The sequence below is a fragment of the Helianthus annuus genome, chromosome 16, assembly GCF_002127325.2.
Source record: "Helianthus annuus cultivar XRQ/B chromosome 16, HanXRQr2.0-SUNRISE, whole genome shotgun sequence".
In the NCBI taxonomy this organism is placed as follows: domain Eukaryota; kingdom Viridiplantae; phylum Streptophyta; class Magnoliopsida; order Asterales; family Asteraceae; genus Helianthus; species Helianthus annuus.
The window spans coordinates 173010716-173082804 of NC_035448.2; the positions used below are offsets into that span (position 1 = coordinate 173010716).

The 72089-nt window shown below is 37.2% G+C and overlaps 2 protein-coding genes and 1 long non-coding RNA gene across 3 annotated transcripts; 1 reads left to right on the forward strand and 2 right to left on the reverse strand.

Moving 5' to 3' along the window:
* Positions 1-29776: 29776 nt before the first annotated feature.
* Positions 29777-35264, forward strand: LOC110917362 (lysophospholipid acyltransferase LPEAT2). Its single transcript, XM_022161928.2, has 14 exons — positions 29777-30534; positions 30629-30809; positions 30923-30982; positions 31974-32137; positions 32222-32285; positions 32369-32437; positions 32535-32630; positions 32703-32747; positions 32887-32957; positions 33737-33803; positions 33947-33997; positions 34086-34196; positions 34783-34830; positions 34912-35264. The coding sequence occupies exons 1-14, from the start codon at positions 30065-30067 to the stop codon at positions 35083-35085; spliced, it is 1671 nt and encodes a 556-aa protein (XP_022017620.1). The 5' UTR covers positions 29777-30064; the 3' UTR covers positions 35086-35264.
* Positions 31106-31754, reverse strand: LOC118487967. Its single transcript, XR_004883029.1, has 2 exons — positions 31629-31754; positions 31106-31221 (listed from the first exon to the last, which is right to left on the reverse strand). It is a non-coding gene; the product is annotated as an uncharacterized LOC118487967 (long non-coding RNA).
* Positions 35265-38157: 2893 nt separating the features above from the next.
* On the reverse strand, positions 38158-39481 carry LOC110920037. Its single transcript, XM_022164276.1, has 3 exons — positions 39295-39481; positions 39021-39224; positions 38158-38945 (listed from the first exon to the last, which is right to left on the reverse strand). The coding sequence occupies exons 1-3, from the start codon at positions 39479-39481 to the stop codon at positions 38158-38160; spliced, it is 1179 nt and encodes a 392-aa protein (XP_022019968.1).
* Between the last annotated feature and the right edge of the window lie 32608 nt (positions 39482-72089).

Genomic DNA, 72089 nt, shown 5'->3' on the forward strand with positions numbered 1-72089 from the left:
ATTAACATGTGACACGACATAGGAAGCAACCAAACCATAGGCATTTTTCTAGTTGTCGATTCACGACTGAGACACAAAAGCACTACTCGGTACTAGTTTTCACCAAGAGTGTGGCTGCCCGAAAACCCATTAGATCTAACCTTTTGTTCTGCAGTCTTAGTATGTACACGATTAATGGTGCTTATGGTACCCTATTCGTGACACGATTTCTCGTATCATTCCTCAATTCTTGTATCCATCATACCATTTGTAAACATTGTAACTTTTGTAACATGTATCTCACCCCCGAAGTTATAAAACTGAAAACAGTTAAAATAAAAGGGGGAGCATGAACTCACAACTTTGCGTTCCTTGCGCCGTAAACTTCACCGGTTTTTGCTTATCTAGCGTCGTGACCAAAACGCGTTTTATTAACGTTAGTCACTAGACTTGTATCGCACAAGTACAAGTCACTATCTTTTGTATATGTGTTCTTGTGTATTAAAAATAATTTATATTTTTAACTATGTGTCTTACTTATATTATTTTCTAAACAATAAATATAAGTATCTTGTATTTTTCACCCGAATTATGTATTTTGTCCAAAACTTCATTTCATGTTCATAACTTGTCTAAGTTATTTATTCTATGAAGAAATATATTTTCATAAATATATTCTCTTGTACTTGTCTAAGCATGTTGTATGTGTATTTTTGTATTTTCACTCCTTAGGAGTATTTAGTGTATTTTCAAGTCCTAATACACTATTACATGTAATACATACTACATACACTTAGCACAAAATTTGATGATCAATAAATGTATATATTTTTCTAAAAAATATACATACTTAATATCAAATTTTAATCTTGAAGAAATCATCATTTCTTAACACAAAAATTAGGGAAACCTTGGTAAATATTTTTAGATATAATCTAACAAGCTTCATGTATTGATCAACATCAATATTTCTAGTAATCAACAAGCAAACATTACACATCTACTAAACAACATCATTTCATCAAGATATCATCATACTTCACCTTATGCTTCAAGATTCATGTGCATGTCTTTTAATGTTCTTATGATAATCAACGTGTTATATCTTTTAACCAACTAAAATGGAAGTAAACAAATGTTAAAAAGGATCTTACTACTAGCTTGAAGCTAGGGAAGAACAAGATGAAGGTGGAGTGGATAAAAGCAAACGAGTGAGGTCCTTCAAGATCTGAGAGTTCCGCACTTCCTTAGACACCTTGAGAAGTATGTAGATTGAATGAACTTGAAACAAAACAATGGTGGTGTGCTGAAAGGGGGGTCGGCCAAGAACAAGCCAAGGGGAAAAGGAGGAGAAGAGTTGTGGTGTGTTGGTGTTGATGATCATGTTCTTATATCCTCCTTAGTGCTAATACCTAAAGGTTTATATGTTCCTCATAGTACACACATGATCTTTCCAAGATATCAAGGTAAATCCAATGAAGATTATGGAAGATCATGGGAAATATTTAGCAAGATTTGGGTGGTGGGGCCCCTCATAACCGTCCACTATATGGGGGGGGGGTAAATGAAATTTTTTTTGAATGGTAAGTAGGTAAATAATTGATGGTTAAGTGTTAAGTCTAGTGTTTAATGTATTCCTTGCATTATGTAGTATGTTTAAGTGTTCGGGAACCATAAATAGCTCAAAAAAATAAAAACAATGCTTCTAGCAATATTTTTGTGTTCCATGTAATGTCCGGTGGTTCGGTTAGATACCGGTTCGTCAAAGTGCTAAATTGCACCGTTTAGTGTCCTTTATGTATCCTTTTGTGACACTTTCAATTCCCAGCACTTAGGGAAGTATTCTGGATCAATTTGTCATATTTTTACATGCCACAATCTTGTTATAAAGCTGAATTTTTCTGAAATATGTAAAATTCTGCATTTAAAGTGTGTTTCGGGTGCTTTTTAGTGCGTATTTTAGCTTCCGGAAACTCTATATGTTAACCCTTGTATGTACTCTTGGGTTTTAATGTATTCTTGACGTTGGACCTACACCTAGGCTCCAATTCTATTGTCTAACTGCTTTCTGTAGAATTGTTGACACAATGTGTCTTACCGGTGAGTTTACTAGTATTTCTGACGCAACGCTGTTCATTAATACATAAAGCAATATCTTGTAATATAAGACGTGCATGAATTCACTTGTATAGTATGTAGTCAGACAATGTTGACATTTAAGCACATAATTACAGTCATTAAATAATAATTAAAGTGTACAGAAATTACTGGTTGGGTGCCAGTTGTCACAGTCTCCCCCCCGTTAAAAGAATTTCTTCCCGAAATTCAGGCTGATCTATCTCTCGCAGGAGTTTTCTTGAACAGGTGGGGGTACTTTTCTTTAAACTGGTCTTCACGTTCCCACGTGTACTCGGGTCCGTGCTTAGAGTTCCAACGTACTTTGACAAGTTTGACATTGCTCCTCCTGGTCTTGTTGACTTTCCAGTCTGTAACCTCAACGGGTTGTTCTGTAAATCAGAGGGTGTCATCAATATGCACTTCATCCGCAGGGATGATCACGTTTTCCTGTGTTGGACTCTTCTTAAGGTTGGATACATGGAACGTATCATGTACTCCATTAAGTTCTTCCGGTAATTCCAACTTGTAAGCCACGGTACCAATTCTTTCCAAAATCTTGAATGGTCCAATGTATCGTGGATTCAACTTTCCACGCTTTCCGAATCTTACTACGCCCTTCCAAGGTGAGACCTTCAACAAAACTTTGTCTCCCACCTCGAATTCTAATGGTTTTCGTCTTCGATCAGCGTAGCTCTTTTGTCGATCTTGAGCCGCCTTAATGCGCTCTCGGATCTGCATAATCTTGTCGGTTGTCTCTTGTACAAGTTCAGGACCAACCATTCGTTTGTCTCCAGCGTCTGCCCAACATAAAGGTGAGCGGCACTTGCAGTCATACAGAGCTTCGAACGGTGCGGCTTTAATACTTGTATGATAACTGTTATTGTAGGAAAACTCAACTAAAGGTAGATGAGTATCCCATCTGTCGCCTAGTTCCATGACACATGCGCGAAGCATATCTTCTAATGTTTGTATGGTTCGTTCGCTCTGGCCGTCTGTTTGTGGATGGAAGGCCGTGCTTAGGTCTAGCTGAGATCCAAAGGCTTCTTGAAAGGATTGCCAGATTCTTGAGACAAAGCGTCCATCTCTGTCTGAAATGATTGAGATAGGCACTCCATGACATGCCACGATTTCTTTTAAGTATATCTCAGCAAGCTTTCCAGTGCTATCCTTCTCTCGGATCGGTAGGAAATGCGCAAATTTCGTTAATCGATCAACTATCACCCATATCATATCGTGCCCTCTAGGGGTCCTGTGTAATTTTGTTATGAAGTCCATCGAGATTTGCTCCCACTTCCACATGGGTATCTCTAGTTGTTGTAGTAGGCCGGACGGTTTCTGATATTCAGCCTTAACCTTAGCACAGGTTAGGCACTGTCCTACATAGACAGCAACATCGCTTTTAAGTCTCGGCCACCAATAATAATTCTTCAAGTCTTGATACATTTTGTCCGATCCTGGATGGATCGAGTATCTTGATTTGTGAGCTTCATTAAGGATGACTTCTCGAATACCGCCATAGAGCGGAACCCAAATACGCCCCTTAAAGTACAAGGTTCCCTCTTTATTTGGCACCATATATTTCAACATACCCCGGAGGTATTCAGCTATACGATTTTCCATCTTAAGGGCTTCTTGTTGCGCGTCATGAATGCGTGCAGAGAGGTTCGTTCGAATAGTCATTTCCAATGATCGAACCCTTAGGGTCTTAACCCTTTCTTTTCTACTTAGCGCGTCTGCTACAACCTTTTCCTTTCCCGGATGGTACTTAATCTCACAGTCATAGTCGTTCAGCAACTCAACCCATCGTCGCTGACGCATGTTTAACTCCTTCTGATCAAATATGTGTTGCAGGCTTTTGTGATCCGTGAAGATTGTACATCGAGTACCATATAAGTAATGTCTCCAGATATTCAAGGCGAATACCACCGCACCTAGTTCCAAGTCATGCGTGTTGTAATTCCTTTCATGCACCTTTAACTGTCTTGAAGCGTAAGCGATGACTTTCTGGCGTTGCATGAGCACGCAGCCCAAGCCTTGACGCGAAGCGTCGCAGTATACCACGAAGTCTTCAATGCCCTCGGGTAAGGATAGTATTGGTGCATCGCATAGCTTGTTTTTAAGTAGCTGGAAGGCTTATTCCTTTTTGTAACCCCAGTCGTATTTCTTGTCTTTCTGTGTAAGGGTCGTTAGCGGTTGAGCTATCTTTGAGAAATTATCGATGAATCGTCGGTAATAGCCCGCTAAGCCCAAAAATTGTCGAACTTCAGTTGGGGTTTTGGGGGCTTCCCAATTCTTTATTGCTTCAATCTTGGATGGGTCTACATGAATCTCTTCTCGTTCACAACGTGACCCAGAAACTGTACTTCGCGAATCCAAAATTCGCACTTTGAGAACTTTGCATAAAGTTTCTCTTTCTTCAGTAGTTCCAAAATGGTTCTGAGGTGTTGCTCGTGTTCTTCTTTCGTTCGTGAGTAAATCGGGATATCATCGATAAATACAATCACGAATTTGTCGAGATACGGTTTGCATACGCGGCACGTTCGTTAGTCCGAACGGCATCACAAGGAATTCGTAATGCCCATAACGTGTTCGGAATGCAGTCTTTGGTACGCTTTCCTCTTGTATCCTTAACTGATGGTATCCAGATCGAAGATCGATCTTGGAATAGTAGCTTGATCCTTGCAACTGATCAAATAAGTCGTCAATCCTCAGTAGCGGGTACCGATTCTTGATTGTAAGCTTGTTCAGTTCTCTGTAATCGATACATATCCACAGTGTTCCATCCTTCTTTTTCACGAACAGTACTAGAGCTCCCCAAGGTGAGAAGCTTGGCCTTATGAATCCTCTATCCAACAACTCCTGGAGTTGTGTAGATAATTCTTGCATCTCGGATGGTGCAAGCTGATAGGGTGCCTTGGCTACAGGAGCAGCTCCTGGAACCAAGTCTATACGGAATTCGACTTGTCGTTGCGGAGGTAGTCCTGGCAGATCTTCGGGAAAAACATCAGGGGATTCCTTCACCACAGGAATGTCTTCGAGTTTCGGCTCCTCAGCCTTCTTATCTACAACGTGCGCTAGGAAAGCAACACATCCTTTCCTTAAGCACTTCTGTGCCATCATGCAACTGATGATTCGCAGAGGCGCGTCTCGTTTTTCTCCATGCACAATGAGAGTTTCATCATTCGCCAAAGGGATGCGAATGATTTTCTCATGACAAATAACTGCAACTTTGTTCTTGGACAACCAGTCCATTCCGACCACTACGTCGAAGCTACCCAATTGAATAGGTAAGAGATCGATGCTAAAACTTCGCTCACCAAGTTCTAATGTGCAGCCTCTAACAACTTCGCCCGATTCAACAAGTTTACCATTGGCTAGTTCTATGGAATAAGGAATATCCAATCTACTAGACTCTATCCCAAGCATACGTTTAAATTCCACAGACATGAAACTATAGTCGGCACAAGTGTCAAATAATATGGATGCAAAGTGATTGTTAACGAGAAACGTACTGGTGACCACATTAGGGTCCTCACATGCGTTCTTTGCCCCAATCACAAATGCTCGAGCCTGAGCGTTGTTCCCCCTTGGGCAATCTTTCATGAAATGTGTAACACCTCGAAAATTACGTCCAATAATGTATTGACACGTGTCATAAGGTTCCGGTATGTGAAAACAAACTTTAGAGGGACTAAAATCGACAAACGATGAAAACTATGGAACGTAAGGGTCCAAAGTGTCAACAATGGATAAATAGACTCTATGATAACCCTACATAATGTTTATAACCTTAAACGGATGGATCATGGATCATACGAAGCGGAAATTGCACAAAAGTGAGGAATTACAAACTATAGGGGCTAAAAGTGTCAACATGTTTAATTTATACCTCTGAGTGAACTTTTGGCAGACCCGAAGCTTTGTAATGCTAAAATATACTCACTAGAATGTGTGGTAAAAATTTCATGAAGTTTCGTTACCGTATGAGAAAGTTATGGCCAAAACCGTACTTGAGGGGTTAAAAGCGTCAACGTCGAATTTCATGGCTTTTCGGTTGAGCGCAAAGTTATCCGAAGACATTACCATGTTGGTAAATGTCCCAAGGTTCTTAAAAACCAAGTTTGGGGGTTTACAAGTCAAAATAAGTAGCCGAAACATCGCGTGCAAGGACAGGGACCAAAGCTGCCGAGTTTGAAAGATGTTTGGCTGATCAGCAGGCCAGGCGACCCGCCTGGACAGGCCTAAGCGGGCCGCGACCCTGTGCCCAGATGCAGAACTCGCGAATTAGACTGTTTTGGCCCGAATTTTGAGTGTTAAACAGCTGGGATCACCTCCCTTTTGCACCAATTAAAGGCCTTGCATGCCTAGGACTACTGTGAGCTCTCTATATCATCTGAATTCCCCCATAAATCAGATCATTCCTTCATTTTATTGAGCACTTGTATTGTAACAAGAACAAGCAAACTTGCAAGAACTCTCCAAGCTTTCCAGGAGCAATCTGATCGACAAGGCAGCCTCTAAGTGTTAACTAAGCTTCATTAGGACCTTTGTAAGCTTTCATATCAGTCTATAATTCGTTCTTTCTTTGATTATTAGTTAAAAGTCAAACCGTCGTTCATATAGTTTGACTTTTCGATTAAACGAGTTTGGCTCTGTCATTTCTCAAATTGAAACCACTTAAATGTTGGTATTTATGTGGGAAACAAACCCTCAAAAGGGTATTCTCTGATTCCCACTCTAAGCATGCTATTTGTCGAGTCAAAGTTGCTTCTAAAAAGTCAACAGAAATCGTTTTTGCGAAAAATAGCTTAAATGGTAATGTAGATGACATGCAATCAGTTTGATCATCAAAAAATAAATTATAATGAATATAAGAATGTGTTTTATCATAATAAACTCGACAATCTTTGGTATAAACTCGGATCGGAACCGAAAGTCTTATAAAACGACTTTTTCGTAGACTATCGATTCGGATCCGTGCATGCATGTTTGAGATCTGTATTAGAGACTATTTTTGACCATTTTTATTTTAGTGTAACTTTCTGGAATTTTTGATACTTGAGTCTATGCTTAGCCGATTCATTTGCATGTCTCCGATTTATGCTTAAAGTTGACTATTTTGCCCTTTTTGATATAAAACGTGATTTTTGGAAAAGTGAAAAAGTAGAAATCTTTATTACTAATTTATAACCTTGCACCGAAAATTTGAGACCAGTTGGTGGTCCAGATTTTGAGTTATGGCCGATAGCGTAAAACTAAAGCTTTATGTTTAATAAACGGCGCATTTCGCGTATAACCCATTTCAGGCCACGTTTTAATATAAAACTTTTTACCCACTGATGTTATATAATATTTTGGGATTTTTGAAGATTTTTATTTAATTTTTGGCTGATCGGATCATACGTCGCTAAGTCGATTCGGTTAATGCGTTTTGACCGTTTAAGCCATAAAATGAGTTTTATAAATCCTTTTGACCCCAAACATTTTTCTACTGATTTTATTTGTTAAATAAATTATTTTGAGCATTCTGGAAATATAAAAATCTCAGCGTTCTTTTAAAAACCCGGAAACGGCTCTAAATCGCATTTTTAGCGTTTTTAGCGCATAGTAAGCGTTATACTCGTATTAAACATATAAGACTCATACCTACTGATGTATTTAGCATATTTTCATATAATAACAGTAAGTATAAATGTTTGAACTCAGATTTCCAGTTTTAGCATTTTTAGCCCTTGTGAAATTACTAAAATACCCCTACGGTGCATAGTTTGATTTTAAATGATAAGTTTTGTATACGGGTCATACCCTACTGTTATAATATGTTAAATGAAGTATATTTACTGTATAAATCAGACCCGAGACTCAGATTTCCAAATTAACTCTTTTACAATCTTTTAAATGACCAAAATGCCCTTCTAAGGCATAAATTGAGTTTAAAATTATTCGGGGCATAATAGAACATAACTCACTGATATTACATCATATTTAAAGCATATTATCTCAGGGAACTTGCATACGACTCATTTGGCTACCCGTAACGCCCTTTTTGCGTTCGGTTCGGTTTACGTAACTAGTTTGCGTAAATTGACCGAAACGGGTCAAACGTTATCATTTTTGTCTCAAAATCCAGAATGTATTTGGTATACCTATATTAAACAAGTATTCAAACTTGTCGGATCTAAATCACATTCTATCCGGTCTTTCGCTTAATCGTGCGCTTGTACCGTATCGTCCTTAAAACTAGCCGGTCAAAGCTTAGGCTTAAATAAAAGACCCGTTAGAAATCTAATAGGTTATTATAAACCTTTGTTCCAGATTAGGAGGCCCAGTAAAAGCTATCTACACTTACCAATTGTGATTCATACTTACTCAGGTAAATACATTTTGACTTATTTTCCCTATACGGGCTTGGGGTACGGTATATAGAGTACCGCTTGATCGAGCGCACAAATCCTGCACCCTTGGGTGTCCAGTTGGAAAAGTTTGTTTGACTCGTTTAAACAGTCTTGTTTTACTTTAGGCTTTGGGGGGTTATTGACCGTGTCCCGGATATCCTTGGCATTATCTTACGAGATGGCCACGACCAGAGCACGGGGTGTAGGCGTACACCCGTCGTGTATAACTCTTTAATGTGGTGTGTCATTTAATCTTTAGCCCGGACAGAAGATCCCGGGCCACCAAAAGTACGAGTTGCATGTAATTCGTTCACAAGTTTATATTGCATAATTATCCCAAGTTAATAAAAATATTTATGCCTTGTGCATTTAAATCAATTTTCAATCATTTTCAAAATGAGTCGGTTGATTTGTATTTACCAGTGTAAACTGACGTATTTTTCCCAAAAGGTTAAGTGCAGGTACTATACGTACTAGGCTGGCTGTTTCCTAAAGAGCGTCCACAATAGTCTCGCAAGCTCGGACGACAATAAACTGTTGAACAATCTATCTTATTTTATTTGATCCGCCTGTGGATCCGTTTCAACTACTTGTGATATTTATTATTGCATTTTATTTAAAGTTGAAATGAATCTATTTCTGCTTCCGCTGTGCATTATTATATTGTATTGTTTGTCTATGATGACGCCAACTACGTCACGATACCCCACACCGGGCCCACCGGTGACACGTGGAGATCGGGGTGTGACAGGTTGGTATCAGAGCCAACGCTGAGTGAATTAAACACTAGTCTTTTGTGTTTAATCTCAGTTACACAATTGCACATTCCTCGATTTTCGAGTCTAGACAAAGAACTTAGGAAATGTTCAAAATTTCGTTTATTTTATTTTTTTTCTAACTTTGTCTCATATATATTTTGTTGTGCAACTTGTTTGATTTTTGACAGGTTCAACATGCCGCCACGAGTTCGAGGAAGGGGACGAGGAGGATTCGCCACCTCACATGATCACGAGGCAGGGCCTTCGCATAGGCGAACCCCATCAGCATCCCACAACACTGCTGCCCACGATCTTTGGAGATCATTTGCTGAACCAGCCAGGCACTCGGTATCACTGAGTACCTCACCATCCCTACCTCACTCCTTTGGGCCACATTCTGAAAATGGGCCCCACGACTCCCATGGATCTTTCATACCTCTTCACCAGTCACCTCACAACTACCCAGCACCCGTTTATCAGGGCCTGTACAACCCTGATGCCTACTTGGATGAACCAGTGGGTCATAACCCACTAGGACCTGAAGACCACTTCTCTGGTGGCAACGAGATGGAGGTCGACGAGGACACCGATCCCTCCATGCCACCGTCCGGCACTCCCAACCATCCCATTGAGATATCGGATGGGTCACCATACGGGGGATCACCTTTCAATGGTGTTGACAGCTACGAGGAGAGGTTTAAGCAGCACGACTTGGTCTATACCCCCAGCTTCCATAACTCCCCCATGCACCAGTCTTACCACAGTTCTCCCGTGCACTCTCAGCACCACTCCCAGCAGCAGCAGCTTCAGCAGCAGCCTCAGCAGCAGGACCCATCTGAGGCCTTCTGGCGCGACGTGGTCACTCCGTCGCCACCACCACCACCGGTTTTGCCTCCTCCGCCTCAGAGGCCAAGGAGGAACGCGCGTATGTCTACGCGAGGAGGGATTCGCATTGGCACCCCTCCGCATGTTGGTAGCAGCCGCTACTCGCCGCTCCACGAGGAGTCATAGATGGGAGAGTCTCCGCATCCCGTCTCAGAGGTTTCTTCTGCGCCTATTGCGCCACTGCCGCCGCAGAACTTTGGAGAGCCCATCCCTGCGTATGCTAGCGCAGCACAGTTCAACCCTTTCGAGCCGACTTTTCCTCCCGGTTATGATTATACGGGAGATCCCTACTGGTTAGCTTCAGGCTACAACCCTCTCAACCAGGAGAGTGCTTTTGGAGGTCCCTGGGCTACGGGACAATCAGCTTTTGGGTACTTACCGCAAGGGTACCAGCAGCCGCAGCCTCCACAGCCACCGCAGTATCAGCCACCGCCGCCGGCGCCGATGATGTCGCCACCGCAAGTCCAAGAAATCCTGCAAGGGATACACGACGTGCGACGGGAATTGCGACAGGAAATGCGACAAGATCGCCGACACAACCGCGGTATGTTCAAGAAGATGGTTGACTTGATTAAGGGTAAGAGTAAGAAGGATTATTAAATCCTTTGGTTGTTAGCTCATTACTCATGTCCCTGCGAGAACATTCATTCCTGAATTCTACCCCTGCGTGGGTATATTTCTCTTGTTCTACCCCTGCGTGGGTATGTTGTTTCTGTTAACCCCTGCGTGGGTTTTGTCTGTTTGTTTGTTTTGTTTGTTGTTATTTGGTTTAGCCCCTGCGTGGGCATGCTATTTGAGAAAAGTCCCGTTTAGGGCAAAGTTGTACTAGTTTACTTTATTTAAAATGGTTAATTTAAGTTTTTCATTTTATCTATGTGCATGAATTTAATATTCAAATAAATGGAAAATATCAATTTTTATTTGATTTGCCATTTAATAAGGATCTTAGTAAGGTAAAACCTAGCTTGAATGTCTTATTAACAGGCCTGGCCAATATGGTAAAACCTGGTTGAAAAGATTCAAATCTCTGTTAACATCTGTAAACATGTTAACATTCCTGGCTAAGCGTGATCTGCAAAATCACACAAGCCACCCTTTTAATAAATTATCTACAGACTATATCTGTATACAAGTCTGATTATGACTTGATACCTACGGGTTATGACTATGTCATATAAAGCAAAAAGGCAGTTGTGGTTTATAACTCCCTGCCAAGTAAAGGATTATTTGTTTAACTATACAATTTTTAATCCTATAAAAATCTAAATTTAAAAATTTAGAAGTTGTCCGAAGTGACTAGGCTTATTGTGCCAATATATATATTTCATTCCATTATAGTTGCTAATAAGAGCCCTGAATGAAATTAATTAAATTAACTATTATGGTTATTAATACCATGGTTAATAAATCGTCTAGAACGATAATACTGTTAGGTTTCTAAATAGACCTTGTCCTTACTTTTATGTAGCTTAAAGCTACATGGCCAAATCGGAAGAAACCAACAGTCATTCTAGGGAGCACCCAGATAATACAAGGATTCACGTCACTGGTGCGGAACTGCAAGCACTGGTAGAAAACGCTGTTGCCAAGGCTATGGATAGACAATTCAGAGAATCTAGCGGGACTCGGAGTAGGACCCGAACCGTATCGCATGTCAAGCCCAAGACTCATTCAGAGGCTCATAGTAAGCCGCCTTCTAAAAAGAATGAGCCGAAGAAGGATGAGGAGGATAACCACTCCTCCAACCACAGCAGCATCCCAAAGCAAGAAGTCAAGCTGAAGCATGACACGCACAGCAAGTCCTGTACGTACAAGTATTTCGTTTCTTGCAAACCCAGAGATTTTACTGGGGAAAAAGGAGCAGTTGATTGCATGACGTGGATTGATGAGATGGATACAGTGGTTGATATCAGCGGGTGTGCTGATAGGGACGTTGTGAAGTACGTATCCCAGTCATTTAAAGGAGATGCTCTAGCATGGTGGAAATCACTCCTTCAAGCTGCCGGTAAGGCCACTCTGTACAGCATGACATGGGATCAGTTTGTAGCCCTGATCAAGGAAAATTTCTGCCCGCAGCATGAGGTCGAAAGGATCGAATCAGATTTCGTATCCCTGGTGATGAAAAACCTCGACTGTCAGGCATATCTTACCACCTTCAACACCTTATCTCGATTAGTGCCATATCTGGTGACCCCGGAGCCGCGAAGGATCGCCCGTTTCATTGGGGGACTGGCACCAGAGATCAAGGCGAGCGTCAAGGCATCAAGGCCTACGACGTTCAGATCAGTAGCTGATCTATCCCTCTCCCTCACTCAAGATGTGGTCAGATTGAGAGCTATTAAGAGCTCGGAGGAAAACAAAAGGAAACGTGAGGACGACACCTCGCGAAGATCGGAGAAACGACACAGAGGGAACAACGACCATAGGAAAGGGTCGGGATTCAAGAAGGGAGATCATCAATCAGGTGAGAAACCCAAATGCAAGACCTGCAAGAGACACCATTTTGGGAAATGTCGCTTAGAAGTAAAATCCCAGTCTCACGAAAAGCGATGTGGAATCTGCAAGTCCACAGACCATAAAGCCTTGGATTGCAAGAGGATTAAGGATGCAACTTGTTTTGGTTGCAACGAGAAAGGGCACATCCGGCCAAACTGCCCAAAGAATGCAAAGAAAGCTGTTGAGGGAAAGAAGACTAATGCGAGAGTCTTCAGAATGGACGCCAAGGAGGCAGTTCTTGACGACAACGTCATTACAGGTACGTTTCTTGTAAATGATGTTTTTGCTAGAGTCTTGTTTGATTCAGGAGCTGATAAGTCATTTGTAGATGATAAGTTTTGTAAGTTGTTAAACCTACCTGTTAAAACCTTAAGTGTGAAGTATGAGGTGGAATTAGCCGATGGAACCATAGAAACCGCCTCGACTGTTCTAGATGGATGTGTTATATCCATTAGGAATCATTCCTTCCCATTATCCTTGCTTCCCTTTAAGCTAGCTGGATTCGATATAGTGATAGGCATGGATTGGTTATCGCATAACCAAGCCCAGATTATGTGCAACAGAAAGCAAGTGGTAGTTAAGACTCCGTCTGGTGAGTCACTTACTATCCAAGGAGATACTCAGCATGGATTGCCGGAGCAAGTGTCCATGCTCAAGGCATCCAGATGCCTGCAGAAGGGATGTGTCATTTATATGGCACAAGTTACCATTGATGAACCAAAGCCGAAGATCGAAGATATCCCGGTTATCTCAGAATACCCTGAAGTATTTCCTGAAGAACTCCCCGGTTTGCCACCGGATAGGTAAGTGGAGTTTCGAATAGACATCATTCCGGGTGCAGCGCCTGTAGCAAGAGCACCATATAGATTGGCACCAACGGAGATGAAGGAGTTGAGGACGCAATTGGATGATCTGTTAGCTAAAGGTTTTATTAGACCTAGCTCGTCTCCTTGGGGAGCGCCAATCTTGTTCGTTAAAAAGAAGGATGGGTCGATGCGTCTGTGCATCGATTACCGTGAGCTTAACAAAGTCACTATTAAGAATAGATATCCATTACCCAGGATCGACGATCTGTTCGATCAGTTGCAAGGAGCAAGCTATTTCTCAAAGATCGACCTGAGGTCAGGTTATCATCAGTTGAAGGTCAAGGATGAAGACGTGCACAAGATAGCGTTTAGGACTCGTTATGGACATTACGAGTTCCTAGTGATGCCATTTGGGCTCACTAACGCACCAGCCGCATTCATGGATCTCATGAATCGCGTCTGCAAGCCTTATCTAGATAAATTCGTCATCGTCTTTATTGACGACATCCTTATCTACTCGAAGAGCCAAGCTGACCATGAGAAACACCTTCGTTGTATTCTCAAACTTCTGCATCAGGAGAAACTTTATGCCAAATTTACGAAGTGTGAATTTTGGCTTCGAGAAGTCCAATTCCTTGGACATGTCGTAAGCGAGCGTGGTATCCAAGTAGATCCCGCAAAAGTAGAAGCAGTCATGAATTGGCAGGAGCCGAAGACTCCTACTGAGATTCGCAGTTTCCTCGGATTGGCAGGATACTATAGGCGATTCATCGAGAACTTTTCAAGGATTGCCGCGCCCCTGACTTCGTTGACTCGTAAGAAGATTAAGTTTGATTGGGGCCCTAAGCAGCAAGAATCCTTCAACATTTTGAAGAAAAAGTTGAGCAATGCTCCAGTGTTGACATTGCCTGATGGTATTGAAGAATTTGTGGTGTATTGTGATGCGTCACATACTGGTATGGGCTGTGTACTCATGCAAAGAGGCAAAGTCATTGCCTACGCTTCTCGTCAGTTAAAGGTGCACGAGAAGAACTACACCACCCACGACTTGGAATTGGGTGCTGTTGTGTTTGCTTTGAAGCTATGGAGACATTACTTGTACGGAACCAAGTGTATAATTTATTCGGATCACAAGAGTCTTCAACACTTGTTCAATCAGAAGGAATTGAACATGCGTCAGAGGCGATGGATGGAAACTTTAAATGATTACGACTGTGAGATAAGATACCATCCAGGCAAGGCAAATGTAGTTGCCGACGCCTTGAGCAGAAAAGAAAGGGTGAAACCAATCAGAATCAATGCCAAGCGCATTGAAATAAGGAATAGTTTGAACGAAAGGGTGTTAGCTGCACAAAAGGAAGCTGTGTTGGAAGCTAACTATCCTGAAGAAAAGTTAGGAGTAACTGAGGAGCAGTTATCCTACGACAAAGATGGAATGCTACGACTAAACGGACGAATATGGGTTCCAGTTTATGGAGGACTTCGGGATGTTATCCTCCAGGAAGCCCACAGCTCTAAATATTCCGTTCATCCTGGAGCTGATAAGATGTACCAGGATCTGAAAGCAAACTACTGGTGGATTGGTTTGAAAAAGTCAGTAGCTGAGCACGTAGCTAAATGTTTGACTTGTGCGCAAGTCAAGGCTGAGCATCAGAAGCCGTCAGGTTTGCTTCAGCAACCTGAAATTCCCAAGTGGAAATGGGAAATGGTGACAATGGATTTCATCACCAAGTTGCCAAAGACGAAAAAGGGAAATGATACCATATGGGTCATCGTAGATAGACTGACAAAGTCAGCTCATTTTCTACCCATCAAGGAGACGTATAGCTCCGATATGTTAGCTCAGTTATACGTTGATAAGATTGTAGCGTTGCATGGTATACCCGTATCTATTATCTCCGATAGAGATACTAGATATACGTCGCATTTTTGGAAAAGTTTCCAACAATCGGTGGGCACTCGTTTGAATTTTAGTACGGCTTATCATCCTCAGACCGATGGTCAGAGTGAGCGTACTATCCAAACTTTGGAAGACATGCTTCGTGCATGTGCGATCGACTTGGGTGGTAGTTGGGATAAGAACCTACCACTAATTGAATTCTCCTACAACAATAGCTACCATTCCAGCATAAAAGCTGCGCCTTTTGAGGCCTTATACGGTAGAAAGTGTAGATCGCCCATCTGTTGGGCAGAAGTTGGAGATGTCCAACTGTCAGGACCAGATATCGTTTTTGAGACATAGGACCTTTCGAAATTGTCGAACGTGTCGGGTCAGTTGCTTATAAGTTAAATTTGCCTGAAGAACTTAGCGCTATTCATAATGTGTTCCATATCTGTAATCTGAAGAAGTGTTTCGCGGACGAATCACTGGTTATACCGCATACAGATATACACATAGATGAGAGTTTGAAGTTCGTGGAAAAACCTTTGTCGATTGAGGATCGACATGTGAAGAAGCTTCGAAGGAAGCATGTGCCTATTGTTAAGGTCAAATGGGATGCCCGTAGAGGTCCCGAATACACGTGGGAAGTGGAATCCACGATGAAAGAGAAATATCCTCATCTGTTTCAGTAAATCTCGAGGTCGACATTTCTTTTAAGGGGGTGAGGATGTAACACCTCAAAAATTACGTCCAATAATGTATTGACACGTGTCATAAGGTTCCGGTATGTGAAAACAAACTTTAGAGGGACTAAAATCGACAAACGATGAAAACTATGGAACGTAAGGGTCCAAAGTGTCAACAATGGATAAATAGACTCTATGATAACCCTACATAATGTTTATAACCTTAAACGGATGGATCATGGATCATACGAAGCGGAAATTGCACAAAAGTGAGGAATTACAAACTATAGGGGCTAAAAGTGTCAACATGTTTAATTTATACCTCTGAGTGAACTTTTGGCAGACCCGAAGCTTTGTAATGCTAAAATATACTCACTAGAATGTGTGGTAAAAATTTCATGAAGTTTCGTTACCGTATGAGAAAGTTATGGCCAAAACCGTACTTGAGGGGTTAAAAGCGTCAACGTCGAATTTCATGGCTTTTCGGTTGAGCGCAAAGTTATCCGAAGACATTACCATGTTGGTAAATGTCCCAAGGTTCTTAAAAACCAAGTTTGGGGGTTTACAAGTCAAAATAAGTAGCCGAAACATCGCGTGCAAGGACAGGGACCAAAGCTGCCGAGTTTGAAAGATGTTTGGCTGATCAGCAGGCCAGGCGACCCGCCTGGACAGGCCTAAGCGGGCCGCGACCCTGTGCCCAGATGCAGAACTCGCGAATTAGACTGTTTTGGCCCGAATTTTGAGTGTTAAACAGCTGGGATCACCTCCCTTTTGCACCAATTAAAGGCCTTGCATGCCTAGGACTACTGTGAGCTCTCTATATCATCTGAATTCCCCCATAAATCAGATCATTCCTTCATTTTATTGAGCACTTGTATTGTAACAAGAACAAGCAAACTTGCAAGAACTCTCCAAGCTTTCCAGGAGCAATCTGATCGACAAGGCAGCCTCTAAGTGTTAACTAAGCTTCATTAGGACCTTTGTAAGCTTTCATATCAGTCTATAATTTGTTCTTGCTTTGATTATTAGTTAAAAGTCAAACCGTCGTTCATATAGTTTGACTTTTCGATTAAACGAGTTTGGCTCTGTCATTTCTCAAATTGAAACCACTTAAATGTTGGTATTTATGTGGGAAACAAACCCTCAAAAGGGTATTCTCTGATTCCCACTCTAAGCATGCTATTTGTCGAGTCAAAGTTGCTTCTAAAAAGTCAACAGAAATCGTTTTTGCGAAAAATAGCTTAAATGGTAATGTAGATGACATGCAATCAGTTTGATCATCAAAAAATAAATTATAATGAATATAAGAATGTGTTTTATCATAATAAACTCGACAATCTTTGGTATAAACTCGGATCGGAACCGAAAGTCTTATAAAACGACTTTTTCGTAGACTATCGATTCGGATCCGTGCATGCATGTTTGAGATCTGTATTAGAGACTATTTTTGACCATTTTTATTTTAGTGTAACTTTCTGGAATTTTTGATACTTGAGTCTATGCTTAGCCGATTCATTTGCATGTCTCCGATTTATGCTTAAAGTTGACTATTTTGCCCTTTTTGATATAAAACGTGATTTTTGGAAAAGTGAAAGAGTAGAAATCTTTATTACTAATTTATAAACTTGCACCGAAAATTTGAGACCAGTTGGTGGTCCAGATTTTGAGTTATGGCCGATAGCGTAAAACTAAAGCTTTATGTTTAATAAACGGCGCATTTCGCGTATAACCCATTTCAGGCCACGTTTTAATATAAAACTTTTTACCCACTGATGTTATATAATATTTTGGGATTTTTGAAGATTTTTATTTAATTTTTGGCTGATCGGATCATACGTCGCTAAGTCGATTCGGTTAATGCCGGTTTTGACCGTTTAAGCCATAAAATGAGTTTTATAAATCCTTTTGACCCCAAACCTTTTTCTACTGATTTTATTTGTTAAATAAATTATTTTGAGCATTCTGGAAATATAAAAATCTCAGCGTTCTTTTAAAAACCCGGAAACGGCTCTAAATCGCATTTTTAGCGTTTTTAGCGCATAGTAAGCGTTATACTCGTATTAAACATATAAGACTCATACCTACTGATGTATTTAGCATATTTTCATATAATAACAGTAAGTATAAATGTTTGAACTCAGATTTCCAGTTTTAGCATTTTTAGCCCTTGTGAAATTACTAAAATACCCCTACGGTGCATAGTTTGATTTTAAATGATAAGTTTTGTATACGGGTCATACCCTACTGTTATAATATGTTAAATGAAGTATATTTACTGTATAAATCAGACCCGAGACTCAGATTTCCAAATTAACTCTTTTACAATCTTTTAAATGACCAAAATGCCCTTCTAAGGCATAAATTGAGTTTAAAATTATTCGGGGCATAATAGAACATAACTTACTGATATTACATCATATTTAAAGCATATTATCTCAGGGAACTTGCATACGACTCATTTGGCTACCCGTAACGCCCTTTTTGCGTTCGGTTCGGTTTACGTAACTAGTTTGCGTAAATTGACCGAAACGGGTCAAACGTTATCATTTTTGTCTCAAAATCCAGAATGTATTTGGTATACCTATATTAAACAAGTATTCAAACTTGTCGGATCTAAATCACATTCTATCCGGTCTTTCGCTTAATCGTGCGCTTGTACCGTATCGTCCTTAAAACTAGTCGGTCAAAGCTTAGGCTTAAATAAAAGACCCGTTAGAAATCTAATAGGTTATTATAAACCTTTGTTCCAGATTAGGAGGCCCAGTAAAAGCTATCTACACTTACCAATTGTGATTCATACTTACTCAGGTAAATACATTTTGACTTATTTTCCCTATACGGGCTTGGGGTACGGTATATAGAGTACCGCTTGATCGAGCGCACAAATCCTGCACCCTTGGGTGTCCAGTTGGAAAAGTTTGTTCGACTCGTTTAAACAGTCTTTTTTTACTTTAGGATTTGGGGGGTTATTGACCGTGTCCCGGATATCCTTGGCATTATCTTACGAGATGGCCACGACCAGAGCACGGGGTGTAGGCGTACACCCGTCGTGTATAACTCTTTAATGTGGTGTGTCATTTAATCTTTAGCCCGGACAGAAGATCCTGGGCCACCAAAAGTACGAGTTGCATGTAATTCGTTCACAAGTTTATATTGCATAATTATCCCAAGTTAATAAAAATATTTATGCCTTGTGCATTTAAATCAATTTTCAATCATTTTCAAAATGAGTCGGTTGATTTGTATTTACCAGTGTAAACTGACGTATTTTTCCCAAAAGGTTAAGTGCAGGTACTATACGTACTAGGCTGGCTGTTTCCTAAAGAGCGTCCACAATAGTCTCGCAAGCTCGGACGACAATAAACTGTTGAACAATCTATCTTATTTTATTTGATCCGTCTGTGGATCCGTTTCAACTACTTGTGATATTTATTATTGCATTTTATTTAAAGTTGAAATGAATCTATTTCTGCTTCCGCTGTGCATTATTATATTGTGTTGTTTGTCTATGATGACGCCAACTACGTCACGATACCCCACACCAGGCCCACCGGTGACACGTGGAGATCGGGGTGTGACAAAATGCCCTTTGCTTCCACAACTGAAGCATCCTTGGTTCTGCCCCTTTCCGTTACCATTCCTATTACCAGCACCATTTCCATTCCGATTCTTTCCTTTTCCCCAACAGTCCTCAGTATGGTGACCCAGCTTTCCACAGTTTTTGCATTTTGGAATGCGACAAACCCCTTCGTGATGACGCTTGCAATTGTTGCATATGGGCAGAGTGCCCAGGTATCTTTTGGCAGGTGCGTCATTCATGGTTGCAAGAGTTTTCGCCTCCTGTGGCGGGTTGGGGTCACGTTTCCTGTTGTTGAAACCCTTGTTATTACGTGTCGCTTGATTCAGGTTCGCATGCTTCCTTTTCTTGTCACCAGACGACTCAGCATGCGTCTCGGTCTTTTCTGTTGGGTTCAACGATAACTTCTTCATTCGAACAACATCTTCAGTAAGGCTGACAGCCAGAGTTACAGCCTCAGTGATTGTTGCGGGTTTGGCCGAAGTTACCAAGCTGCGAAATTCAGGAGCCAATCCCCAGATGTAGCGCTCGACACGCTTAAATTCAGGAGTCACCATGTAGGGGATCACTCTAGACAAATCATGGAACCTTCGAGTATAACCAGTAATGTCAGCACCTTCCATGGTCAAATGCCAGAATTCAGTCTCCAACCTTTGGAGTTCAGCACGAGAGCAATACTTCTCTCTCATTTTCTCCTTCAGCTCATCCCAAGACATGCCATATGCGGCATCATCACCCAGAGTTTGGACTTGCAAGTTCCACCAAGTCAAAGATTCATCAACAAACAACCCCGTAGAAAAAGTGACTTGCTGATCTGCGGTACACTTGCTCATACGGATAGTGGCATCAGTCTTTTCCGTCCAACGTACATAAGCCACCGCACCTCCAGTGCCATCGTAGTTCAGCGGTTTGCAGTCGAGAAACTGCTTGAAAGTGCAGCCCTGAGCTGCGTTTCCTCCAGATGAATCTCCATTCCCATTGCGCCTTGCATTGCTTGGTCCTCCACTCTCTTCAGTACGGTTCGCCTCGTACTGGGCGATAGCTGCGGAGATCATTTCCTCCAGTAGGGCGTTTAGCTCTTCAGCAGTCCTTGGCAGTGGGGGAGGAGGAGGTTGATCATGAGCGTTCACAGCTCTTCTGGGTGCCATGTTCTGACAGAACACAACGCAATAGGGTTAGACATTTGTTTGATATCGTCATGCGAGACAGTAGTAGTATATATATACAGGCATATACCACATAAGTGACACCAAACAATCTGCCAAACGTATCAATTCATACAGCAACAAACATGCATAAATAGATAAATACTGTTGTGTCATAAGATATTCACATTGCCGGTTCTTGTCTTTATACCCTAAATCATTACTACAAAAGAGTATTTAATTGGTTGGGGGATGGGTGTTCACGTTTGACCTTTTATTACACTGAGGGAATCTATACGTGACAAGACTTGCTGTGGTTTCTGTGCACTGAATTCCATAATTATGTATGCATTAATAATTACGTAACTCCTTGCACAGTCCGCACAGTTCGTTTCATCCTCGTATCTCTTCCTTCAGATAGGCCATTGTTTTCAGACGAAGTCACGTATACCTGTGACATTCTACTTCTAGTATATGTATATATCAATTATCACACATACTTGCAAGTAATTCTTAATCACAGACAAGTGCTACTCCAGTGCACCCTAAGTCTCGTAGTGTCTTTTCTTGACTCTTGTAAACAGTTTCAGGTAGTGGATGTCGCGGAAAGTTTTATGCAATGAAAATTTTTGAAAAATTTTTTTCGTGAAAGGATCCTAAAGATTGTAGACTAGACTCGAGAAGGAATCCTGGTTCACTACAATCGCAGCTCTGATACCAATCTGTCACACCCCTTTCTAAGGCGGAAGCACGAGGGGTGATCATGAAAGGTTTTCATTGCATACGATTGGTAAACATACTACATGCTCATAAAAATAACTTCAAACACCATTAACATTACATAACGGAAAACATAGTTTAAGTGTTTACATCACGAGACAACATAATGTCTGAAAGTTTACAACTTTATTTAAGGATAAACATAAACAACATCCAGGAGCATGAGTAAGACCGCGCACACATCCACTTTAGTTACTTGAAATACATGTGAGTTTTTGGAAAAACGTCAACATAATGTTGGTGTGAATTCATGCAGTTCTTGTATTGAACGTTTGTATACTTTGTATGAAAACATGGTATGTATCTTGTATAAATCAAGTATTCTTGTATAAATCAAGTATTCTTGTATAAATCAAGTATTTCTGTATGTATCTAGGTTGTTAATGGGTTGCAAGGCCATTAACATGTGACACGACATAGGAAGCAACCAAACCATAGGCATTTTTCTAGTTGTCGATTCACGACTGAGACACAAAAGCACTACTCGGTACTAGTTTTCACCAAGAGTGTGGCTGCCCGAAAACCCATTAGATCTAACCTTTTGTTCTACAATCTTAGTATGTACACGATTAATGGTGCTTATGGTACCCTATTCGTGACATGATTTCTCGTATCATTCCTCAATTCTTGTATCCATCATACCATTTGTAAACATTGTAACTTTTGTAACATGTATTTCACCCCCGAAGTTATAAAACTGAAAACAGATAAAAGAAAAGGGGGAGCATGAACTCACAACTTTGCGTTCCTTGCGCCGTAAACTTCACCGGTTTTTGCTTATCTAGCATCGTGACCTACATGCGTTTTATTAACGTTAGTCACTAGACTTGTGTCGCACAAGTACAAGTCACTATCTTTTGTATATGTGTTCTTGTGTGTTAAAAATAATTTATATTTTTAACTATGTGTATTACTTATATTATTTTCTCAACAATAAATACAAGTTTCTTATTTTTCACCCGAATTATGTATTTTGTCCAAAACTTCATTTCATGTTCGTAACTTGTCTAAGTTATTTATTCTATGAAGAAATATATTTTCATAAATATATTCTCTTGTACTTGTCTAAGCATATTGTATGTGTATTTTTGTATTTCACTCCTTATAAGTATTTAGTGTATTTTCAAGTCCTAATACACTATTACATGTAATACATACTACATACACTTAACACAAAATTTGGTGATCAATAAATATATATATTTTTCTCAAAAATATACATACTTAATATCAAATTTTAATCTTGAAGAAATCATCATTTCTTAACACAAAAATTGGGGAAACTTTGGTAAATATTTTTAGATACATTTTTAGAGAATAAGTTTCTCAAAAAACTTATATTTTTCTAAGTATCAAAATTTATAAAAATTTTGACATGGTTTCCCCTAAAAATGGAGGTTTCCCATGTTTTTCAAAACATGTGTTTATTTTCTTTTAAATCATCATCAAACATCAACAACTTATTCAACACTTATCAAGTGCCAAAATCAAGTAAATCACACTACATCATGAACTTGAAGTTTTTGTGAAAACTTGTAGTAACTTACCATGTTATTTAGTAGGTTTAGTTACCCTTAAAAACATGGTTGTTTGTTTGTGAATCTCATTCTTGAAGGAGTTAGTCATTTACAACTTGTAAGATGATTTTTCTAAAAATATTTCTTTTGTATTTTTCTTGTTTCATAAGTGTTTATACACTTGTTTTTCTAATAAAAATAGTGTAGGTTTAAGTAAAAACCAAGATCTTCTAAAAATCACATTTTAAACTTGGTTTTTTTAGAAAAACCATTCATACATCTTAGATCTATAAGTTTACTAGCTTACTTTGTTTGTTGTTTTCCAAGAAATCATTTATTCATCAAGTTCATGGTTATACATGAGGATGATCTTCTTGTGTTAACACATAATCATCCTCTAACTTGCTAGATCATGTGTTTAATCACAATCTGATGTATAAGAATTTATACATCTTTTAAACGTCAAAAACGCCCCGTTTATGCGAAAACTCTTTGTATTTTCATTGATTTTGGTACTCATTTGAGTTGTTTGTGAAAATACAGGTCCGGGCTTCGGCCCGGTGATGAAACGGAGGCTTTTGGAGCAAAATGGAGCGAAAATGATGCATTCCAGCAAACTGCCAGATACGGCACTACCGTGCCAAACAGTGGCACAACCGTGCCAAGCCTTCCGACATCGGCACTCTCAGCCAGCACTAGCATCCAGCAGCCAAACCATCAAAATTCAGGGGAGCACGACCGTGCCAACCACTGGCACGACCGTGCCAGGCCAAAATCAACCCCTGATCAGCTCGTTTCCGAGATCGGTTCAGTTGTTATCGAGCACTATTGACTCGCACGACCAGATCATCTCCGAGCATAGTCGTGCGACCTCGGGAACATTTGAGCGGGATTTTTCCCAAAATGGTAGCAAACAGGGTCAACAATCAAGAAAGTGGTTCTGACACTTGCCAAGCACGACCGTGCCAAAAGGTGGCATGGTAGTACCAAACACCCGTAGTTTAAATACGAGTTCCTAGCTCATTTGCAAGGGAGTTAGAGCATTTTGGTGACTTTTTCTCTCAAGAATCTGGTCTTGGAAGCTTGCTGGAGCCAAGAGGAAGCCTTGAAGAGGACTAAATCACTTGAAGATCTACTCAAACACCATTTTAATCTTGTCTTTAACTTGGTTAGCTTACTACATTATGAACAATTTATGTTTCTTTGCACTTGATTTGGTAGCCGTGAGCCTTATGGGCTAAACATTTGAGTTGTCTAAACTTTGTTGAAGCTAATGAATATGTGATAACATGGAAGTAGATGTGATGATTGTTCTTGTTAATCTTCATGTTGACATTTAATCTTGTTCTTGGAGTTCTTGTACATGCTTAAAGTTCTTGTTCTTGAATGTTTGCTCATAAGTATTTACATGTTGTGTTGGAAAGCCCATGAAGAGATTATGATTATTGAATCTTGTTAACTTGTTAGTATGATTCATAGCATGAAACTAGGAATGGTGATTGCTAATGTGATTGAATGATGATTTGAGCATGTGTATGAATTCTTGCATCTAGATTTGGAAAGATCAAAAGTATGTTTATATGGATTCTATAGTTTGTGTTCATGTTAGTTTGATGATTTAGGCCAAAATTGTTAGCTAGCATGACCATGCTTGTGGTTAATATCAAGAACATGATGATAGTGCCAACTACTTGAAACCAAGTTAGGGTGATTAGTGTGTTGTTCATATTAGTTTTCCCTAATTTGTAGAGTTAGGAGTTTTGACAAACAAATAACTCATGATTAAAGATTAACATCAACTTAGCAAGTGAGCTTAAAAGAATAATTTTTAGGTGATTAGAATGTTAATTCATTTTTAGTTTTCCTAAGAATTATAGACTAGGAAGCCTTGATTGGGGACTTAGTCAAATTTTAGAGCTTGCATCATCACAAAATCTTCCACCTTGTTGTCATATGTTTGTTAGTGGAGACTTAGTTTAGGCAACCCTTTCTTAGATATTGTTCTTTGTTAGAATTTTTAGTAGTTTATTTATTTGCATGCTAAGTTAGAAAAATCAACCCAATCATTTGAAAAGGCTTTAAAGTAACAAAAGTTTAGTATCGAGACACCGCATCCACGGATTGATATCCGATTCTTACCGATTAGCTATATTACCACCCGACGGGTACACTTTCCCTTTTGTGTGTGTAGTTAGTTTCTAGGTGAAAAACCATTTTTAAAACTAAATTGTGTGCAGAACAAACTCAATTAAAAATATATTTAATTCACGCACATCACAATCTAACAAGCTTCATGTATTGATCAACATCAATATTTCTAGTAATCAACAAGCAAACATTACACATCTACTAAACAACATCATTTCATCAAGATATCATCATACTTCACCTTATGTTTCAAGATTCATGTGCAAGTCTTTTAATGTTCTTATGATAATCAACATGTTATATCTTTTAACCAACTAAAATGGAAGTAAACAAGTGTTAAAAAGATCTTACTACTAGCTTGAAGCTAGGGAAGAACAAGATGAAGGTGGAGTGGATAAAAGCAAACGAGTGAGGTCCTTCAAGATCCGAGAGTTCCGCACTTCCTTAGACACCTTGTAACACCTTGAGAAGTATGTAGATTGAATGAACTTGAAACAAAACAATGGTGGTGTGCTGAAGGGGGGGTCGGCCGAGAACAAGCCAAGGGGAAAAGGAGGAGAAGAGTTGTGGTGTGTTGGTGTTGATGATCATGTTCTTATATCCTCCTTAGTGCTAATACCCAAAGGTTTATATGTTCCTCATAGTACACACATGATCTTTCCAAGATATCAAGGTAAATCCAATGAAGATTATGGAAGATCATGGGAAATATTTAGCAAGATTTGGGTGGTGGGGCCCCTCATAACCGTCCACTATATGGGGGGGGGGGGTAAATGAATTTTTTTTTTGAATGGTCAGTAGGTAAATAATTGATGGTTAAGTGTTAAGTCTAGTGTTTAATGTATTCCTTGCATTGTGTAGTATGTTTAAGTGTTCGGGAACCATAACTAGCTCAGAAAAATAAGAACAATGCTTCTAGCAATATTTTTGTGTTCCGGGTAATGTCCGATTGTTCGGTTAGATACCGGTTCGTTAAAGTGCTAAATTGCACCGTTTAGTGTCCTTTATGTATCCTTTTGTGACACTTTCAATTCCCAGCACTTAGGGAAGTATTCTGGATCAATTTGTCATATTTTTACATGCCACAATCTTGTTATAAAGCTGAATTTTGCTGAAATATGTAAAATTCTGCATTTAAAGTGTGTTTCAGGTGCTTTTTAGTGCGTATTTTAGCTTCCGGAAACTCTATATGTTAACCCTTGTATGTACTCTTGGGTTTTAATGTATTCTTGACGTTGGACCTACACCTAGGCTCCAATTCTATTGTCTAACTGCTTTCTGCAGAATTGTTGACACACTGTGTCTTACCGGTGAGTTTACTAGTATTTCTGACGCAACGCTGTTCATTAATGCATAAAGCAATATCTTGTAATAAAAGACGTGCATGAATTCACTTGTATAGTATGTAATCAGACAATGTTGACATTTAAGCACATAATTGCAGTCATTAAATAATAATTAAAGTGTACGGAAATTACCGGTTGGGTGCCAGTTGTCATAGTCGTCATAGTCCAGGTCATACCTCGTCATGTCCCCCAGTCCAAGTTATGAAATGAAATTCATGAGATCGGACTTAAAAGAAGGAAAAGTCAAAATGCACCCTGGGTACATATTTCTCAAGTAGGAGTACAACACTTTTTTGAATATGGCGGTGATGTGAAAACGGGTCCCACGGATGACGCCAATGAAGAAACACTGACCTGAACGGTAAGGCTCCGACGAATACTTCAACTCTTGGCGATCCGAACAGATGGCTGCAAAACAGAACACCATTAGGACTCGTTACAGGAATGAGGTTATTCCTGTAACCACCCTCCGGCGTGAGAATAAGTCTCGGTAATTTGGGAGTAAGAAAGTATGTAGAGAGAGAGTTGGTAAGAGCAGAATGTCTATACCTTTGATGTTTACCTCTATTTATAGTTTACGATTAGGGTTTCCCGTAAGTTAGGAGATAATCTGATGATTTAGGGATTTACATGATCTTCCCAGAATTTTGGAGATTCGGTTACCTAGTTTATCCATGCAGAATGGAACATTCTAGAATAAACGTGAATATAATTGATTATTTATAATAAAATAATAGGTAATGACCGGGTTGGGTTAGCCGGTCCGGGTCATACCTCGTCAGTTACCTTAGCTAAGTCCGTCCTTTAAAGCTTCCCCTCATACTACTTATCCCTTTTTAAGGCTCCTAAGGCAATAATAAAAAAACTCGAAAGTCTCCGAAGAGATTTTATACGGGGGAAGACCAATTGGATCCAAAAGATACGATGGGTGAAGCGCGAAAAGTTCTTGAAACATAAGGCCTTGGGCAGAGTGGGCATAAGGGGTATTGGGGACTTTAATGACGCAATGCTAGTAAAATGGTGGTGGCGGTACAAAGCCGATCCCAAGCAACTTTGGGCAGGAGTTGTTTGCTCCATTCATAGTACTCTTATTGATAAAAAGTTAGTGTGCAAAAATTAGGCGTCAGGCATTTGGAATGGGAGTATGGACGAAGTTATGAAGAAAGATGGGTTAGCCATTGAAGAAAAGCTTCGGGTCGATGTAAATGATGGCAAAGGAACTAGATTCTGGAAAGATTTGTGGGTTGGAACGATTCCTCTAAAAAAACTCTTTCCCGGGTTTATATCGGATTGCAAAGAACAAGAATGGTACGGTGGATGATCATATTCTTTCGAGGGGGTGGGTATTAATTGTGGCTGGGAGTGGATAAAAAATTCATCCTCTGATTCAGAACGTTCCAGCATTAGAAATTTGATGCAGCTGCTGAACCAAGTGATCCTTAAACTTGGGAACGATAAGTGGACGTGGGCGAATGAGGTGGGGGTCGAATTTTCGGTTAAATGTATTAGAAAAGAGCTTATTAGTACCATATTTGGACCAGAAGAGAATCTCAATTTCAGATGGAATGGATGGGCTACCTCGAAGGCAAACTTCCTTGTTTGGAGAGCATTACAAAACAGGGTGGCGTCGAAGCAAGGGCTCATGACGAGAGGTGTAACGCTGCCATATGTTCTCTGCGATCGCTGTGGCCTGGAGAATGAAGACTCAGCCCATATTTTTGCTAATTGTCTCTTTGTAAAAGCCATTTGGTGGCAGGTTTTTAGGTGGATAAAAGCGCCGATCGACCCAAACTTAACTCGCTTGCTGCCATTTTTAACGCCTTTCACTCGTGCGCGGGGTCGCAACGCTGGAAGAGGATTGTTCACACTGTTGCGATTGTGATGGTGTGGAGGATTTGGATAGCGCGAATAAAAAGGTCTTCGAGGACTTTTTTTTATTCTGGTTTGAAAAACGGTTGACGCGATTAAGGAGGATGCTTTCGTATGGATATGTCATTGAGCAAAAATCCCATCCCCTACATGGGACCACTAGATAGATTTTGACGTTTATGACTTATTGCAACCCTTTTAGCGTTTTGCTTTTTTTTTTGAACGGCCGACAGAAAATTTTTATTAACGGTAGCAAGATGCTACACACCAAAAATGTACACCGAATTACATTACACAATCAAACCAAACCAAAACACAATATCATTACTACATCACAAACGTCCTAGATTAAACCGACTCCAATCTTCCCATGTTAAGGTTGGTGCTTTAGCTCGATTTTTGATCCATAAGTATGCCACCGACTTTATTTCATCAAGAGTTCTCGTGAGATTAGGGACCGCCTGTCTGAATACTATCTCGTTCCTCAGTTTCCATATACACCAAAAAGCCACCAATACTACGGCATGAATAACTTTCCTTCTCCGCAAGCCCGAACTGAGTCCATGTAGTGTGAGAAGGTCCTTAATACCAAACGCAATAATCGGTTGTAGCTTAAACCAACCCGCCAAATTCTGCCACACCATTTGTGCAAAATGGCACGAAACAAAAATATGATCGCTCGACTCACCGTACTCACCACAAAAAACACACATTTGATCTTGAACTGGTACATTTCTCCTTGCCAACGCGCATTTAGTAGGAAGCCTTTCCATTTCTGCCCGCCAAGCTACTATGCTAACCTTTTTTGGAACCCAGTTATTCCATTCGAATGCATCACCGGGGCTGCCACGTCCAGCCGAACATAACAGTTTTTTAATGCCAGCAACAGAAAAAACGCCAGCATCTTCATGCCTCCATTTCCAGTAATCTGCAGCCGCAGACAAGGAAATGTTGCTCAACAGTACCGTTAATTGCTGAAACTGATCCGCAGCATCTGGGCCGAGAACAGGCCGAGACCAGGCCCAGGTCCATACCGGGTTACCGCCTACAGTACCGTTAACCTTTAGCGTTTTGCTTTATTCCCTGTCTTTATTTCTAGTTTTTTGTTGGGCTGTAAATCAATATATAGAAGTTTTGCCAGTTCCAAAAAAATCCGATCACTAACTTCAATTTTTTTCTTTTCTGAATTTTAATATAGTGATGAGAGAATGTTCTTGAAGAGACACGCTTTAATGAGAAGCAATAAAGTATGTCATTCGGAATTAGTCAGAAAAGTAAATATCAAACAATCTTTTACTTCATATATTTTATTTTTTGAACAGCGCATTCCTCCTTGATCTTACTTTTTATTATTTTATTATATTCATACACAAAAACATGAATCTCCTTGATCATATCTTTCGTGTATGATTGCTCCACTGTACAAAACAAAACAATCACGCGTTCACCACTTACCAAAATCTAAGATCCAGGTGACACCATAAAATTGTCCTAATTTATTGTAACATCATAATACTAGCCACGCAATCCCCTTATTTCATGGTCCAGATTACTCGACCCTCAATTCACTTACAACACTCTCTAATGTCAAAATCCACAATTTAGGGCCACCAATCTTTAAATTCCCCAATAAAGTCTCGACCTTTGACTGCAAAACCCCCAATTTTCACTCCAAAAATGGCAGCAGATCTCAAAACCCCTTTAATTTCTTCTTCAAATTCCAATCCCCAACTTGTTATAACCGTTGATGATCATCTGGGTGTTCAAGAATCTTCATATAATAATCAAGAAACGTATACAAACGATGAGTGTTGGAATCTGAACAATTCCCAAGTGGGTTTTGATCAGAACCCTTATGGGTTTATTGGGTCAAATGGGTTTGAAGTTCCTGGGTCGAGTACAGTGGATCCGTTTAGGAATCATACACCCAGAATTGAAGGGGTTTATGAGTGGATTAAGGTGGTTGTTTGTCTGCCTTTAGCGTTGGTTAGGCTTGTGTTGTTTGGATTGTGTTTGTGTATTGGTTATGTCGCTACTAAATCTGCTTTGAATGGATGGAAAGATAAGCAGAATCCAATGCCTAAATGGAGATGTAGGGTTATGTGGATTACTAGATTGTGTACTAGGGGGATTCTGTTTTCATTTGGGTAAGTTTAGCTAACCTTTTTTTTGTAACCTATGTGTTTGTTTTAAGATTGTTTTTAAGAATGTTTTAGATGACATAGCTATTTTTGTTTGAAGGTATCATTGGATAAAGCGAAAGGGGAAACCAGTGCCGAGGGAGATTGCGCCTATACTTGTATCTAATCATGTGTCGTATATTGATCCGATATTCTTTTTTTATGAATTGTTTCCAACAATTGTTGCATCTGAGTCCCATGATTCCATGCCCTTTGTTGGTACTATTATTAGAGCTATGCAGGTTTGTCCATACTTGTGTTTTATATATGGTTGTTTGTACTTTGTACCTTTATTAATTAATATACTGAATGTTTAATGATGCAAACTTGTAATTCTGTTTTCTTATTTTTATAGGTAATATATGTAAATCGGTTTTCACATCAATCTCGGAAGCATGCGGTTAACGAGATAAAGGTAACGTTTGTTATCTTTTCTTGATGCATTTGTCATTTGAATTTTAAACATTGTTAAGACTGGTATCTTGCATAAAGTTTAAACTATTTCCCCATTCACATGTTTTTTTTATGACACACATGGGGCCTTTTAAGATTTAGGGTGTGTTTGGGGCGCGTTTTGATAGTGATTAATTGCGAAAATTATATAAAAAATCAGACATTTAATGTTTTACAAATTCTGACTGTTTAAGAATTTAACTGAGTAAATTACAAAAATCGTCCTTTATGTATGTCACTTATTGCAAACTGTGTCTTTTATCTTCAATAATTACAGAAAACGTACTCGATGTTTGCAAACTCTTGCAAGTTATGTCCTTTAGCCTTAACTCAGTTAATTTTTTGTGGTTAAATCTGACCAAATGGACCCCACATGAGGGTATTTTGGTCATTTTACTCTCATGTGGGGTCCATTTGATCAGATTTAACCACAAAAATATCCTCATGTAGGGTTCATTTGGTCAGATTTAACCACAAAATTAACTGAGTTAGGGCTAAAGGACATAACTTGCAAGAGTTTGCAGACATCGAGTACATTTTCTATAATTATTGAAGACAAAGGGCACAATTTGCAATAAGTGACATACAGGACGATTTTTGTAATTTACTCTTTATGGTCAAAATTTAACATTTTTTGAAAAAGTAGAGACGGTTTGTTCAATGGAATTTAAACCAAAAAGGGGTAAATAAATTATTTTAGTTTACCCTTGAATATTCAGTTATGTTGCAGCAACCTGATTATCCAAAACTGATTATTTAACCAAAATCTGTTTATTTAAATAGTAAAAGCAATTCCTAACTGCAAATCCAATCACCCTTTAAGACAACTAGTTCTAAAACGAAGTATAATCCCCGTGAAATACTTTGGAAAATAGGTTTTTTTTTTTTTTTTTGTGTTCCATATATTATATGCAATTTGATACAGAAATGTGCCTTTAAGGATGTGAATACAGAGAAAGGCCTCCAGCGACAGATTTCCTCGACTACTTTTATTTCCCGAGGGAACTACAACCAACGGAAGGCTGCTTATTAATTTCCAACATGGTGCGTTTATTCCCGGTTATCCTATTCAACCGGTGGTGGTTCGTTATCCACACGTACATTTTGATCAATCCTGGTAAGATCTTTAACCAATACAAAATCTCAAAATCATGTTGACCATTTTTGTTTCGTTTTTTTAATATTACGTTTTATGTTATAGGGGTCATATATCTTTGGGGAGACTCATGTTTAGAATGTTCACACAGTTTCACAATTTCATGGAGGTATGCTTCTTTAGCAGCCTCTTTACGATTTTATTCGGTTGATTACAGAAAAAAGGTCGTAACATTTTATTAGAACTTATCAGATTGAATATCTCCCGGTTGTTTCACCCTCAGAACATCATAAGGAAAGCGCTATTCGTTTCGCTGAGAAAGTGAGTTTATGACTTATTTATATTTTATATTTTGTAGTGTTATATGGTTTTTATAATAAATTTGAGTTGATAGATATTTGCTTAATCGTTAATGTAGACGGGTAGCGCAATGGCTCGTGCTCTTAATGTTGTACAAACATCACATTCGTTTGTCGATTACATGATTCTTTCAAAGGCGGCTGATTCTGGGCAGGTATACCTGCTTTTTGTCATGCATGCAAGAATTTAGAATTTTTTTATATGTTTTTTTTTTTACTATTTGAAGGAAAATCCATCGCTCTTTGTGGTTGAAATGGCGAAGATTCATCAAGTGAGTTTCTATCTTTAGTTTGTTTTGTTATGTTTCATATTTTTTCTTTTCTTTTTGTGGATGGAAAAATAAAGTACTTATTGAAATGTTTATTTTATACTTTAACCGAGATGAAACTTTGTGTTTATTGTGGGCTCAGTTATTTCATTTGAGCTCTTCAGACGCCTTAGACTTCTTGGATAGATTTCTTGCCATGAATCCAGACTCAAGGTATGTTTTTAGTTTCTTTGTTTTTTTTTTTCTTTATGACTTTTTATACAAAGAACAAAATCTATGGTGTTTTATGTTGAAAATTTCTAGAAGAGTAAAATGCCATTTTCGTCCCTGAGGTTTGGCCAGTTTTGCACCTTTCGTCCAAAGGTTTGTTTTTTCGCATCTGGATCCAAAAGGTTTGAAATCTTTGCCATTTTCATCCGACTCGTTAACTCCATCCATTTTTTTCCGTTAATTCAGCCGTCATGGGCATTTTTATTGTATAACAATTTAGTCTTTTGAATACTTGTACTTTATGCTAAATGCTTGTGCATAAAGTGAAAAAGACCAAATTGCCCCTTAAGTTAACAAAAAAAGATGGAAATACCCCTGACTTAACAGAGAAAAATGGATGGCGTTAACGAGCGGATGAAAATGGCAAGATTTCAAACCTTTTGGATCCATATGCGGAAAAACAAACCGTTGGACGAAAGTCGCAAAACTGGCCAAACCACAGGGACGAAAATGGCATTTAACTCCTCTCTTTCCAGAATTACCGATTTGCCCCTTATGATCCATTCTACACGTGACAAGATCTTCCTATCTTATTATTAATTGATGATATTTATATATTTAACAAACGGTTGAACGCCAATGTACATTTATATCTCTATTTTGCAAAAACTCTACTTCCACATTCCTTATAAGAACACAAGTGCGCAAATTCTATCGGTAGATTCTTGACAAAAAATGGGTAATGTCAACAATCGTGTTTCTAACTGCTATTTTATTCGCAGTGGAACCGTTAATTTTCAAGATTTCTCGAGGGTTTTAAGATTAAAGGCTTGCAATCTTTCTCATAAGGTCAGTAATTTCCTTATATGGGCATCGTTACAATCTATAATTACGTAATTGCCATTGTCATCTTTACAAAAATCTTGATCCGATTGTCTTTTGTACAATTGCATGGGCCCCTTATAGATTATTATTTTACTTATATATAACAGATGTTTGAGTTCATTGATGTGAGCAAGAGCGGGAAAGTCACCTTCAAAGAGGTAACCGTGTGCGAGTTAAAAGGGTATTATCGTAATTTGCATCAAAATTATTTATTTCTTCGAGGCTTATAGATTTTGAATCATGCAGTTCTTGGTAGGATCTGCTCATGTACTCAATCAGCCATTGTTCCGGCGAGCTTGTGAAGTAGCATTCTCTGAGAGTGACATTGATGAAGATTGTTACATTTCCATGCAAGAAGTAATCTTTTTCTCTATTTTTTTTTCATGGAATATGCTGAGGTGGCAATTTCAATCCAATTTACTTATAAGTAGATAAGATGAGTTCTAGTTTTGTTTTATATCTAAGTCAAACAGGTGATTTTGTTAAAAGTCAACTGCTTTTTTTGCCCTTTGGTTTGTCCAATTATGCCGTTCTAGGCCAAATTTCAAATTTGTATCCCTTGACATTCTTGAAATATGCTTCCGTCCAAAAAACTAACGTTTGTTTAATGAAGGGTAAAACCGTAATTTTCCATTTTTCTTTTATTTCCCCCCTTTTTAAACCTTATTAATGGTACCTGTTCAGCAGTGTGGACCGCTGAACGACAGGTTTTAATAGACGTTAAGTTTTTTGACGGAATTGGCATGTTTAAAAAATGTTGGGGACGAAAATGGTACAAATTTGGCAGTTAACCCTTTTGTTAATTATATTTGATCATCATTATAAAATCATATTCGAAAAACAAATCATTTATAAAAAGAATTTCCCGTTTTGACCTTTTACCCAAATTAGCCATCTTTAATGTTTAATTTAATGAGTAACTATTTTCTTGAATTCGTCACAGCTTGGTGCTTCGTTGATGCCGGCTATGGGAAGCTTGAGCGATGATGAGGTGAGTCGTCAATACGATCTATTCAAATACCTAAATTACCCCTGAAACGATAACGAGGTGAGTGACAAGATGATATTGCAGGTACATGGACTGTTCACTCTATTTGATGGAGACGGGGATGGTTGGATCAGCAAGGGCGATTTCGTAAATTGCTTAAGAAGGAATCCGTTGCTCGTAGCACTATTTTCTTCCCATTTCTTGCATAATGACTCGGATCCGAATGCATCAGGGGGTTTGTTAGAGGATATGGTGTGATGTATTTTGATCAAAGGTTTAGTGGTATATGTGCATTGTGTAATTTTGTTGGTTTTGTGGGGCTGAATTTATGCTATAGTTACTCCTGAACTAATGGTATAATTTGGGTTTACCTATGTCAATGTGACCAACTTTAGATATAGATTTAAATGAGTTTTAGTAAATTATATTTTTTGTTCCCTCACTGCAGCCACCTTGAAGCCTTCTTCTTGTTGATTCTTCCATGTCCATCGATCCTCTCCCGCTTTGCATATGTAATCCGTCAATTCGTTAGTTAAATCTGAGAATCGGGCCCACTCAAAGTACTATTGGGCCCGCGTCTCCATTCCCAAGACCAATGTTTCACCCGCTTCATATTTGCTCCTAACGGCATCCCTAAGAACGTAAAAGGAAGGGTTCGCACCTTACAGTTGATACTAGTTGCCATGTCTTCCACTATGTCCACCCGACCCCAATACCAAAGAGATTCGATTTTGGTAAGTTAACCTTCAGTCCCGAGCAAAGATAAAAGCATCTAAGGATTCGATTCAGGTTCATTATGTTTCGTTTTGACCACTCTCCCAAAAAAAAACCACATCATCCGCATAACACAAGTGTAACTTCACGCCAGTAAATGTACCATTATTCATAGCTTTTTGCAATATCACATCTAGAGCCTCCATAGCTAGAATGAATAAAAATGGGGATACGGATCCCCTTGACGTAGGCCTCTTATTGAACTTCTTTCGTAGGAGACCCATTTACTAACACAGATGCCCTACTAGACTTTAAACACGCCCCTATCCATTTTCTCCAAAGGAGTGGAATATCCATTGCCTTCAAATTTGATAACAAAAACTTCCAGTTTACCGAATCAAATGCTTTTTCAAAATCCACTTTGAAAATGAACATCTCTTTCTTATTTGCTTTTGCCCACCAAATCATTTCACTCGCAATTAAAGGTCCATCCAAGATAGACCTACCTTCATTGAAAGCCTGTTGAACTGGTGCCACAATACTAGGGATCACACATTTAATACGATCCGCTAGGATTTTAGCAATTACCTTATAAAACACTCCAATAAGAGAAATTGGCCGAAAGTCGTTCACCTTCCTTGGATCACGTATCTTACGGATCAAAGCTATGAAAGAAGAATTGCACCCTCCCCCAATTGACGGTTTGGAATGGAACTGGTTTATCATTGCCAAAAAATATGGTTCAAGCTTTCCCCAAAACTTTCTAATAAACTTAAACGAGAACCCATCCGGCCCTGGCGCCCGATCACCTCCACAATCCCACACTGCCCCTTTGACTTCCTATTTAGAAAAACGTTCAACCAACTTATTCGATTGGATACTATCCAACCGCTTAAATCCCGTACCTACAATTGTTGGTCTTTTAGCCATCGGTTCAGAGAACCGATATCTTTCTCAAAGTTTCTAAAATCTTACGTGTTTATTCACGGGCCTTCTTAGAGTGGTTTGGGATCACGAATTCACGTTCCATCCCCACCTTATCACATCCATGTTTTTTCCTATCCACTAAAACAACATTTGCCAACAAACTTTCAATCATATGTTTCCATAACCATAGATTAAACTAACTAGGGTTGTGCAAGTCGCTCGTCGCTCGCTCAGTTTGGTTTGGTTTGCAAACGAGCCAAGCACTAGCAAAGGTCCGCTCGGCACAATAAATTTTTATTAATTTATTATATATATAATTGTATATGCACACACTAATTACATGTATATTCACATTTTATACACACCGTTGCTATATTAGATTTGGCCTGTATGCAAATATACAATTATATTTATAGATACTAGGCTAATCAAAGCAATAGAAAATTTAACACTAAATTTAAAACTAAAACTCTAAGTCGTGAAGCGACAGTATTTGATTTCTTTCTCTCATCAGTCGTCTGTCATCAATCGTCTCTCGCTCTCGTCATACGCCACAATGCGACAATTGTTTTTTGTTGTATATTTATCGCCTCAACTAGAGCGTCATCCTCAGACAATTCGACCTCAGTCTTAGTGTCATCTTCGGACAGTTGGACCTTAGTCGTGACCCGATAGCGGAGACATCGAAGGAAACATTCTAAATCTATGGTTGTCCAAATCCCTCGTCGCTCTCTCGAAAAATTGTACGCTCGAATATGCTCGTTCGGATTTCGCTCGGTTGTAAACAAGCCACGCACGTGCAAAGGTCCGCTCGGTCCGGCTCGGCTCGTGAGCAATCCTAAAACTAATGCATATTTATTAAGGGTGTCGTTTTGATAATTTTGATGTTTTTGTTTTTAGTTTGATTTTTTTTTTTTGAACGGCAAATTTCTTTTATTCCCTGTTATCTGTGGGACTTGAATTCAAAACCTCTTCCTCTCTCAAAGTGTTTAAAGACTTTGTATTTGCCAATGGACCACCACACCATTGGTTACATGGTAAACAAAAAACTTAAAAAAATAAAGCTAAAAAAGATGTTTCGGCATTTAAAATTTTGAGCTAAGCCATGTCTAAAAGATTTCTTCTGTCGGCGGCCCGGCCCGGCCCTGTTCATAGTAATTTTGATCTTCGAGCAATTATCACAGAATCTAGTTTTTTTATCTTTTAGTTTTGATTTGTATATTGCTCAAAAAATAAAAGTTTTGATACACAATTTAAAATTTGAAGTCGGATTTCTTTGCAAAAAAAAGTTCTTTATCAGGTAAGGATAAGCAAATGCTAAAATTAAATTGGTATGGTTGATACACCAAGCTCAATATAAATTGTAATACATTATGTACTTAAGACTAAGGGGAGTGGAGCATCCTTTTGATGGGGCGTCTTGCGACACGTGGCGCCACGTTATATTAGAGGATTTTGACCAAAAAGGGGGGAGTGGGGTAACCTTACTGGGTGGGGCGTCTTGCGACACGTGGATTGATTTATTTTGTCTTTTTTATGTAAAAGATATAAAAAAAGTCCTATTTTTTATAAAAGTATTGATCAAAGTAAATAAAAACTAATACTTCAATAAAAAAAATTACTTCAATAAAATAAAAAATACATCAACTAAAAAAAAAAAAATACATCAACAAAAATAAGAAAATACAATCAACAAAGGTTATATTTTTCTCGAATTTCTTGCTTCATTTGTTCGGCTAAAGCGAGCTCGGCTCCAGTAAGGTTTGTCGTGTCGGATGTTAATATTTGCAAATCAATTGCTTTTTGACGACTTTCTTTCAGCTTTAGCTTTCGGTCCCCGTGTTCTTTTTTTAAGTTGATCCGTTGTTGGCTCGTTTGCAACAAGCCGTCTAACTTATTGGTCACTTTTTCGAACGTTTCGGTGTAGTCGATTCGTACACCGCTAGAAGACGGTTGGGCGGCTTTTTTGGCCCTATCTCGGCCAACCGGCCGTTGTGGTGGTTGAAACGCATCGGCCTCTTCATGTGGCTCTTCCAAATCTTCCTCAGTGTCGTTGAGATTTATTTGGTACCGAGCGTCCGAACCGGTACTTTGATGGTCGTTTGAGGATGAGGTTTTTGACCGCTTAGCCGACGGTTGGCCACGAGTTTTAAATGGATCGAAGACGATGACTATGTGAAATTTCGAACTCGTTCTTAAAAATTGCCAAATAGCAAGATAAGGAAACGCCTTCTTGTGTTCGGCTCGGAATTCATTTTGGGCGTTTGCTTGGAGCATCGCATCGTCGGAACCACTTTGGCGCACACTCGAGTTACTTAGGCGAGTGTATATTTGGTTGAAACTTTGAATCAAAGGACGCATTTTACGCCACTTCGCGCCAATACCATCGGGATCACGGTATCCATCTTCTTGATCTTCCAACTTGAGGAAAACGTTGTAAATACGAGACCAATATGTTTTTTCCTTTTGATAGTTACCTATAAAAAACAAAACAATAGTTATCTATAGAAAACTTTGTACATACGAGACCAATAAGTTATAAGACAACTTACTACATCTCGGGTCTTCGGTTATTTCTAGCCAAGCCTTGGACAAGCTCATTTCCTCGTTGGAAGTCCATGGTATCGGTTTGGTTTTCAAGCGTTCTTCACCCGGTGTTTTCCTCTTGTGTGAACGTTTCTTTTTTTGAGGGTCAACATCATTTTGACCGACATGGAACTGGGTCTCCGGAACTTCTTCGTCATCTAAATCCACCACTAGATGGAATACAAACAAAGTTAAAAAAAAAACATATTCTTTACAAAAAAATATCTAAAAAATTTATACCATTTTGTTGTCTCGATCCTCCAACGTTTTGAAAACCACCGGGTTGTTGTGTGTTCCAAGTGGTGAACCCCATATTTTGCGGTATCGTCGTATTGTTGTAGTGTACTTGCGGTGTAGGGCTAGCAACGTGCATATTATTGAAATAAGCATAAAAAGCGGGGTTATTTAAAATGTTTGGGTCCGCCATATCGGGTTGTGGATTGGAAGATTGTTTTTGGTTGAAAGGAGGGATGTTGTGGGGATACATTTTGATGAGTTGATAGAAGATTGGTACAAATTTTGATGAGTTGAGAGAAGATTGTGGTAAAAATGTGTTTGATATGTGGTATTATTTATAAAGGTGGGATGTATTTAAAAAAAAACTTGGGCCAAACTATCCGTTGCCAACGGATATATGCATGGGAAATGAAAAAGTTGGGGCGATCTGCTGGAGACGGGCTGGAGGGGGACGCCACCCAAGACGCCAAGGGGGCCGGTGTTCCAGGCGACTCGGGTGGGGGAGTCGCCCCACTCCCTTCAGTCTAAGTGATCTATACATATAATAAAGTAAATCATATTGGGGACACATGGCACTCTATAAGGTGATCTCAATATTTTTTTCCCGCCTAAATAAATAGATATTGATAATATTTGTTAATAAGATTTAAATAAAAAATATATTATTTTAGTCCCTAAATTTTATCTTTTTATCTTTTACCCCAAACAACTAGATTGATCACATAAAACAAACTTATAATAATAAAACAGTTTAATATACTTTTTGTAATTTTTATTATTTTAATCAATTTATTCTATTAATCGCATAAAACAAACTATAATAATAAAACAGTTTAATATACTTTTTTTGTAATTGGGTATTTTTTTCATAAGATTCAAATAAAGAATAACATATATAAAATTACATTTATTCAACCCGTGTAATACACGAGGCTTTTTAAAAATTAATACACAAGGGATTTTTAATGATATACAAAATTACATTTATTCAACTTGTATAATACATAGGATTTTTAAAGATATAACTTTTTATTATTTGGTATATAAAATTACATTTATTCAACCCGTACACTACACAAGGTTATATAATAAAAGAAATAAAATGGGGACATTTTCCATTGGATTGAGATGCATGTATTGATACCAACACTTTTCTTTTCAATTAACGCACACAAAGTAGTAAAAGTGAGTAAAAAGAATCAAAACAGTTGCATGTTTCTTTAGGGAATATTGGATTTCAATAATAACAACTATTCGTCGTTGACCGCCAATAGTCCCAACTTAATAAGTAACCACACTGGCACTCCCAACTATTAACATATTGAACTCCAATGGACCCTAACTAACAGAACCCAAACGTCGTTAGTCTCCGATCGCCGAAAAAACGTTTTTGGTCGGAAAACTCATTTTTTTTTTGTCTCAAACCTCTTTGTAACCGTATTACTTATTCTAGGAACCTTTTTCTACTAAAAGGGCCAATTATTAAGGTCGTCGTAAATTCTTTCATCGCTAGAAAACTGCTTTTTGTCCGAAAAACTCAAGTTTTTGGCCGGAAAACTCAACATTTTCGTCCCAAACCCTTTTATAACCTTATATCGGACCTTTCAGAACCTTTTTCTGGCTAAAAACGTTTTTCCGGCGATCGAAGACTAACAACGTTACGGTTCTGTAAGTCAGGTTCTCTATTGGAAGCCAATATGTTAATAGTTGGGACGACCAGTGGTCATTTTTGAAATTGGAACTGTTAGCGGCCAACGGCGAATAGTTGGGATTATTAAAATCCAATATTCCTTTCTTTAATTCAACTTTTCCTAAGTTTTGTTGGTGTGAATTTTAATGACTTTGTTTTTTTATTTTATAATTTTAGGATGTTTATCCCATGAAATTCATTGTTATTAGAGATTTGTCTCGAAATTCAATGTTATTAATGACAATCTATGAATTTATCATGTATGTTCAATCAAAACTATCAAGAGTAGATTAAAAATAATAAGTATTTACAAATAATAAATTATATCATTTTCACTAATCAGCCCGTGTAACACACGGGGCATAACCTAGTATGCATATATAATAAAACAACAAACAACGTTGAATCCATTAATTGTTAGTATATTCAAATAAGAGTAAATTACAAGTTTTGTCCTTTATGTATGTCCCAAATTGCAGGCGCTGTCCATTGTCTTTAAAATTGATGAGTTTTGTCCTTAATGTTTGCAAATCTTGCACGTTATGTCCTTTAGGGCAAACCCAGTTAATTTTTTTTTGTTAAATCTGGTCACCCAGGGGTATTTTAGTCTTTTTACACTGTTTACTTAGTATTATTAAAAAATAAAACAAAATAATTTTAGTTTTATTATTATTATTATTATTATTATTATTATAAGTGTAAATATACCGTATCTTTCTCCACCACCCTTCACCGCCACCTGCCGCCACCACCACCACCATCCCGCATAACCCACCTCCACCGCTTCAATAGTGCAACCCCACCATTACCACAGCTTTACCTACACCAAAATCACCCACACAACCCACTCACCACCATCGATTCTCTCTCTCTCTCCTTCACCCACTACCGTCTCCACCATCTCCACCATCAGTTGTACCAGAATAAGCTAAGGCCAATACTTTTCCTCACTAACCGATATGTACTAGTTCCATAAGGTAAACTAAAACGCCCCTGAAATAATCAACAACAAACATTGACCAATGGCAATAAACATAATAACTGTTATCAATCGAGTAAGAAAGCAAGCTCAGCAACAATAAATCAGCCGATTCAAGTTTAAATTCATTATATTACATAGCAAATCGGATGAACTAGAATTAATTATCTAAAAACTCGAAGTTGTGTAAACCTAGATCTGATTGTTTGAAGTAGAATCTGTGCTTGTGGGTTAGGTACAGGGTATCTTTCGCCACCGATTCGTCTAACACCCACCACCGATTCGCCGGAATCTCTGGAGGAGCTAATCGCCGGGATGGTGGTGGCGGCAGGTGAGAGAGAGAGGGGGAGAGAAGAGTCCAGTCAGACCATCGTCAGAACACCACAGCACCATCACCACCGCAGTAGAAGACGGAGGACCTTCAGTATGTGATGTCGCCGGAGAAGACGGAGCGATTTACCCTGTGCACCTAACCCACCACCACCGCCGTGCCTTCACCACCGCCGTACCCACCACCACCGCCGTGCCTTCACCACCGCCGTGCCTTCACCATCTCAACCACCTGCATCTGCATCTGTTTGAGACTTGAGAGAGAGAGAGAGAGGAGATAAAAGTTATTTAATAATGTTTTGTTTATATATATATATATATATATATTGTTTTGTTTTCAAGTTGTACAAAATGACCCTTTAATAAAAGTTATTTACAAACTAGTCCCTGGAAAGCTCAAATGACAAGAATGCCTCATGTGCCATGCACATGATCAGTTTTAACCAAAAAATCTAACTGAGTTTGCTCTAAAGGACATAACGTGCAAGATTTGCAAACATTAAGGACAAAACTCATCAATTTTAAAGACAAAGGACAGCACCTGCAATTTGGGACATACATAAAGGACAAAACTTGTAATTTACTCTTCAAATAATTGCCTACATACATTGAAACATTATACAAAACATTATTAGATATTTTCACGTGATTAATAACCAAATATTGTATTTGTAGCTATGTGTTTCATATCCTGATATGTCAGTGATATATCGGTTATCGGCTCCTACCGAGATAACGGTGCAAAATATCGGTTAGAATATTGGTACCGATATATATCAGCGATATTAACTGATATTTGATCGATATTTGACCAATATATCACTGATTTTCCGATATCAGTACCTTTCTTCTTATTTCTAACATTCGTCTTTCTTCTTATTGCTGTTATTAGTATTTTAAGTCTTAATTGTTAGTTGTTATTGTTAAATGTTAGTATTTTAAGTCTTAGTGAGTTCCTACTTGCTTACAATTGTTAGTGTTTTGCAAGTTGTAAAAGGTTAATTTGTTAATGGTAGGAAAGTATACTGAATTGTTAGTGTTAAATTGCTATATACATATAAAATTAAGCATGATATTAAAATTACCGATATCCCACCACAATAACCGCTATCTCAAATATCGGTCCTTGACTGATATCCGATATTTTACTGCATTAACTACTTAGATTTGTAGTAAATATTACAACCAAGTAAACAACAAATGAAAACCCACACATCTCACTAACCTTATTATCATTTTAGATAGAATCAATGGGAAGCATGAAAGACATTATCATTTTAGATAGGATCAATGGGAAGCATGAAAGATTCAACTCAACCATTGAACGAAACGAACAACATATAGAATCCTACGGTCTGCCCATGGAACGAACATGGTTCCGTGCGGTTTAAACACCAAGGAAGTTATAGTAGACCAACTTTATCGACTCAATGAGCCGTTCAAACAGATATATAGTTTGTTCTGAAACAAAATATGTAATCAATGATATATTAAACATAATTAGATAATTTAATATAAAACCATGTTTAAAATTTATTTGCTTGAATATTCAAATTATTTGTTTAGATTAATTTCAATAAAAAATGTAGATTTTTATAAATTTATAGTATACCATTAATTAATAAAATCTCACACACCCTTGGTTTTGGGCCATCTCAAGCCCAACATACTTAGATTCTGGTTCTTTGCCATATACTATCATAGCACTTCGAATTGGGCTAAACAACAAATAATCACCACCTCATTAAAAAAAAATAAATGGACATCGATATTGTTTATATTTTTAATTACTTAAAAATGTCAAAATATAAAATTAAGGGCTATATACAACACCTCATACTTACTTTCTATTAAGGGTCATTTATTAAAATTAAAAAAGTGAAAGATCTTACCTTTTCTCCAAATCAAGAATGGGCTTTTTCTAGCAAACTAAATATAAAATATGAGAGAAACATGATAAAAAAACTATTGGAGGATTTTTTTGGAATCGAATATCTAGAAAAATTGGGGGGATAAAATAAAATTTATTTAAAAAAACAAGAATTTGAATTCAAATTTTCCACTCTATTCAAGGATCCAAGGACCACATCTTAATCAAATTTAAAGGATCAAATTCAAGGACCACATCTTAATCAAATTTAAAGGATCAAAACCTTAATTATTTATGGAATAATTGTATTGCACGCCTAATGGTCCCCCTTAAAATCCAAGTTTTGATATCAACACAAGATCTATGAGTTATATTGAAAAAACAAGTTAGGTAACCCTTTAATCTTTATGTATATAGTAATAATATCTTATCTGTTATTACAGCTGGAATAAATGTATTTTATATAAAAAGGGTAAAATCTTTCGCAACTTGCAACTTTACACGTTTTTATATGAATATATATATTTTTAGTTATGCAATATACGTTCACAAATCCGATTCTTATTCAAAATTATTAATCTTATAAGTTAATGTTGTCACGTTGTAAAATTGTCAAAAGTATATGAAAATCTCTTTATAATACTCAAGTTATGAGTCATAACTTGTTATCACACACTGTCTTTGGTATCTCATTAAACCTTTTTTTGTGATATAATAGCTACATTGAATATTTGAATTCCCCAACTTTATATATGGCAAGTTTTGTGTTTTCTTGATAGATGATAATGTTTATTTAGAACGGCTCATAAGCCTACTCTACTTCTATTTACCACCTATGTCTGCGCATTGTAGGTTTTGAACTATCTACCTCTTAGATAGAGGGGAGACCCCTTACCACTAGAATGTCCGCCGGGGATTGATATAGTTGTAACTTATAACTCTTAACTTTAAACTCCGGATGACGAGAAACGGTTTGAATGATCATCAAGACAATCTCTTATACTTTATGAGGGTGAAGGGGGTGCTCACCTAATAGGTGAGTCCCCTCTCTTACGTCAAACCAATCCCCGTGTGCCACGTCAACTCCCCTCTTAAACTCCCCTAACACCCCCATTTGATGGCGCCACTCCCCTATTAGGTGAATTGGGTTTTTTTTTTTTTAAAAAAAAAAAAAAAAAAGGAAAGCATTTGATTGGTTGAAAGTGGGCTGGCCCCACCACCTTTCCCCTCTCTCCTTCGGTGAGCCGCCACCCCTTTGCCTACCTCTCTCTTCCCCGATTCACTCCCCCGCCTTAACGGCGGTACCCACCTAATCGGCAAAAGGGATCCCCGAGGAGAGTCCCCGAAGACACCCCGTCCTCCCTGAGTGCATGAATACTCTTAATTCATACAATATTTAATGATTGTGGTATGTGTTTAATCAACACACCAGTCTCAAACCATAATGATTTGTTAACCAAAGGTATCATATTCTTTGTTTGTAGTTATATACAACAATATTTTTCTGTATTATATTTTAAAATGATTACGTTTTTTAGAAAAGTCAATAACTTTTATTGTCCATCAGTGGTTGCCACAAATATGTGTAATATGAATACATTGAACTTGGGCTAAATATTCTTTGATTTTATCATTATTATTAACTCTTAATATTTAATTAATAAAGTAGCAATGCCAAATCAAATCATAAAGGTACCTAAACCTTTATTGGTTATTGGTTAAAATTATTAATTATTAATCCCATGACATAATTCTCCCAAATAAGTTTCCATAAAAGGAAATGGTATTGGTTAAAATTATTAATTGTTAATCCCATTACATAATTCTCCCAAATAAGTTGCCATAAAAGGAATGAGCATGAGTGGAATTGTACAAGGGAACAATTAAGAAAGGTGTTCCAAACCACACCTTAAGAGAATATAAAATCTGTCTTCTTGATCTTCAATATTTCTATAGTAACAAATGAAAATTCTTTATGACCTCTAACTAAGTAATAGAAGGATTTGAGTTCTTTAAAGACTTAAGTTTAATTCTTATTTGGTGTCAAAAAAAAAAAAAAGGAGTGAGACACTGGTGTACAGTGATAAGAGACTAAGTGAAACCTGAATTCGATCCTTGAGCCAAACGGATTTTACCGGTAATTTTACCGTCGTGTCTACGGGCGGGTGGGTTACCGGGTTTTTCCCGAAATTGGTGGTGGAAGACTCGGGTTACTCTCGGAGTACTCCGTTTGTCCAGTGGGTGCCCCAAAAGTGCTCAGAATTGATTTCTTGGCCATTCAAAAAAATAATAGTTTAATTAAATATAATTTAGATAAGGATAATATTTTTTATCAAACTTTGAATTAATAATTTCCTTATCTTATTTTTAATTTCTTTTCTTATTAAACAATCGTTTAACTAAATATAATTTAGATAATGATAATCACTTTTTATCAAACTTTAAATTAATAATAATATATATAATTTGTATTTTCTCCTTCTATGCAGGAGATAGAAAAAATTTTCTTTTTTTCTTTCTTTGTAGAACGAGGCAAATATATGATGTTTATTCTCATTTAAATTAGAATTTGTTAAATTATTTATTTAATACTATTATTATTTAATATTTAATAGGATACAGAAAAAGAAAATTATATTAAGTCACCAACTTCATGAATCTCTCTTATTTATTTATTTTTTCCGCTTATTAGTTATCATCTAATATTTCATTTTTCTATTCTATCACGTGTAATACACATGTTTCTAACCTAATAATAAATAAAAAACAAACTAAAATTTTAATAAGTAAATAGTATATCGAATTTATCATTTAAATATATATCTTGACAACCATATGTGTTAATCAATTACATTGTATTTATTTTACTCGTGCAATATACGAGGTATTTTAAAGATATAACTATATTGCTTATTATAAAGGTGTGCGGGGTGGGTTAGGCAACCCCCTTGCCGCACGGCATGACCACCGCCAACATCAACTTGCCGATCGATAAAGGTAATTTCGGGGAAACTATGCCGCATGCGGCAAAGATGAGGAGAGGGAATAAAGGTGGGGCCCACTACTTCTCAATCAATCACTGTTTTGTTTTTTTTTAAATAAGTTTGCCTAATCTCATTTTAGACATGCACCCCTTATGTTTTTTGGGTAAGAACGAAGGATAAGAGGGAAACTGACATGACACAATACGACTGGATGGGGGGAAGTTTGCCTAATCTCATTAAACATGCCCACCTTACACCCTAAAAAATTAAATTTATGCAATTCGTGTAAAACACGGGGTTCTAAGCTAGTTACATAATATATACATACATTTTGAATAGTAAAACCTCGATGCCATTTATTTTCTAAATATATTTTATCACACCTTTAAATTATTGCATATAGTTAATATTTGAACCTCCTCTTAAATTGACAGTTTTGAGGTCGTCTAAAAATTCTTAGTTAGATATAAGGTCATATGTCTTAGATCAACGGCGAATAAATATATATTAAGGTGAATAAAAAAGAAATTGAGTTAAATCTGAACTCATATATGTTAGAGATTAAGGTGATGTTTGTTTTTTAAGAGATAAAATGCATGTAGTCTGTGGACCACATCTGTAGACATCTGTAAAAGAAGAGGTGGATCAAACCTTTACATTTTGCAAGAAGAAAACTGTTTGTTTTTTTAACATACGTAAACTTCTAAAATAAACTGGTGATGGTGGGTGGTGGACGGTGGTGGTGGTGATGGACGGTGGTGGGTGGCGGACGGTAGTGGTTAAGATGGAAGGTGGTGGGTGGTTGACGGTGGTGGTGGTGGTGTTTTACCATCTGCAGACCTTAGAAGAACTTATAAGTGGCTGAGTCAAGTCTGCACCAAGAAAAGCTCGCGTAGACGTTCTTTAATAAAACACATTTGGAAATACCAACATTCTGCAGATAGCAATGTCTCCATGTGGTCTGCGCGACGCATACAGAAGAGTCCGCGCAAATCTTTTTTTAGAAAAATAAATACCACCTAAGAGTTATAAGAAGGTATATTTGATTATCCAGATAATGAAGAGTTTGTTTTTATTTTTGTAACTTTTTTCATTTATATATAAATAATATATATGTGTGTCATAAACATCAAGAGGCATATAACTATATGGGTAATATGTACAGGGGCGGACCCACATTGGTGCCACCGGGGTCCCCGGACCCCAATCTTTTTTAAAAAAAATAGTAGATTCGGTATATTAAATTGTATATGGACCCCATAAATACAATTCGGTGGACACCATAGAAATAAAAAGAAAGTTGGTGTAGTGGTAAATCTCTCTCTTTTCCACCAAGAGGTCATGGGTTCAATCATTGATAAGCCCATTTTTCTTATTTTTTTAAAAAATCTAGTTCAAACCTCACTTTAACTCGACCCGAACGAGGACCGACCCGAAAATGGACCCCAATGATATAAAATCCTGGGTCCGCCACTGAATATGTATATTTATGTGTCTGTGAGTGTTAATGCACATAACTATATGGTTTAATATTAAAAGATTTTATAATTCTTTTTTGTACTTAAGTACTTAAAAGGCAAAAAGTAAACATGTCATCCAATAAAAAGAAACGCAAATGGTTTTATAACTTTTATGTTTAACTTTTTTTATTAGTTCTATCTTTATAGAAGTGGTTTGGATCTGTAATGAATGCAAATCAATGATTGTGAGGGGGGGGGGGGTATAGTCTCAGATTTTGCATCAGGCTTAAGCGCAAATAATCATCACCCAGTTTACTTTGCCATTCGGCCCAGTTTACTTTCCCACTCGGATAAAGATGAGACTCTCATCTTATGTATGAAAATGAGTGTTTTAGGCAGCATACGCAGAATGCGGTGGATGCTACTAAATATGGTAGTTGTGACAAGTGACCATCTGAATCCACGTTTTCTACAACTGTCGTGTTACTACATTCACTTTCTGTCACATATTTCCATGCTACAGTCCCGCGTGGGGATAGCATCGGACGATGGAACCTTCTCTTGCGGAAGGAAGTGCAAAGTAGTGTGCAGATGTGTTGTTTTGTACTGTGCATGTGCAACTCATCCAACAACATATGCTACATCCAACACATACTACGGTCTTATGCGAGCCTACAAGGCGCACGCGCACGAACGACATCTTATTATGATGCAAGTGGAAGTATCACTTTGACTTTCGTGACCAACCAGCAAGGGGCACACACTGGCACTGACACCAACAGTCAGCTGACCGTCCAATACACGGCTACCCAGCCCACTAACAGAGTCCCACTTGCGTAAAGCTAATGAACATACTGACAAGCAAAGCCAAGCAGGCCACATGGCGGCCGCTCCTTCGTGCGTCTGATATAGCAGGACACGTGGCGACACCTCCACCGTGCGCCTGACACTTTTGCGGCCTACATACCTGCCAGACCAGTGGATAAGCTGCAGGTTGTCAGTCAGGCTCAAGGCCCATCAAACGGCCCTTTGGCATCTCTCTTTCACTCTTCCGCTATAAATACCAAACTTCAAACCAGGTTTGAGATAATGCTAATCTGCTCACTCACACTTACTACTTAAATCATCTTACCTTGCTCCCTAAGCAAATACTGATTCTCACGCCAGGGGTGGTAACAAGGAGCAACCCCCACCTAGGGCTGTCCAAAAAGCTCGCGGCTCGGAGTTCGCTCGGATTTAGCTCGAAAAAAGCTCGCTCGATATGGCTCGGTTTGAAAGTGAGCCTTGCTCGGCTCGGCTCGTGACGAGCCAAATTGGCTCGGTTTGGCTCGCTTGGTAGTTCGGCTCGGCTAAGCTCGAATTATTTTATTTATAATGTATTTTATTTTATATACATATAATATATTACAAAAAATGATTATTATTTACATGTATTTAGGCTTGTAGTTTGATATCTATGACATATTTAAAGGTTGATTGTCGTGTTAATGAACAAATATTGTATTTACTTGAAATATAAAACTTATTTTGCGTTGTTGAACGTAATTTTGGCTTGTAATGTATTAGGTTGAACTTATTTTGAATATGTTCTTTTGAAGTATTGAATAATATTTTAGAATACTCAATTTTGAGAGCTATGTATTAATTTTTATTTTTAAAATCGAGTCAAACCAAGCCGAGCCGAGCCAGCTCGGTTTAAAACCAAGCCGAGCCCGACCTTAGATTTTCAGCTCGGTTTCAAATCCAAGCCGAGCCGAGCCGAGCCCGAGCTTGCCCTAGCTTGGCTCAGCTCGGCTTGGCTCATGAACAGCCCTACCCCCACCCCATTTTCCTTGTTGCGAGTCACGGTGTGTTCACTGTGCAGGTGTCAGATTCAAGATCATCCAGCCATCAATCAAGGAAAGAAAGGATTAATCCTATCTAACGAGACTCAACCCGTGGACTAACCTCTCAGTTAACCACTTTTTCTTCAGGTTGAAATGATTATATGTTACCTGAATATAAGTATAGAATTTAAATGACTGAAAAGGGTAAAATAAGAAAATCTATACTTATTAACTTTTTATATAATTTCATAAATTATTTAAACGAAAAAAAAAACTTTTATATGTTTCATTATCTTTTTAGAAAAAAGTAATATCGTACCGAATATATATATATGTGTGTGTATATATATTTAATTTATGTTATAGGTGTTTAAATAAGAGAAGATCATTGATTCAATACTCGAAAAGTGTAAGATAGCCATTCAAAAACAAAAAAAAAAGACTTTTTTTTTTCAAAATTGATATGTATAGCATATAACATTGTGTGATTACGTTATAGGGTTGCATAATTATGTACATATCTTGCATTGCTTTATGTATAAAGCTGATTATTTACATGTGTCGTGTTATTATGTATAAAGTGTTCTGTGATTATTTATAACATTGCATAATTTTTTGTACTAATTGCATAATATTGAGCGCAATTTGTTTATACAAGTTGTTTAATAGGTGCTTAACTAGGGTGTAGAACTATACAAACTCATATACCCTTCGTTCAAAGACATATTGTTGATCAGTTCTGTTTAAACATGATGGAAAACATGAAAACATACCTGTTACAGAAGACACTGCAGAGGAGAATCCAGTGAGGGATGATGCCATCGAGTTCGACATGTTTGTCAGTGTGACCTGGTTCCTCCTTAGGGTGCAAACTGATGATGGTGATGATGAAACCGAATAAGGGAGTTCGGCTATGGAGAGAGAGGTCGATATTGATGTTATGATTATTAGGTTATGTGTCTAACCTTAGAACCTCTACATAAGTCTCCTTATATAAGCACCCAAGAGGAAACCTAATTAGTTAATAAGGGTAATATGGTCCATCGACAATTACCAACTAATTATATAATAGGTTGTTATATATTTTGATCTATATAATGTAAATGATTATAATGGCTACTAGATTAAATATTAAAACATAATATATTTAATCTTACATTCTCCCACTTAGCCGAGTAATCATTTACTATGAGTATTAGATAAGCCTGATCAGGAGTTAACACTCATTTTAGCCTTAAACAAGAACTATAGCAGAGAAATACAACCGTAGAATCATTACGCGACTCAGGACCCCCATTAGTCATACTATAGCCTTAATTTAAAACCTAATTGTTATGATCAAAATACGCATAAGCCCTTTGTTTGATTTGTAACTGTATTTGTCTATATGCCATTATACCGGTTGAACATATTCTAAGAGACGTACAAAATCAAACTGGGGAAATTTCATTAATCATAAAACATAAGCTAGTACAATATGCTCAAATAAGGTCTTTACTAAATCCCATATTCCGAACATGTTCTTCGTAAACCTTAGTAGGGAGACCTTTAGTCATCAGATCCGAAAGCATATCTTTAGTACTAATATACTCAATACAAAGATTATTTTCCTCAACTCGTTCATGTACGAACAGATATTTTGTATCGAGATATAAACCAGCTCCATTCGAACTGTTACTGTTCGAGAAACTAACGGCAGCTGAGTTATCACAGTAAAGCTTTAAAGGTCTAGAAATGGAATTAACGATTTTGAGTTCAGTGATTAGATTCCTAAGCAACATTCCATGACAGGTTGCGTTATAAACAACAATGTACTCTACCATCATTGTGGAAGTTGTGGTCAACTGTTGTTTATAAATCTTCCATGAGATAGGTCCGCCTGCTAACATAAAGATATAGCCCGAAGTGGATTTCTTGTCATCTTTGCATTTGGCAAAGTCAGAATCAGAATAGCCTACCACTTCTTCTATAAGTCAGTTTATAGTCTTTCGTCCCTTGCAGATATCGAAGTACCTTCTTAGCTGCTTTCCAGTGATCTAGGCCAGGATTAGTCTGATAACGGCCTAGCATTCCAGCAATATAAGGGATATCTAGGCGAGTACAGACTTGAGCATACATCAGGCTCCCGACTACTGACGCGTAAGGTATCTGGCTCATTTGCTCCTTCTCAACCTCTATTGCCGGACACTGGAATGAACCGAAAACATCTCCCTTAACTACTGGAGCATCAGAGGGTTTGCATTGTTGCATGTTGTAACGTGTAAGGACACGATCTATGTAAGCCTTTTGAGACAATCCTAAGATCCCTTTGTGTCTATCTCGGTGAATTTCGATGCCAATGACGTAAGAAGCATCTCCGAGATCCTTCATGTCGAAGTTATGCGACAGTAACTGCTTCGACTCATGCAACATGTCTAAACTATTACTTGCCAATAGAATATCATCTACGTAAAGGACAAGTATAGTAAAGTTGCTCCCACTCATCTTGAGGTAGGTGCATTGATCCACTTGATTCTTCATAAAACCTTGTTTCTTCATGACTTCATCAAACTTGAGGTACCACTGACGTGATGCTTGTTTTAACCCGTAAATGGATTTCTTCAACTTACAGACTAGATGCTCCGGACCTTCAGGTTTAAAGCCTTCAGGTTGTTTCATGTAAACATCTTCGTTTAAGTCTCCGTTAAGGAAAGCGGTTTTAACGTCCATCTGATGCAACTCTAAATCAAAATGAGCTACTAGGGCCATGATGATCCTTAATGAATCTTTACGAGAGACAGGTGAAAACGTCTCTTGATAATCAATTCCCTCTTTCTGAGTGTAGCCCTTTGCAACCAATCTCGCCTTGTAGCGTTCAACGTTCCCATTCAGATCCAGTTTTGTTTTGAACACCCATTTACATCCTACGGGTTTGACACCGTTGGGTTATTCTGCCAAATCCCAAACGTCATTTTTCTTCATGAATTTAAGCTCATCAATCATCGCTTTATTCCATTCAGAAGACTTATCACTGCTAATGGCTTCATTGTAAGAGATAGGATCATTGAGCTTTCCGGGATCCATTTCAGTCAGGTAGGTAACATAATCATCCCAATTAGTAGGCCTTCTTTGCCTAGATGACCTCCTGAGTGGATTATCAGGTTCAGCGTTGTCTTGGTTTTGAGTGTTTGATGTGCCTTCGTCATGAGGTATAATGGGTTCTGATTGTGGAGATAAATTTGGAGTTGGTGCAGTAGCTTCAGGTACAGTAGTTGCATTGGGTACAAGAGAAGTTACCGGAGTAATGGTAAGCGACGAGTCTCTCCCCCCACGTCTTGTACTTCTTGCAATTCTTCGTAAGGATTGGTACTGCTCTCACTGACCTTGAAATCCTCCAGGAACGCAGCACGCTTGGTTTCAACAATACGAGTGACGTGGGAAGGACAATAGAAACGATAACCCTTTGAATTATCAGGATACCCGATAAAGAAACAGGTAACTGTTTTAGGGTTAAGTTTCCTTAGGAAAGGATTGTAAAGTTTTGCTTCAGCAATGCAGCCCCATACTTTCATATATTTAAGACTCGGTTTCCTTTCTGTCCAAAGTTCATAAGGAGCTTTAGGGACAGACTTAGAAGGAACTCTATTGAGGATATGAACAGCTGCTTTTAACGCTTCAGTCCAGAGGAATAACGGTAAATTAGTGTTGGCTAACATACTGCGCACCATGTTCATAAGGGTACGGTTTCTTCTTTCAGCGACACCATTATGCCGAGGTGTACCAGGCATGGTGTATTGGTTCACAATCCCCCGGCCCTTACAAAACTCATAAAATGGACCAGGAGCTTGACCCACATCAGTATGTCTTCCATAATATTCACCGCCTCTGTCTGATCTCACAACTTTAATATGACGATCTAATTGTTTTTCAACTTCAGCCTTATAATCTTTAAAAGTTGTAAGAGATTCAGATTTCTCCTTAATAAGATACAAGTACATGTAACGAGAATAATCATCAATGAAAGTGATAAATGAAGTATGTCCTGTTATGCCAACGATTTGGTAGGGACCACTAATGTCAGTGTGAATGAGTTCTAATAAATTAGAGCTTCTAGTGGCACCTTTCTTACTCGCTAATGTCATTTTACCTTTAAGACATTTGACACATGTTCCAAAATCAGAGAAATCGAGAGGAGGTAAGACTTCATCCTTTACGAGACGATTTAATCGTTCTCTTGAGATGTGGCCTAAACGTTGATGCCACAACATGGACGAAGTCTCTAAGTCTCGTTTCTCTTTCATCTTTGTGAGTGATTCATTAATGTTATATGACAACAAAGATTTGGAAAAATTATCATCTAGTTCTAATCTATAGAGACCACCATCCAGAATACCAGTACCATAAAGAACAGAATCATAAAGGATAGAGAGTTTGCAATGACCATGGGAAACAATAAAACCGTCCATGTCTAACTTTGGTCCTGATACAAGGTTCCGAGTTACATCAGGAACATATAAGGTATCATAAAGTTTAATACATAAACCAGTTTTCATAAATAATTGTAATGATCCAATGGCATTCACTTCTAATTCTCGATCATCCCCAACCTTAAGCGTTCTTTGGTTTCTTTCCATCTTCTGAATTGTAAGGAATCCCTGAGTTGAATTGGTAACATGAACCATAGAACCAGAATCAAACCACCAAGAATTAGCAGGAACATTTAAATTATAGGACTCAAGTATCATAAAATAATCGTTACCTTTCTTAGCTAGCCACTCCTTAAAGTCAGGGCATTCCTTTTGCATATGTCCTGCCTTTTTACAGAACTTGCAGTGGATTCTGCCTAAGGAGTTCTTAGAGCTGGAAGGTGCACTTGTATTGGGATTGGGCCTTTGGACTTTAGAAGCATCCTTCCTCTGATGATTGTTCTTCCTTTTCTTAGAGTTGGAGGTGGTGAAGTTAGCAACATCAGTAGTGCGATCCATCCTCATATGCTCTTCCTCCTGTACGCACATAGCGACCAGCTCACTCATCGCCCATTTGTCCTTCTGAGTGTTGTAATTGATCTTGAATGCTTCAAAGGATGAAGGAAGTGAAGTAATGATGAAATGAACGAGGAAACCATCACTTATTTCCATTTCCAGCCCCTTCAGCTTATTGGCCATGTCATTCATCATCATGATGTGCTCGCGAATGCCGCTCCTCCCATCATACTTAGTTGTCACCAGCTGGAGAATAAGAGTACTAGCGTATGTTTTTGATGTCCCCTTAAATTGTGCCTCCACAGAAGCCAAGTAGGTTTTAGCATCTTCAGAATCAGGAATGGCTCCTCTGATTGCATTGCTTATGGACTGCTTCATGAACATGAGAGACATGCGGTTACACCTAGTCCACTTTTCATGAGTCAACTGCTCAGCAGCAGTACTTTGAAGAGTAAGGTCCGCTGGCTTATTCTCTCTTAGAGCATAGTCAAAGTCCAGCAATCCAAGTGTAAGCATGAGAGCATCCTTCCATGCAGCAAAGTTATCACCAGTCAAAGGTGGAATCCCGCAATTGGGTGCTGATAGTGGAAATAAGATGAGCGAATTATGATACTAAGAAAGAAGTTCTAATGTGATCTAAGGGCACGTAATACTAAGGCAGGCATAAATAATGACCATTTTAATTATGAAGCTGTGATATTGTCTATTACTAACATCAAAATAATAGATTTAGTTTAAATTCTACTTAAACGAAGACAAATCAGCTTTGGCCATAAGTGTAATCATTTAAGCATGTGTGCAAAGTGGTTGTGACAAATCAGCTTTGGCCAGAAATGAAACAATCACTTTAGTTATGCACTTGTTAAGCATGCTATACATGAAAGAATTAAATCAGCTTTGGCCAGATATTAAGACTTTCAAGTTTGTGATGCACACTTAACATAGCTTTCGTAATACTTGAATGATAAGTAGATGTATCAAATCAGCTTTGGCCAGAAATGATACATCAGAAGCTCATTCAAGTTAAGCTATTTTGGTTTTGTAAAAACATTATCTGATTCTGATTAATTAACTAAGTATTTACAAAACCCAATTATTTAATAGCAAACCACCTGTTAGCGCGGATCGAACTAAATTTGAGTTCACATTAAACAGCCTAAAATAATGAGGTTTCGAGTGAGATCTCGACTCAGTTATGAGGTCTCGAGTGAGATCTCGAGTCAAGTCTCGACTCATCTTGTAACATTATGAGGTCTCGACTCATTAAGGTCTTGAGTCGCAACCTCAGTGTCTCGAGTCGTAACCATGGTCTCGACTACTGTGTTTTATGAGATCTCGACTCCTTGATGACGTCTCGAGTCGCAACCACGGTCTTGAGTTGTGAAGATTGAAGCCCTTAGTTGAAACCTCAGTGGTCTCGAGTCGAAACCTTATGGTCTTGAGTCGAAATCGTTGTCTCGAATTGTAAAGATTTGAGAACACTTATGATTTCGAGTCGAGACCTTGTGGTCTCGAGTCGAGATCTTGGTCACGGGTCGTTAAAGGGATCTCGAAACTCCTGTTAATAGCTGTTAATGTAAAAATAACTGAAAGCTCGAAATTTTAGGGATTGTGGGATAGTGTTTCCTGTTTTATTGTTGATCTAAACTTAGCAAGGATTTCGAAAATTATAACTGGTTATCATTTAACAGTTTTCGAAAATTTTAAGAGATAAAATTCAGATCAAAACAGTTAAAACACCCACTAATCCAGATTTCATTCCAAAACTTATGGAATTTTCGAGTTTTCTTAGAACAAGTCTAGAACCCGAAACCTGAAATTTTTAATGTTTCTAAACAGATTTTGGTCACAAAACATAATCCATTTGATTTCGAGTGAGCATATAATTATTCTTTTTCCGAAATCAGTGATCTCGAGTGGCTATATACAACTCGAAACCGGCTGTTAATTATATTAGGCTTTCAAAATTCCATTTTCCAAATTTCTATCCCAGAATTAATGGATACAAAAACAGAACTAACTAATGAACATATGCTCTGATACCACATGTTGATCAGTTCTGTTTAAACATGATGGAAAACATGAAAACATACCTGTTACAGTAGACAGTGTAGAGGAGAATCCAGTGAGGGATGATGCCATCGAGTTCGACATGTTTGTCAGTGTGAGTTGGTTTCTCCTTAGGGTGCAAACTGATGATGGTGATGATGAAACCGAATAAGGGAGTTCGGCTATGGAGAGAGTGGTCAATATTGATGTTATGATTATTAGGTTATGTATCTAACCTTAGAACCTCTACATAAGTCTCCTTATATAAGCACCCAAGAGGAAACCCAATTAGTTTATAAGGGTAATATGGTCCATCAACAATTACCAACTAATTATTTAATAGTTTGTTATATATTTTGATCTATATAATGTAAATGATTATAATGGCTACTAGATTAAATATTAAAACATATTATATTTAATCTTACACACATGTCACATTCTAATGACTTTATAACATTTATAGGTTAAAAATTGTTCAATAACTCCCCTCTCAATACATACACACAAGCACATACACAAACTGTTCTTGAATGAGTTTAATAAACAACGGTTTCTGAAATGAGTTCTTGGCTTGTTAATGATGTCTTGTTTTCCTTAAAAAAATGAGAACCACACACTTGTATAAAAAAATCAGAACCAAAAGAGTTTTCTATTTGGGTAGAAAAATATAGATCAATGTACTAAAAAGTCTGAAAATGAGATTTGCTAGAGTTTTGGTTGAGATATCCAGTGGCGGATCCAAGGACCCTTCGGTTTGGAAAAAAAGTAGTGGAAATCTTGGATGATTTAGGAAAAATTAATGCGAATCTACCAAAAGGAACCCTTCGGAAAAATTTTCTGGATCCGTTACTAGAGATATCAACTGAGAATGATTTGCCTGATTAGGTTAAGGTAAAATTTCCTTCTTATAATGACTGTACAGGAATTCTGATGAGTTTGGATATTGAGTACGTATGAAGAACACCATGTTGCAGACATTGGTTTGACTTATTTTTTTGAACGGCTTTGATATTTATGTACATACTAGTAATAAGTCTCGCGCGTGTTGCGGCGCGGGTACTTCGTAAATATCGAACGAATTAGTCCAAACGTTATGTGATGTGTTAATCATATGAAAACGCATGTTCTGAGGTATCCGATTGAACTAAATGTATCGTATAGTTGCATTGCGATTGGATCAAAACGAATCAAATTTATATCGTACAATCATAACGTATTATACGTGACCCGACTAACTCGAATTTATATCGTCAAGCCAAAACCTCTCGAGGGGGTCAAAGTGGCATTTACAAAGTTCATAAAAAGTTAAGTGTTTAAAAGTTGCATTTCCTAAACTTAAGAGCTAAGAAAGGATAAAAATAAAATTTGATAAAGTTTTGGGGTAAAAAGGAAACTATAAAAAAGTTGGGGTTGAAAAAGGAAACTACCACAAAATTTGAGTGTTAAAAGCAAGTTATTTGTAAAATGGAGTAGTAGTTTAGGGACTAAATTTGACATTTTATGAAACTTTAAAGGTTTCAAAGTCAAAGGACTAAAATTGCAACATCGTGAAAATATGAAGGGGAGAGGGAGGCAAAGCCGGTGGGGTTTCCACCGACTTTGTCTTTTAAGAGTCTGTATAATATGTTACAACTTTTGCTGTGTGATTATATGTTAGATAATATTTTTTATTTCTAATATAACTCACGAGCTAAATCAAACTTAGTATTTGAAATCCGAATTCACACGTATTTGTTATATGAGCTTCAAGTAAGGCTCAACTCTCAAGAATAACCCAAGTTTGTTTAGGTTCATACAAGCCGTATTTTAGTAGTTTACGGGTGACTCGACTCTCAGTGTCAACCCCAACCGATGGCGGAAACATTGGGATGAGACGTACAAATTGCTCAAAACAATATAACACTATTGTGACAATATGAATTAAATTTATTTCATAAATATCAAATGGGAATACATTGTTTTCAAGTACATCATAATTCAAACATAATAAAATACTATGCTAAAATGGGTTTCTAGTTCCATCCTAGCTTGATTGCTTTATTTCTTGAACATCAACCTGCAATATGTATTAAAGTACAATCAACAAAATCATGTTGGCGAGTATACAAGTTTTCATACATAGCATAATACGTGTTTAAAATGTTGCTCATATCCAAATGTGAAATACAATATCATATTGACAGTATACTCGAAACGATGTTACTCTATATGTCCAAACCAAAGTTTAACGCAATTAACGTGCCTATCCCAAAAGAGTATGGGAGGTTTTAACATAGTTTAACCTAACAATACCCGTTAATATAACGGGAGGGACGTTTCTCAACCTATAGCGCTACCATTGTTAGGGGAGGCTTGCAAAGTTAATGAACACATAGTCATGAGAGTTTACAGTAGCATAACATGTCTAACATGATTAAAATGTATCACATAGAGTATGGATAGAGTGTGCATAAAATGTTTGATGTGATGGTGTAGTTTAATAAGTAATACATATTGCACCCAAAAAGTGTAAAACGAAAATGGGTCATGTATACTCACCTTAGATTGCGTTGCGTATTTCTTGTTAAAAGAAGAGAGTGAGTTGGATCCAAAAGAGTTGCAACAAGCGCAAGAGATTACCCTATTTGTGATATGAGGTATACGTTAATATTATTGGTAATTATAAAGGTTGTAGTAATTTAAGCTAGTTAGACTAATCATATGCTTTTACCAAATATTATTTGAGAATACTACCAATATTGTGAAAATAATACTAAAAATAATAAAAATAACAATACTGATAATAATAAATAATAATAATAATACTGATAATAATAATATCTGATTTAATAATAATACTAACAATATTTTAATAATAATAATAGTGACTTATAATTAATAATAATAATAATAAGTCTAATGATAATAATAATAATAATATTAATAGTAATAATAATAACTTATAATTGATAATAATAATAACAGTAATAGTAATAATAATAATAATAGTAATAATAATAATAATAATAGTAAGAAGTTGCATAACCGGAAACGAACAGAAGTGGTTACCGGTCGTCTTCTCTGGCGATTCCGGCGAAAGTTCCAAGTCCCGACTAGTGAGCAGCGGTTCCGGCAAGTGCGGCGGCTCCAGCAACGATCAGAAAGGGGGTGAGGTGTTAAGGAGATGGTGCAGGTTCGAGAGAGAGGAGGGGTCGGTGTGAGAAATGAGGTAAAGGTTGGTTCGGTATTTATAGGAGTTCGATAAACATGGTAACGGGTTGATTGACGGGTTCGTTTGGAAGGTTGCGAGTGATTACGTGTCGGAGATGGAAACCCGACGATAACATGGAAAGTAACTGATTGACACGAAATCGTATCAATCAGTGATTTCGAAGAAGAAGGAAAGTTGACTGCCAGTTGTCCAAAGCTTTGTTCTTGGCGGCAAGTTTCAAAAAGGATAGTCGCAATTTTCGGTATAAGAATTAAATGTTTGTAATACTAACCAGCGATGATGGTAGCCCATCTGGTTAAGACATGTGAGTATGATATGACGGATCCGAGTTCGAATCCGGGCGGATGCCCTTTTTAATTTCTTTTTAAGTTTTAATAGCTTCACTTTAGCCCCTGCAGTTTCACTAACTGCACTAACTGAGTTAACTGAGTTTCTTTAACATAGTTAATTTGCTTAACTAAAATATATTAACCTTTAACTTAAATTAATCAATATTATTATTGTACTTTTTAAACTTATATATTTATTTTACTAACTTTGTTAATTTAGATTTAAACTATAAATATTAATCTAAATCTTTTGATTAATTTAACTAACTAGGTTACTTACATAACCTTAATTCCAACTTGAAATTTAACGAGACTAACTGGATTATTAAAAAAAGAATAAAACTTGTAGATTGTAAGGTTAAATAAAATAAGAAGAAATAAATAACCATTTTTTTATAAACGGATTAAATTAACGATGTCCTATCAACGATTATTTATTTCATGAAAATTTCCGAGGTTTAAAGTTTAGGATCCGTATTTTTAAAACGGGTCGGATTTTGAAACGGGTCGATTTTGACGGAGGTTACACTCAGTGATTCTCAATTTTCATAGTCTATGATAACCTTCAAAGTAGAGTGTGACATTCTTAATTAAGTTTTATAGGTACTTCTTGATTCTAAGTTTTATTAAGAATATGGGGATACTTTAATAATACTAAAATTATCAACATTTCTTTTTAATTCAAGTTTATATAACAAGAAACGGGACCAGGAGAAAACGCTCAAAAGTGTGAGAGCGGTGAGAACGCATTCTGGCCCAACACGTGTCACGCGACATAGAGAAGGGCGGAGGGGCTTTTTTGTCCTTTCATATTTCTTATTTTAAACGCGTGTCGCATTTCGTTTCCATTTTTTGGCGTTTAATAAATACGCGGCGTTTTTATTGTTTTTAGATCAGGATCATAGTAAATATTTTGGCGTTTTTATTGTTTTTAAATCAGGATGCATGCCTATAATGTAAAAAACATCAGTAATTTTCTTGATGTTTATTATATCAAGTAGGATACATGTCTATAATGTGACAGGCAATTATGGCGTTTTGAAAAGATAAATAAATTCAATTTTCCATGTAGTTGCTTTTAATATAATAAATGTTTGGCAATAATGTTACCGTCTCTTCATTTTACTGTTTAGCAATTACTGTTTCGTTCAATTTCATATGTCAATTAGTGTTGATTTTTCCAGTAATACTTTGTTTGGCGTTTTATAGCAACATCGTGCATTACTAGCATCCGTTCTCTCAGTTTTCACACTATCAGGTGTTTTGGTGTTTGTAGTTTTTGGCGTTTTATACTAAATTTCTTTTTATTAGTAGAGAATTAGATAATAAACAACAGAGATTTAGATAACAAACAATAGAAAATGAAAAAAAATTAAAAATTATAATCTAATTTCTCATCCAAATCTTCACTGTCATCAACCTCTTCTACTTTAACCTTTTTGGCGTTTTGAACCTGTTTTTGAATAACTTATGTAGATCCTTATTTTCCTACATAACGTCCGTCTTTAGAAGATGCTTATTTTTTGTGGCATCCTTTATTGTGGGTTGATATATAATTGTTTGATGACATGTTGAAGACCAACGCCTGCTCTAATGTATTGATCCCTTCAAGCCATCAATATATCCATCAAGAACAAAGTGACATGATGACATATCAGTGTCATCAGTTTCTTTTTCTTGAATATTTGTCCATCTCATTCAACAAGAACTTATAGAGATACCCACCGCAGAGAAAAATCCATTCAGTGAAACTTCATTCAGAACAATACTCAATATAGAAGAAACGAGGTTCCGCATCTGTAGCTTTTTTAACTATTTTTTGGCGTTTTTAAAGTGAATGGTTTCAAAGAAATATGGCGTTGTTTTTGGTTTGTGATCAGTTTATTGTGCAGAGACGTCTCTCTTATAGGATCTTTTTGGAGCGCAGTTTAGGCGGGATTTTATTTATAATAAATGATATTAATAAAGTAGCCGTCTTTTCAGTTACTATGTAATTTTAGTGTTTTTGTCACCTTTTTATGAGTTTTTAGGGTCATAGACTTTCCATCTCCCAAGCTTGGCGTTTTTTAATGGCTTTAAGTAGGTTTTGGCGTTTTTTTTTCATTTTTAGCTTTTAATAATATTCTGCAAATTACTTTTATTATAGTTTGGAGTTTTTGGCGTTTTACTGCATTTATGGCGTTTCACAAGCATTATGACTGTTTGGCGTTTTATTAATATAATGTATTTTTTTATTCTAAGTTGAAAAATACATAACAAACAACAGAAAAAGAAAATTAAAAAAACAAAAATAGAAACAATTCATCTTCCAAATCTTCACTGTCATCAGTCTCTTTCTTCTTTGAAATATGTTCACTGGCGGTTTGGCTTTGTCATGCTTGTGTTTTTGTGGCCGTTTGGAAAGACAAAATGACATAAGTTTTTTGTTTGAATACGTATCTTCAAACAACTCATCAGTGTCATTCGTCTTTTCATGCCATTATAATATTCATCAATACAAACACAATTAATGACATAAGTTTGACCCTAGCAAAATTTTGTTTATGATTTGTCCATCTCATGCAGCAAGATGTTATTTGTCCATCAATAACAACTCCTCAGAGAAGAATGCATTCTTCGTAACTTGGCGTAGAACAATATTGAATATACAAGAATCGATATTTGCCATTTTTGACGTTTTTACTGAGGAAATAGTGTATTTGAAAGAAACGTCGATTTTTTGGAATCTTTGATGTTTTAGTGTTTTGGCGTTTTTGAAGATGATTGGTATATAGTAAAATATGGCGTTTTTCGAGTAGGTGTGTTTGATGTTTTGGGGATTTTGGTGTTTGTAAGATGAATGGCATATAGTAGAAAATATGACGTTTTAGGTTCTGGGGGGTTTGTTTTTTATGTCTGGGATGTTTTTGTTTATATAGGGATGTGTTTTGGTACGTAATGGCGTTGTATTCATTAGTTGGCGTTTTGGTATAGAAGTGTAAAGACTTTTTTACCCTTAATAAAGCGCGTCCACTTAATAGAATTCGTCTTATTTACGAAAACGCCACTGCGCCAATCTAGTCCATAGATTGTTTTGATCTGATGATCCATAAACGTTCTCACCGTTCTCACACTTTCTACCGTTTTCTCTAAATTCCGACCCTATATAACAATACTAATCAATGTTTCTCTTTAATTCAAGTATGCGCTACTATTAAATAGTTACTAGGTTAACTATACACAAAAAAAAGTCAAATATACACTCTTTTTCTTAAATGTACTATTACAAATGGTAACGGATTAAGTATATGATAACATTTTTATACGAAGTGAACGTGTCAATTTAGGTATTACAAGTGTCCTTTTCAATTTAAAAAGAGAAAGATATTATGGTCTATTCCTCTATGAACCTACTTCACCTCTAATTTTCAAACAGCTAAAACATTTTCATATGATAATATTTTTTCAAAATAACAGAGCATTTTATTCTCTTTAATTTAAGTAGACTATTGCTATTATTTTCTTAATTTTTAAACCTTTTATTTTACAACCTATAAAGTTACGTGATTATGTTCAAGTACGTAATTACGTACCATATGTGCAAGCAGTAACGAATGTTGAATGTGACCCTACATCTATAATCAAGATTCAAGAGGAAAGAAGTTTAAGAGAGAAAAAATCACTATACCCTTTTTGTATTTGTTTTTAAAATGTAGAATTATATTATTTACAAAATTATCATCGCTTCATTTTGAGTTGTTGATCTTGAAAATGAATGGTTTACACATTAAAGCGAAGCTCTCTTGTGTGTTGAATCCCTCGTAACAAATTGCATGAAATAAATAATTCACTCATGTCGGAAAATAAAATGATTAACTTGATCAAATAACTATGTTTTAGGAAGATAAATGTCGTAGAAGCTTACTTACATTAATTAATCTACAAAATACTTTTGTAACATTTGTTGCATGGAGCATTTATTGCATGGATTAGTATTTTTGTTTTAAAATATTTTCAATTTTTCTCTGATTTTCTAAAATACAAAAAATACTCTTTTTTTGAATTTAAGTGAAATTAAATAAAAAAAATTAAAGAATAGTGAGATGGTTGGATGGATGGGTCCCAGGGGTAAGAATGACTTTTTAGTCTGACAATGATAAGCTCCAGATGTGTTTTCGGTTTCTGATTCGTTGTTCACCTATCTCTGGATTCTCCCATTTATTTCCTTGTACGACCACACCATTTTTGGACACCTCTACTATCCCCTTTTCCTTTTCTTGCCTTTTTCCACTTTTTTTTAAATATATATATTTTAATCAGATTTTTATTAAGTCAAACTTTATATTTCATGAGATGGAGCAATGAAATAAAACTAACAATTTTTTTTCCAATCGTTTTATAGCCTACTGACATCTTAGAGATATGATAAAATTTTGAGACCAATAGATCTTGAGTTCGATTCTCATAAGGAGGTTTTTTCTCATATTTATTGGGTTTTCTCTTGAATTGATGTATAAACATTATGCCTAGTGGAAATGAATATGATCGGGTGGTTCCGCTCGTGTTGAGTATGTAATAAACTGTGTAAAGAAAAAAATGTTTATAATTATGCAACTTATACTGATAGTTACGCAATCTATATTATAATTACAGACATACATAGTTACACAACTTATATGATAATAACGCTACCTATTTACATTTACGTATATACATTATTAAGCATGATATACACACGTAAAATCGAGTTAAAAGTCATTTTTAAAAAAAAATAAAGAGAAAAAAATAGTCGATTTTATGGTAAAAGTTTTTTTTAGATAATGCCAACATAACTGTAAAAGAAACTTAAAAATAACCATAAATAAATAAATAATTGTAAAATAATTTTGAAAGATAACATAAATTTGATAATAAATACGGTTGTGACACGTGACCAATTTTTGAAATTATTTGTTAGAATAAGAGTTAAATAATTTTAGGGTAAATTACACTTTTCGTCCTTTATGTTTGTACTGGATTGCAATGGATAGCCTTTAACTTCAGTAATTACAGTCACAGTCCTTTATTTGCAAAACTCGTTACACTCTACATCCTTTAGTACCAACCAGGTTAAAAATTTCAGTTAAATTTATTCACTTAACGGTATTTTGGTCAATTCATGTTTTTATTTAAATGTTTAATAAATAAAATCAAAAAATTACATATACAATTCATCTTCCTCAATTTCCTAACTCTAAAACCCTAACCACCACATCTTGCCACCACCACATCACCCTGCCGCCACCACCACCACATACTGACGCAACCACTCTGGCCACCGTTCACGAGTCGGGCCACCACCACATCACACCCACCACCCCTAACCCTTTGCAAATTTGCAACTCAACATTTTGGAAGGTGGAGGTTAAAAATTAAACAATTATGTGAATCAACAATAAGTGCACAGGTTCCTATACATGCAAAACACACAAAATTTATTATCCATTCAAGGAAAACAATTTCTTAAAACACCTTAGAAAGTAAAACTTTTTTGATCTAATTTGAAACAAAAGAAACCTCAAGAGACCCATTACAAAATTGGGGGTATTGATGGTCAAATTTTGCATCCTTGAAGAGGTGGTTCCACGCGTAGTTTTGGGAGGTGGTTCCGCTAAATTCGTCATCAGATTTCAAAGTGATGTAAAATTAGGGGTTTTGTTGAGATTAGGGCAGTAGATTTGACACAATGAAAGAGAACAATACGTATATTGTTAAAGAACCATGGCTGGTTGAAAAAGCGATGCAGCGGCGGCGGTGTAGAGATTGCAGCGGCTGTGGTAGTGCAGCGGTAGTGGTAGCGGTGGTGTAAGGATTGCAACGACGACGACTGCGGTGGTGGTGCAGGGATTGCAGCGACAACGGTGTTGGATTGCAGCGACGGAGGTGGTGGTAGGGGTAGGTGATTGTGGTGACATGTGGTTGGGGTGGTGTAGGATGGTGGTGGTGGTGGGTGGCTGCTAGGAGGGAGAGGAGAATTATGAGGAAGAAAGAGAGAGATTTGTTTATAAAGGTTTTAGATTTAATTTTTTGTGTTGTTTATTAAAATATTTTTTAAATAAATAGGTAATTGGTAAAAAGACTAAATAACCCTTAAGTGAATAAACTTAATTGAAATTTTTAACCTGGTTAGAACTAAAAGACGTAAAGTGTAATGGGTTTTGCAAATAAAGGACTGTGACTGTAATTATTGAAGTTAAAGGCTATCTGTTGCAATCCGGTACAAACATAAATAACGAAAAATGTAATTTACCCATAACTTTATGTGATGGAGTTATATTTATTGTATTATTGCTAACCATTAACGTATATATTATCTTTAGTTTGAAATGATACTAACTATTTAACGATACGCGTTGCGGGGAGAATTTGATTATTAGTATAATAACAACTGAAAGAGATAACGTAGTATCATGGGGAAAAGAAAATTTACATGTAACCACCATACGTGCGAAAGTTGGTCGGTTAAAAAGAGAAAAACAAAGGAATATAAAAACTTTTTTTTTTTTGTAGATGAACTAAACATGTTATTAGCAAAGTTGTGGGGCTAAAATTTTGTTGATTAAACTATCTTAAAGTAGAGGGACTAACATGTACACTAGACCTAGTGATGTCTTTATATTGGTGTTGAAGTCGACTTTAGATCTTGAGTTGTTTCGTTCTTGACCATGGACCAGCTCTGATTTTTCCGATTCCACAATTGTAAGTGGCCATTGAACTATTGACACACGACTTGACCACAACATCAACCGAATCTTTCACTTCTGTTGATTATCACAAACCCACGTTTTACAAACTGCGAAATTACTCAAAGAACATAACTCGATTCTGAACAACAACTCCTTTTGAACTAATAATGTTGAAAACAACTTGATTACAATAAATAAATCTAACCTATATATCTACACAAACTACCTTACTATTCAAGTAACTTATTCTAAACCAACAATGATATTCAAAAATCAAATACATCTTTATCTAAACAAACTAGATAAATAATAAAACAATTTGGGTTTTACTATCCACTATGAGTTTGAATATATTTTGTATATATTTCGGTTTATTATTTAGTGAAAGGGTGTTAATATACTTGATTTGTTTCCATAGATGGATAACATAGATCACTCCTGTAAATTGGCTTATGTGTTGTATACGATTATACGAATGATTGTGAGTAATGAACGAATCGTTAATTAATCATAACCGATTTCATGGTATCAGAGCAAAAAACCCAATACCGTTCTTAGCTTTCACCGTTGATAATGATCTCTGAAATCACTTTTTTTTCCTTTTTCCTGTAACCTGCTTCCGTCTTTCTTGTTCAATGGTAGACAAAGTCAACAACAACATCCAAATCCTGCACTAAAATCCCTCAAACTCGTATATACTGTCACTAGTATACAAAAGTACAAAACAAGGTTTGAATTCTTGATGACACAAAAGTCTCTTACTCGTCTTGGGTGAAACTAGTCCAGTTGCATGCCAAGAGATACAAGGTTTCCACTCACATCGAGGAAGACCACCACCGGCAAAACCTCTCCCGAGTAGGAAACATTTGTTAGAGATAGATGCAATAGTCCTATAGTGAACACTGTCAAACGATCTCCTAACATGGGTTCTCGTACTGGAATCTACCGCGTATGAGGCATGGAACCGCATCAAAACGATTTTTTTGAACAATAAAGGTGCATGCACCACCTCTCTTGAACAAGAATTCATCAATACTTTAAAGAATATGTCATCACTTGAAGAATATTTTCAAAAGCTTAAGGATTTTGGAGATTAATTTCAAGATGTAGATGTCTCCGTTAATGACCAAAGACTTGTTATGCAACTTGTCTGAGGCCTCCCCATGGAATATGATACTCTTGCCTCTTTTATACACCAAAGTCTCTCGACATAGGAAACGACGTGTAGCATGCTCCAGTTAGAACACCACACTTGGCAGAACGAGAAGCAAATTCAGCCAGTTCCTTAGCCACTATTACCAGTATCAACACCTCCACTCATTACCATCGCAACAATACTCATGGAGGATGGTCTGGCTACAACCATCGTCGAAACAACAACAGACCCAACAATCCTGCTTATGGATCGAACCAACCTTTCCACACCCCTCTGCCATGTCTATTTCCGTCATAGCTAGGATGGGCTCCCATGTGGGTTGACCCTGTGGCATCGTGTCCCTCTTACTACCCTAATAGGCCCAACAACCAAACAACCCAATGATACAATAGTCAATAATTAGGTTAAACATCGGGCCATGCTAACTTCGCTACCTTTAACTCTTTTGAACCCACTTAACTAGGTGAAACCATGCAAGCCATGAACGTGAATGGAAATGATGGGCAATGGATCACGGACACCGGAGCATCAGATCACATTACCGGTAATCAAGGTAACATTTCTATCCCAACGTATACTTGTCCTATTGCCTCTATATTTATAGGGAATGGAGATCACTTGCCAATTCTTGGATCATGTGATTCAACCATTTCTAATCCAAATCGTACCCTTCACCTCAAAAATATCCTCTACACACCAAAAATCATTAAAAATTCATCTTCGTTCGTGTTTTTTCTATTAATAATAATGTTTTAGTTGATTTTGACCCATATGGTTTTCTTGTGAACGAGTACCCATGTGGACGTATCCTATCATGCCACAATACTTTAGGTCAACTTTTTACCCTCACGTATCCGGCCACCACCTCAAGCTTCTTGCCATCTACTACAAAAGTCTTTTGGCATGATCGATTAGGCCAACCCAGTTGACATGTTTTAGATTTCCTTTATTTCAATAATGTCAGTGCATGTAATAAATGTAGTAGAACCATGATTTGTAATTCGTGTCAACTTTCAAAGAATAAACGCTTACCATTTTATTCTTCCACCTCTAATGCTTTAATGCCTTTTGACATTGTTCATAGCGACTTATGGATTTCTCATATACCAAGCAAACTGGATACAAATACTATATTTTTCTAATGAACGACTTCACACAATATAGATGGGGTTTTCACATTTTCCACAAAAAAATTAGATCCAAAACAACTCACATTTTTATGATCACATTAAGACTCAATTTAACATTCCTATAAAATCTTTCCAATGTGATGTAGGGTGTTTGATAACAATGCTTTTAAAACCTTTGCTAACAACAGAGGGCTCCGATTCCGGTTTTCATGTCCTCATATATCACAACAAGATGGTAAATCTAAGCATAGGATTCGCCGGTTAAATGAAATAATGCTCACTCTTCTTAACCATGCATCCCTACCTCCTAACTTTTGGGTCAAAGCGTTACACACGACGTGCTACCTACATAACCTTCTACCCACCAAGGTTCTCAAATTTTACACACCCATTCAAGCCTTATACCAACACAAGCCGACTTATGATCAATTGTGCATATCCAGTTGTGTGTGTTATCCAAACACGTTCGCCACCCAACCACATAAGTTTATAAACTGGTACATTAGGTATGTATTTATGAGCTATCCCCAAACTTTCGCGTATATCGTTGTCTTGGCACATCAATTGGAAAGGTTATTTTATCACGAAATGTAACATTTGACGAAACTTGTTTTCTCTTCTCTCAAATGTCACATGTCACACCCCAACCGATGGCGGAAACATCGGAGTGAGACGAAATAGATTGCAAGAGACTTCATAACACTATTTGTGACAAGTATTTAAATGATAAATTTTCATTTCATTTCTAAAGAGTTAATTACAAGGATTTGAAACAAATACAACATGAATAATGAAATACAATACAAATAAAATACAAAATTTAAAGTGTGTATCTAAGCATCCTACTAGATTCCATGCATCATCAACATCATCGCTAAACCTGCAACATGTTTTAAAAGTGTAGTTCAATACAAAAGTATTGGCGAGCATACAAGTTTGGTGCGTAGTATATAAGTATAAAAACGATAAGGAACAATCCACATGGCAAACCTAGTTATCAAGATTAACGTATAAACTGGCATGCGATTAACAAGTCAACCCTCTGTTTACGCAAGTATGAAAGAATAAACCTAACATGACCTCTCGTTCATGGGTGGTGCGTTACTCCTATAGCGCTATACATGTTAAGTGGAGGCTTGTACAAAGCTAATGACAAGTTCATCACATAAGAATCACCCAGAAAACACGAATCAAGCATAACAAATAGTAACCATGTATTGGATTGTTTGTTTATGTATTTGCATAAGTGTATGTATACTAAGTGTGTTTTGTATATAAAAACATGTTACACCCAAAAGTGTGAAAACGGTAAAATGAGTCAAGTATATTCACAAAGTTGCATATGCTTTCCGATTATCCCATGTGACGAAGTTGTTGAGACTAGGAAGTTGAATGTGTTCGATTTGGAGTTTAAGAGGTGTTTACATATGGTTCTAGGGATTTGGAGTTTAAATAACATGAAAAATAAACATATAAAATAATCATCTAACACCTATGACACTTGTTCTTGACACTATGAAACTCTAAAAGAGTTTAAATGTTTTCATGGAACAAAGTTCCATTAGAATCATGACAAGTTGTTAAGGCCTAAGATGATACAATCTACCAGCTTGACGAATGTCCATTAGTTCATCACCAAGAGTTCGATTATTTGGTTGTTATATAAGTATTACATAGTGTATATTACATCATATAAGTCAAGCATGAGGTAGAAGGTTAAAGCCTTCATTTAGGCACCTCTAAGTATCATGGAACTCATACATGAGGTAGGAAGAACAAAGCTTCCATTTAGGTACCTCTATTGTTCACCACTACACTTGTTGTTATGAACAACAAGGAGGGTCATGAACTTACAAGAAACAATAGAATATGAACAACTAATCTATGAGAAAACATCAAGCAATGTGTGGATTTTCAAGTAGGTTAGCCCAAGCTAATCCTAAATCACACAATCATCAAGTCTTGAACTTGAGCATCACTTGTGGGTTAAAAACCTTGAACAAAACAGAAAGTTTGTGAGGTTTATACCTCTGATTTTGAATGTCTCAACCTTGTCTTTAAGCCTAACTAACCATAGAAGTGGTTATAAGCATAAGGACATAGGTTTGAGATGAGT

Bases quoted from the DNA above. Each gene is read 5' to 3' on its own strand.
- LOC110917362 (XM_022161928.2), top strand. From the start codon at position 30,065: ATGGCAGCAGATCTCAAAACCCCTTTAATTTCTTCTTCAAATTCCAAT. The intron at 32,438-32,534 runs GTGAGTTTATGA...TCGTTAATGTAG, and splicing joins CTATTCGTTTCGCTGAGAAA to ACGGGTAGCGCAATGGCTCG. The intron at 33,804-33,946 runs GTCAGTAATTTC...TATATATAACAG, and splicing joins CTTGCAATCTTTCTCATAAG to ATGTTTGAGTTCATTGATGT.
- LOC110920037 (XM_022164276.1), bottom strand. From the start codon at position 39,481: ATGGCGGACCCAAACATTTTAAATAACCCCGCTTTTTATGCTTATTTC. The intron at 39,225-39,294 runs GTATAAATTTTT...TATTCCATCTAG, and splicing joins AGGATCGAGACAACAAAATG to TGGTGGATTTAGATGACGAA. The intron at 38,946-39,020 runs GTAAGTTGTCTT...TGTTTTTTATAG, and splicing joins AACCGAAGACCCGAGATGTA to GTAACTATCAAAAGGAAAAA.